The sequence below is a fragment of the Rutidosis leptorrhynchoides genome, chromosome 6, assembly GCF_046630445.1.
Source record: "Rutidosis leptorrhynchoides isolate AG116_Rl617_1_P2 chromosome 6, CSIRO_AGI_Rlap_v1, whole genome shotgun sequence".
In the NCBI taxonomy this organism is placed as follows: Eukaryota; Viridiplantae; Streptophyta; class Magnoliopsida; order Asterales; family Asteraceae; genus Rutidosis; species Rutidosis leptorrhynchoides.
This window is the reverse complement of record NC_092338.1, coordinates 356,390,228-356,462,316: the sequence shown is the minus strand read 5'-3', so window position 1 is coordinate 356,462,316 and position 72,089 is coordinate 356,390,228. Positions and strand designations below refer to the sequence as shown.

Genomic DNA, 72,089 nt, shown 5'->3' with positions numbered 1-72,089 from the left:
TCGTTAAGTCATCGTTAGTCGTTATATGTAAATGTTGATTTGAAATCTTTAAGTTAACGATCACGTTAAATGTTGTTAACCCAATGTTTATTATATCTAATGAGATGTTAAATTATTAAATTATCATGATATTATGATATATTAATATATCTTAGTATGATATATATACAGTTAAATGTTGTTACAACGATAATCGTTACATATATGTCCCGTTTCGAAATCATTAAGTTAGTAGTCTTGTTTTTACATATGTAGTTCATTGTTAATACACTTAATGACATGTTTACTTATCATTTATCATGATTAAACATAGTGTATCAATATCTTAATATGATTCATATGTATTTAGTAAGACGTTGTTATAACGATAATCGTTATATATACCGTTTCGAGTTTCTTAATTCAATAAACTCAATTTTATGTATATAACTCATTGTTAAAATACCTAATGAGATATTTACCTATCATAATATCTTGTTAACTATATATATAATCATATATATGTCATCATATAGTTTTTACAAGTTTTAATGTTCGTGAATCACCGGTCAACTTGGGTGGTCAATTGTCTATATGAAACCTATTTCAATTAATCAAGTCTTAACAAGTTTGATTGCTTAACATGTTGGAAATACTTAATCATGTAAATAATAATTTCATTTAATATAAATAAACATGGAAAAGTTCAGGTCACTACAATACCTACCCGTTAAATAAATTTCGTTCCGAAATTTTAAGCAGTTGGAGGTGTTGACGTATCTTCTGGAAATAAGTGCGGGTATTTCTTCTTCATTCGATCTTCTCATTCCCAGGTGAACTCGGGTCCTCTACGAGCATTCCATCGAACTTTAACAATTGGTATCTTGTTTTGCTTAAGTCTTTTAACCTCACGATCCATTATTTTGACGGGTTCTTCGACGAATTGAAGTTTTTCGTTGATTTGGATTTTGTCTAACGGAATAGTGAGATCTTATTTAGCAAAACATTTCTTCAAATTTGAGACGTGGAAAGTGTTATGTACAGCTGCGAGTTGTTGTGGTAATTCAAGTCGGTAAGCTACTGGTCCAACACGATCAATAATCTTGAATGGTCCTATATACCTTGGATTTAATTTCCCTCGTTTACCAAATCGAACAACGCATTTCCAAGGTGCAACCTTAAGCATGACCATCTCTCCAATTTCAAATTCTATATCTTTTCTTTTAATGTCGGCGTAGCTCTTTTGTCGACTTTGGGCGGTTTTCAACCGTTGTTGAATTTGGATGATCTTCTCGGTAGTTTCTTGTATTATCTCCGGACCCGTAATCTGTCTATCCCCCACTTCACTCCAACAAATCGGAGACCTGCACTTTCTACCATAAAGTGCTTCAAACGGCGCCATCTCAATGCTTGAATGGTAGATGTTGTTGTAAGAAAATTTTGCTAACGGTAGATGTCGATCCCAACTGTTTCCGAAATCAATAACACATGCTCGTAGCATGTCTTCAAGCGTTTGTATCGTCTTTTCACTCTGCCCATCAGTTGGTGGATGATAGGCAGTACTCATGTCTAGACGAGTTCCTAATGCTTGCTGTAATGTCTGCCAGAATCTTGAAATAAATCTGCCATCCCTATCAGAGATAATAGAGATTGGTATTCCATGTCTGGAGATGACTTCCTTCAAGTACAGTCGTGCTAACTTCTCCATCTTGTCATCTTCTCTTATTGGCAGGAAGTGTGCTGATTTGGTGAGACGATCAACTATTACCCAAATAGTATCAAAACCACTTGCAGTCCTTGGCAATTTAGTGATGAAATCCATGGTAATGTTTTCCCATTTCCATTCCGGGATTTTGGGTTATTGAAGTAGACCTGATGGTTTCTGATGCTCCGCTTTGACCTTAGGACACGTCAAACATTCCCCTACGTATTTAGCAACATCGGCTTTCATACCTGGCCACCAAAAATGTTTCTTGAGATCTTTGTACATCTTCCCCGTTCCAGGATGTATTGAGTATCTGGTTTTATGAGCTTCTCTAAGTACCATTTCTCTCATATCTCCAAATTTTGGTACCCAAATTCTTTCAGCCCTATACCGGGTTCCGTCTTCCTGAATATTAAGATGCTTCTCCGATCCTTTGAGAATTTCATCCTTTAAATTTCCCTATTTTAAAACTCCTTGTTGCGCCTCCTTTATTTGAGTAGTAAGGTTAGTGTGAATTATTATATTCATAACTTTTACTTGAATGGGTTCTCTGTCCTTTCTGCTCAAGGCATCGGCTACCACATTTACCTTCCCTGGGTGGTAACAAATCTCAAAGTCGTAATCATACAACAATTCAATCCATCTGCGCTGCCTCATGTTCAGTTGTTTCTGATTAAATATGTGTTGAAGACTTTTGTGGTCGGTATATATAATACTTTTGACCCCATATAAGTAGTGCCTCCAAGTCTTTAATGCAAAAATAACTGCGCCTAATTCCAAATCACGCGTCGTATAATTCTGTTCGTGAATCTTCAATTGTCTAGACGCATAAGCAATTACTTTCGTTCGTTGCATTAATACACAACCGAGACCTTACTTTGAGGCGTCATAATATATCACAAAATCATCATTCCCTTCAGGTAATGACAATATAGGTGCCGTAGTTAACTTTTTCTTTAACAATTGAAATGCTTTCTCTTGTTCATCTTTCCATTCAAATTTCTTCCCTTTATGCGTTAATGCAGTCAAGGGTTTTGCTATTCTGGAAAAGTCTTGGATGAACCTTCTGTAGTAACCCGCTAGTCCTAAAAACTGGCTTATGTGTTTTGGAGTTTTCGGGGTTTCCCACTTTTTAACAGTTTCAATCTTTGCTGGTTCCATCTGAATACCTTCTTTGTTCACTATGTGACCGAGGAATTGAACTTCTTCCAACCAAAATGCACACTTTGAAAACTTAGCGTACAATTTTTCTTTTCTCAACAATTCTAGCACTTTTCTCAAATGTTCTTCGTGCTCTTGATCATTCTTCGAGTAAATAAGTATGTCATCGATGAAAACAATGACAAACTTGTCAAGATATGGCCCACACACTCGGTTCATGAGGTCCATGAACACAGCTGGTGAGTTAGTCAATCCAAACGGCATAACCATAAACTCGCAATGACCGTAACGCGTCCTAAAAGCAGTCTTTGGAATATCATCCTCCTTCACCCGCATTTGATGATATCCAGAACGTAAATCGATCTTTGAATAAACAGACGAGCCTTGTAGTTGATCAAATAAGTCGTCGATTCTCGGTAGTGGGTAGCGGTTCTTGATGGTAAGTTTGTTCAACTTTCGGTAGTCGATACACAACCTGAATGTACCATCTTTCTTCTTGACAAACAAAACAGGAGCTCCCCATGGTGATGTGCTTGGTCGAATGAAACCACGCTCTAAAAGTTCCTGTAACTGACTTTGTAATTCTTCCATTTAGCTGGGTGCGAGTCTGTATGGAGCACGAGCTATTGGTGCAGCTCCTGGTACAAGGTCTATTTGAAATTCAACGGATCGATGTGGGGGTAATCCCGGTAATTCTTTCGAAAATACATCGAGAAATTCTTTTGCGACGGGAACATCACTGATGTTCTTTTCTTCAGGTTTAACTTCCTCGATGTGTGCTAGAATGACGTAACAACCTTTTCTTATTAGTTTTTGAGCCTTCAAACTACTAATAAGATTTAATTTCGCGTTGTTCTTTTCTCCGTACACCATTAAAGGTTTTCCTTTTTCACGCATAATGCGAATCGCATTTTTGTAACAAACGACCTCTGCTCTCACCTTTTTCAACCAATCCATGCCAATTATTACATCAAAACTCCCTAACTCGACTGGTATTAAATCAATCTTAAACGTTTCATCACCCAGTTTAATTTCTCTATCCCGACATATATTATCTGCTGAAATTAATTTACCATTTGCTAATTCGAGTAAAAATTTATTATCCAAAGGCGTCAATGGGCAACTTAATTTAGCACAAAATTCTCTACTCATATAGCTTCTATCCGCACCCGAATCAAATAAAACATAAGTAGATTTATCGTCAATAAGAAACGTACCCGTAACAAGCTCCGAGTCTTCCTGTGCTTCTACCGCATTAATATTGAAAACTCTTCCACGGCCCTGCCCATTAGTATTCCCCTGATTCGGGCAATTTCTAATAATGTGGCCCGGTTTTCCACATTTATAACAAACAGCGTTGGTATTACTTGCTTAGACACTATTCATTTCGGCATTACTTGTTCCGGCATTATTTGTTCCTTTAGTTCTATTAAACTTTGGTCCGTAGACCTCACACTTTGTCACGCTATGACCATTTCTTTTACACCTGTTGCAAAATGTCGTGCAAAACCCCTGATGATTTTCTTCACACCTATGATATGGCTGTTTTTGGTTTTTGTTGCCGTTGTTGTTATTGAGGTTGTTGTTGGGGTTGTTATTGTTGTTGAAACAGTTGTTGTAGTTTTTGTTGTTGTTGGGATGTTTGTTGTAGTTATTGTTAGGATTGCGGTTATTGTTGCGATTGTTGTTGCGGTTGTTGGGAAAGTTGTTGCGATTGTTGTTGTTGTTGTACTGGTGACTCTTGTCACCGTTTTCCTCCCACTTCCTCTTCAATTGTTTCGTGTTGGCTTCTTCGGCCACCTGCTCTTTAATTCTTCCCTCAATCTGATTTATGAGTTTATGAGCCATTCGACTTGCCTTCTGTATAGAAGCGGGCTCGTGTGAACTCACATCTTCTTGAATCCTTACTGGTAACCCTTTTACAAATGCGTCGATCTTCTCTTCTTCATCTTCGAATGCTCCCGGACACAATAGGGACAACTCTGTGAATCGTCATTCATATGTGGTAACGTCGAACCCTTGTGTTCGTAATTCTCTAAGTTCTGCCTTGAGTTTATTGACTTTGTTTCTAGGACGGTACTGCTCGTTCATCAATTTCTTGAATGCCGACCACGGTAGTGCGTAAGCAACATTTTGCCCTACCTGTTCAAGATAGGTGTTCCACCACGTTAACGCAGTACCTGTGAAGGTATGCGTAGCGTACTTAACTTTGTCCTCTTCAGTACACTTACTTATGGCAAACAACGATTCGACTTTCTCGGTCCACCGTTTCAATCCAATTGGTCCTTCGGTTCCATCAAATTCCAAAGGTTTACAGGCAGTGAATTCTTTGTAGGAGCATCCTACACAATTTCTTGCGCCGTTAGCTGCATTGCTTGATTCAGAGTTATTGTTGGTATGTAGCGCAGCCTGTACTGTGGCTATGTTTGCAGCAAGAAAGGTACGAAATTCCTCTTCGCTCATATTCATGGTGTGTCGAGTAGTCGGTGCAATTTCCTTCAAAATAGCCAACTGAATCGAGTTAATCATACAGAATATTAAGAGTAGTCAATAGTATTTCGTAGCATAATATGAACTCATTTATAAAAGCTTTTTCTTCATATTAGCGTTTTATAAGTTTAAATTCGGGTACTACCTACCCGTTAAGTTCATACTTAGTAGCTAATATACAATTCAACTACTACAATTCCATATGAAAAACTGATTATAATAATATATCACATACAAATATTCTTCAAACTTACAACTTCGCTATATTACATATAACATGAAATATAGTACACTTTGATACAGGACAGTTTTGAAGATATACCTAGTTAATACGCAAGTTGTTCAGCAAAGAAAATAAAGACACGTAATTCATAAGTCCAGAAACAAGTCATGCATTCTGGTTTTACTAAGACGACTTCCCTTCCTTGGTCTTGTGGAAAATAACCGTTATGACCATTGGCTAGGCAGCATGTTGTAATGTCGTCAAAAGGACGAGGGTTTCATAATGTCCAACAGCCCTGTAATAATCTAAAAACCTTGTTTCTCACCCCAACTACTGAATCCGTCACTTGTGGGAAGGTTTTATTTAAAAGTTGCAATCCGATGTTCTTTTTCTCACTTTGGTAAGAAGCGAACATCACTAACCCGTAAGCATAACATGCTTCTTTATGTTGCATGTTAGAAGCTCTTTCTAATTCACGAAATCCTATGTTGGGATACGTTGAGTCAAAATATGTTCTTAACCCGTAGCGTAAAATTGCATTTGGGTTCCCCGCATTTAACGCTTTAAAGAAAACACGGCGTAACTTACGGTCTCCCCAATGTGATATACCCCACCTATCAAAGGAAAGCCTTTTATAAACTAAGGCATTTCTGGAAAGTCTTTCAAATGTTTGACAAGTTAATTTTTCCATAATTAATTGTGCTGATGAATTCTGACCGACTCTAGACAAGATTTCCTCAATCATATCCTCTGGTAGATCTTCTAAAATATTTGGTTGTCTACCCTTAACGTCCATTTTATTTTTATACTGTAAAATAGACAAGGATTAGATTCGTAAAAGATAATTAACAACAATACAAGCAATTTTTACATAGAACATAAAAGTACAAGCACACTGCAATACATATAATATACAACATGATTACAACCCTCTAATCTGAATCACTGGTTTCTTCTTCTTCGGACTTGGTTCGTTTTCCTAATTTTCTAGGAATATATGGTGTTCCTCTAATATGAGCCGTCGTTTTCCACAATGGTTTAGAAAAACCTGGTGGTTTAGAGGTTCCCGGGTCATTGTTACATTTTAGGAAATACGGATGTTACCGATACATATAAAGTTCATCAAGTTTCTCTATTTTTATAGCTTTTTCCTTATTATTTTCTTTCGCTTTATTAAATTGGGTCGAGGTAATTTCTATAACATCATCGGAATCCTCATCGGGATCCGATTCATCAGAAAATTGGTAATCTTCCCAATATTTTGCTTCCTCGGTGGAAACACCATTGACCATTATTAACTTTGGTCCGTTGGTTGAGGATTTTCTTTTATTTAATCGATTTACTATAGGTATCAATATTTCTTCCTCCGGAACCTCTTCTTCTTCTGGTTCCTCCTCTTCCGATTCCTCCTCTTCTGGTTCCTCTTCTTCCGGTTCCTCCTCTTCCGGTTCCTCTTCGGGAATTTGTGAATCTTCCCAAAATATATTCGACTCTTCATTATTATTAGGTGAATCAGTGGGATTTGTACTAGAGGTAGACATCTATCACACAATATCAAACACGTTAAGAGATTAATATATCACATAATATTTACATGTTAATAATATATAGTTTCCAACAAAAAAAATGTTAAGCAATCGTTTTTGAAGAAAAACACGGTCGAAGTCCAGACTCACTAATGCATCCTAACAAACTCGGTAAGACACACTAATGCAATTTTCTGGTTCTCTAAGACCAATGCTCGGATACCAACTGAAATGTCCCATTCATACTGATTATAAACGTTCCATATTAATTGATTTCGTCGCGAGATTTTAACCTCTATATGAGACGTTTTTCAAAGACTGCATTCATTTTTAAAACAACCATAACCTTTATTTTATCTATAAAGGTTTAAAAAGCATCACGTAGATTATCAAATAATGATAATCTAAAATATACCGTTTACACACGACCATTACATAATGGTTTACAATAAGAATATATTACATCAAAAATAAGTTTCTTGAATGCAGTTTTTACATAATATCATACAAGCATGGACTCCAAATCTTGTCCTTATTTTAGTATGCAATAGCCGAAGCTCTTAATAATCACCTGAGAATAAACATGCTTAAAACGTCAACAAAAAATGGTGGTGAGTTATAGGTTTAACCTATATATTATCAAATCATAATAATAGACCACAAGATTTCATATTTCAATATACATCCCATACATAGAGATAAAAATCATTCATATGGTGAACACCTGGTAACCGACATTAACAAGATGCATATAAGAATATCCCCTATCATTCCGGGAAATCCTTCGCACATGATAAAAACGAATTCGAAGTACTAAAGCATCCGGTACTTTGGATGGGGTTCGTTAGGCCCAATAGATCTATCTTTAGGATTCGCGTCAATTAGTAGATCAGTTTACTAATTCTTAGGCTACCAAGAAAAAGGGGCATATTCGGCTTCGATCATTCACCTAGATAATGTAGTTTCATTTACTTGTGTCTATTTCGTAAAACATTTATAAAACTGCATGTATTCTCATCCCAAAATATTAGATTTTAAAAGTGGGACTATAACTCACTTTCACAGATTTTTACTTCGTCGGGAAGTAAGACTTGGCCACTGGTCGATTCACGAACCTATAACAAATATGTACATATGTATCAAAGTATGTTCAAAATATATTTACAACACTTTTAATACATTTTGATGTTTTAAGTTTATTAAGTCAGCTGTCCTCGTTAGTAACCTACAACTAGTTGTCCATAGTTAAATGTACAGAAATAAATTGATATATATTATCTTGAATCAATCCACGACCCAGTGTATACACGTTTCAGGCTAGATCACAACTCAAAGTATATATATTTTTTGGAATCAACCTCAACCCTGTATAGCTAACTCCAACATTACTGCATATAGAGTGTCTATGGTTGTTCCAAATAATATATATAGATGGGTCGATATGATATGTCAAAACATTTGCATACGTGTCTATGGTATCCCAAGATTACATAATATATTAGAATACATGTATAATACAATATAAGTTAGCTAGGATATGATTAATATAAATTTGTTACCAATTTTCACGTAGCTACAACAAACAAAAATATCCAATCTTGTTTTACCCATAACTTCTTCGTTTTAAATCCGTTTTGAGTGTTTCAAGTTGCTATGGTTTCATATTGAACTTAAGTTTATGAATCTAAATAGAAAAAGTATAATTTTATAGTCGGAAATATAGGTTACAAGTCGTTTTTGTAAAGGTAGTCATTTCAGTCGAAAGAACGACGTCTAGATGACCATTTTGGAAAACATATTTCCACTTTGAGTTTAACCATGATTTTTGGATATAGTTTCATGTTCATAAGAAAAATCATTTTCCCATAAGAACAACTTTTAAATCAAAGTTTATCATAGTTTTTAATTAACTAACCCAAAACAGCCCGCAGTGTTACTACGACGGCGTATATCCGGTTTTACGGTGTTTTTCGTGTTTTCCGGTTTTAAATCATTAAGTTAGCATATCATATAGATATAGAATATGTGTTTAGTTTATTTTAAAAGTCATGTTAGAAGGATTAACTTTTGTTTGCGAACAAGTTTAGAATTAACTAAACTATGTTTTAGTGATTTCAAGTTTAAACCTTCGAATAAGGTAGTTTTATATATATGAATCGAATGATGTTATGAACATCATTACTACCTCAGATTTTGTGGATAAACCTACTGGAAATGAGAAAAATAGATCTAGCTTCAAATGATCCTTGGATGGCTTGAAAGTTCTTGAAGCAGAATCATGACACGAAAACAAGTTCAAGTAAGATTTCCACTCGAAATAAGATTGTTATAGTTATAGAAATTGAATCAAAGTTTGAATATGAGTATTACCTTGTATTAGAAAGATATATTACTGTAAATAAGAAAGATTTCATGAGGTTGGATGATCACTTTACAAGATTGGAAGTAAGCTAGCAAACTTGGAAGTATTCTTGATTTTATGAAACTAGAACTTATAGAATTTATGAAGAACACTTAGAACTTGAAGATAGAACTTGAGAGAGATCAATTAGATGAAGAAAATTGAAGAATGAAAGTGTTTGTAGGTGTTTTTGGTCATTGGTATATGGATTAGATATAAAGGATGTGTAATTTTGTTTACATGTAAATAAGTCATGAATGATTACTAATATTTTTGTAATTTTATGAGATATTTCATGCTAGTTGCCAAATGATAGTTCCTACATGTGTTAGGTGACTCACATGGGCTGCTAAGAGCTGATCATTGGAGTGTATATACCAATAGTACATACATCTAAAAGCTGTGTATTGTACGAGTACGAATACGGGTGCATACGAGTAGAATTGTTGATGAAACTGAACGAGGATGTAATTGTAAGCATTTTTGTTAAGTAGAAGTATTTTGATAAGTGTATTGAAGTCTTTCAAAAGTGTATGAATACATATTAAAACACTACATGTATATACATTTTAACTGAGTCGTTAAGTCATCGTTAGTCGTTACATGTAAATGTTGATTTGAAATCTTTATGTTAACGATCATGTTAAATATTGTTAACCCAATGTTTATTATATCTAATGAGATGTTAAATTATTACATTATCATGATATTATGATATATTAATATATCTTAGTATGATATTTATACAGTTAAATGTTGTTACAACGATAACCGTTACATATATGTCTCGTTTCGAGATCATTAAGTTAGTAGTCTTGTTTTTACATATGTAGTTCATTGTTAATACACTTAATGACATGTTTACTTATAATTTATCATGATTAAACATAGTGTATCAATATCTTAATATGATTCATATGTATTTAGTAAGACGTTGTTATAACGATAATCGTTATATATACCGTTTCGAGTTTCTTAATTCAATAAACTCAATTTTATGTATATAACTCATTGTTAAAATACCTAATGAGATACTTACTTATCATAATATCATGTTAACTATATATATAATCATATATATGTCATCATATAGTTTTTACAAGTTTTAACGTTCGTGAATCACTGGTAAACTTGGGTGGTCAATTGTCTATATGAAACCTATTTCAATTAATCAAGTCTTAAAAAGTTTGATTGCTTAACATGTTAGAAACACTTAATCATGTAAATAACAATTTCATTTAATATATATAAACATGAAAAAGTTCGGGTCACTACATAATATTGCTAAAGCAACTATATTGTAATTTATAATTAAATTTAATATACTAATATTATATATTACTAATCATGTATTATTTATTGATTATATACTATATATATAATAACTTATTTTGAGTATTAAATTTTTATACATTTTAATAATAATAATATTATCTAATAATAATGAAGATATAACAAGTTACATGTTTCCATAACAATATTAATGATACTGATATTGATATTACTAATATTAAAAGTAATAATAATAATAATATTATAACAAATATAATTTTAACTTGTAATTACTTTTAATTATTAATATTACATATGTTGAATATTTATTATTTATATATTTTATATATATTACCATATAATCATAATTATTAATAAGTATCATATATATATTTATTCATTTTAATAATACTTAATTATTCTGTTTATTATTTTACAATTTTTAATTCCAATTAGTTAAAGTGTATTTTTTATTTATTTAAAAATGTTCATATACTTATGTTTATATTTACATTTTTATTTATACAAGTTGTTCGTGAATCCTCGGGAATAATCAAAGGTCAATTTAATACATGAACATAGTTTCAAAATTTTCGAGACTCAACATTACAGACTTTGCTTATCGTGTCGGTAACATATAAAGATTAAGTTTAAATTTGGTCAGAAATTTCCGGGTCGTCACATTCCAGACCCCAATTTCAATTCTTCAACCCCAAAGTTAACCAAACCCGACATTAATCTTGCCACGAACCTTGAAACTACCAAAAAACTCAAACTTTCTGCCCTAATTATTGATATAGTTCCAATCAAGACATTAAAACTTTTCAAATGGCTAAAAAACAGATCTGTCGTCATTGATTCTGTTTCTACTTGGGGAAATTACGGTTATATAGTTTGTTGCAAAGATGAAGGTAGTTACAAAAGAATGACAAGTGGTCCCTCATCTAGTGAATTGGAATTCCTAGATATCATCCCAATGTCCAAATATTCGAACAAGTTTACAAGAGTCACCAAAATAGCAATCAAAGGGGTTTCATTCAATTGTTGTTCGGCTAATTGTACCATTGAAATAGCAAACTTCTTTGGTAGAATGATTAATATTGATACTGTATCTCACAACCTTCAAAGACCAGATGTGTTACAAGCCATAATCGAAACCGATGATCCAGGGGTCATTAGACGGTATGTTGATGCTAAGATCGATAATATATTCTTTGGTAAACTATGGATCGAAGAGGTTTATGAGGATGACATAATGGAAACAGTTGAAAATGTCATTATAGAAGAGTACAATGATTTAGCCATGGTCGAGCTTGATGCTTTCAATGATGGAAAATTAACTCCGATGGCCATTATTCCGGCACCGGCACCACATGTCACTGATCTAGAAGAGGGTGAAGTTATCGTTGAGGGCATGAATTTGAATTTTGAATCTCCTAAAAAATCTCTCAATCTTTTTTCGGCTAACACCTCTATAGTAATCCACAACTCTATAGAAAAGGTGTCAAATGCAATTAAAAAACAAAAATAAAAGGGAGAAGTACTGATAATGCTAAAAACGAACATATATTTCATAGCATTATCCCTCAAGAAAGACAAACTTTTAATTGCAATTGTTCTATTTACAAGTGATATTCGTTTAAATATTAAAAGGTGAATACAAAAGGCAGATTCGATGAATTGAAGACGCAAACGACCAAAAAGTTAAAAAGTACAAAGTACAATCAAAGAGGTTCAAATTATTGATGAGAAACGTCTCAAAAGTACAACAGTACGATCCGCAAAATGCAAAGTTCAAATTATTAAATCGTACAAAAGGACGTTCGAAAATTCGGAACCGGGACCAAAGTCAACTCTCAACGCGCGACGCAACGGACCAAAAATTACAAGTCAACTATGCACAAGAATATAATATAATATATAATTAATTATATATATTATTATATAATATATATTTACGCAGCCCACGTTTTGGATCATAATGTGAGCTGTATTTCAGACCTCCGCACTCGTGGAGTTTAGAAGATCAAAAGCTCCGCACTCCAGGAGCTACATAGTAAATTGTGGGCCTATAAAAGCCATCGAATTCTGCACTTCACAAACACACCTTTTTCTAATCTATCTCTCAATCTCTACGTAATATATATATATATATATATATATATATATATATATATATATATATATATATATATATATATATATATATATATATATATATATATATATATATATATATATATATATTATAATTTTAATTTTAATTTAATAATAATAAGGGTATGTTAGCGAATGTTGTAAGTGTGTAAGTCGAAATTTTGTCCGTGTAACGCTACGCTATTATTAATCATTGTAAGTTATGTTCAACCTTTTTAAATTAATGTCTCGTAGCTAAGTTATTATTATGCTTATTTAATGCCGAAGTAATCGTGATGTTGGGCTAAATATTAAATTTGGGTAATTGGGCTTTGGACCATAATTGGGGTTTGGATAAAAGAACGACACTTGTGGAAATTAGACTATGGGCTATTAATGGGTTTTATATTAACTTAACGATACCTCGTTAATTTAATATAAAGGTTATAATTTGACGTATCTATAAATAACCACATACGCTTAATCGGGTACGGTGGGCGGGATATCTATAAATACCAATAATTGTTCATTTTACCGGACACAGAACTGGATTAATAGTTAATGGATTAGTTAAAACAGGGGTGCATTACATTCAAGGGTGATTGGTGTAATTGTTAACAAAGTATTAAAACTTTGGTTTACACGCAGTCAATAACCTGGTGTATTCATTAAACAAAGTAATAAAACCTTGTTACAGTTCGAATCCCGAATTAGTTGGAATATTTGACTTCGGTTATAAGGATAATTTGACGAAGACTCTCGCACTTTATATTTATGACTGATGGACTATTATGGACAAAACCGTATGGACATATTGAATAATCCAGGATAAAGGACAATTAACCCATGGTAATAAACTAAAATCAACACGTCAAACATCATGATTACGAAAGTTTAAATAAGCATAATTCATTTATTTCATATTTAATTGCACTTTTAATTATCGCACTTTAATTTATTGTCATTTTAATTATCGCACTTTTATTTATCGCACTTTAATTATTGTCATTTCCTTTACGCTTTAAATTAAGTCTTTTATATATTTAATATTTTACATTAGGTTTTAACTGTGACTAAAGTTTTAAAATCGACAAATCGGTCATTAAACCGTAAAAACCCCCTTTTATAATAATAATAATACTTCTTATATTTATATATATATTTATATACAAATTTAGTTTTAAAAATATAGCGTTAAACTTGGTTAGTTCCCTGTGGACGAACCGAACTTACTAAAAACTACACTACTGTACGATTAGGTACTCTGCCTATAAGTGTTGTAGCAAGGTTTAGGTATATCCACTCTATAAATAAATAAATAACTTGTGTAAAACTGTATCGTATTTAATAGTATTTCATAGTAAAATATAAGCTATTTCGTATACACCTCTACGCACATCAAATATTTTTGGCGCCGCTGCCGGGGAACAACACTTAACGCCGAAGCGAGACGCTATTAAAAAAAATTTAGTTTTTACGTTATTTTTGTAAAAATATATTTACATAAGTTTTTTAAATATCATAAATATAAAAATATAAAAAAATATATATATATCTTTAAGTCTTTAAAAAAAAGTATTTTTAGTTATAAAATACTAATAAGTAATTTTTATTCAAAATATAAGTTTTAGTTATATTATAAAACATTTTCTATAAAATAAAAATAGAAAATTAAAAATAAAACAACAAAATAAAAAAAAAATAACTGAACCTGTAATATTTCGACCTGCATTTCAACTGAACCTGCATCCTCCGCACTCGCGGAGTTTTTGAACAGAATATATCCGCACTCGCGGAGCTACCCTGACAGGTTCAACCTGGTACTGCAATTAATTACGAAGTATTATTAATAATTATTATTATTAAACCCTAATTAGGGTTTGAATTAATTATTAATATTATTATTTAACCTAGTTTAGTTTTAATTTATATTTTGTGTATTTTAGTTTAAATTAGTTTTATTAATATATAAAATTAATACTTTTATAAAATAAAATATAAAAATTGTATTTTTTTTTACAACTTTAAGTTTTATTTTTATTTCGTACCTTTTTAGTCGTTTAATCGTAATATTTATATTTTTCGCTCGTATTTAGTTTTAAGCCATAGTTTTTACCGTAGTTATTTTGATTTCTAGATTTTTTTTAGGCCTTGCCGTAAAATCCCTTAAGTGCTTTGTCTTTAGACTAAGATTTAAGTGCTTTAGAATTTTGCAACGCCGTTTTAATATGTTTTAGTACCCTTTTTAAGTTATTACCGTTTTGGATATATAATTCCTTTTAAGCTTTAATACCTTTAGACGTAACTTTTAATTTTAAGTTTTTAGCCTTTTTAAGTTTCAACGCGCTACGTTCTTTTTATTATTTTTTTTGACCTTTTATTTTTCGACGCTCTAGTTTTTAGGACATAGAATTTTCTATTTCTTCTCTAAAATTTCTTTAAATTTCGACGAAAAATTATTTTAAGTGGTTAAATTGATAGACATCCAAAATTTTCTGGTTCGTAGTAATAGTTGGATTTGTTAGTGGCGAGTTGTGGGCTTCCGATTTAAAGGGTCCTGGCTACCTGCTGCATCTATTGGCTATTCGAAACGTGGGCAAAATCAGAAAAGTCTATTAATTTGATAGCTTATATAATTTTTATTTTTATAACTAATAGGATATTCTGTGAATGCACCGAGCAAAACGTTCACCACCTTTCATATGTTCACCACCTGTAACTCGATCAAGACATCTAGCCAATATTGTCGCCGTTGATTTTTCTTTAGAATCGTCATCTAGTCGACCAAGTACTCCAATTCAAATTTCCGATAATCCATTTTTTGAACCCGACCTCACAATTGAGAATCCGGAGGATATTCAGGGACAATTCAGAGATCCTGAACCATTAATCTTTCCTCCGGAACCACCAATCATTCAAACAGAGATTGTCGAGGAACAAACCATTAAATCAGAATCCTCTAGTGATTCAGATTCAACAAATTCAATCATGGAAAATCTGGAACCTCTAAGTATGGAAGACCGAATGAGAGCTAAACGCACTGGCCAAGGTCACGCAATTACTCAACCAGACATTAATGCGCCATATTATGAAATCAAAGGACAAATCCTACACATGGTAACTAATCAATGCCAATTTAGTGGTGCGCCGAAGGAAGATCCAAATGAACATCTTCGTACCTTTAATAGGATTGGTACTCTATTTAAAATCCAAGAAGTGGAGGATGAACAGATATATCTCATGTTATTTCCTTGGACTTTAAAGGGAGAAGCCAAAGATTGGTTAGAATCGTTACCTGAAGGGGCGATTGATACATGGGACGTTTTAGTTGAAAAATTTCTTAAACAGTTCTTTCCAGCATCTAAAGCCGTGAGACTTCAAGGAGAAATTGTCACATTCACACAATAGCCAAATGAAACTCTATATGAGGTGTGGACAAAATTTGGAAAGTTGTTAAGAGGATGTCCGCAACATGGTTTAGATACTTATCAAATAGTACAAATATTCTACCAAGGATGTGACATCACTACAAGAAAATACATCGATATAGCAGCTGGTGGTTCCATTATGAAGAAAACCACAACTGAAGCTTACAAAATTATTGATAACACTGCTTCCCACTCACATGAGTGGCACCAAGAAAAAGATATCGTTAGATCATCTAAAGCGGCTAGAGCCGATTCTAGCCATGACTTTGATTCCATTTATGCAAAGATAGATGCTGTCGAAAGACGAATGGAAAAGATGACTAAAGATATTCACTCAATACGAATTAGTTGTGAGCAGTGTGGAGGACCACATTTGACAAAAGATTGTCTCAGTATTGAACAAACAATGGAACAAAGAGAGAATGTTTCATACATGAACCAAAGGCCTGGAAATAATTATCAGAATAATTATCAACCGCCAAGACCAATCTACAATCAAAACCAGAATTATAACCGAAATGTTTCATACAACAACCAACAAGGTCCTAGCAATCAACAAGTATCCAACAATACTTATAATCAGCAAAGACCTATTTTTCAAAACAAACCACCACAAACCGATGATAAAAAGCCAAATTTAGAAGATATGATGTCGAAGCTAGTTGAATCTCAAACTCAATTTTTTACATCTCAGAAACAAACCAATGAGCAAAATGCTCAAGCATTTAGAAATCAACAAGCTTCTATCCAAAATTTGGAACAAGAAGTAAGTAACCTAGCAAGGTTGATAGGTGAAAGAAAATCGAAAAGTCTACCTAGTGATACAAATGCTAACCCCCGAAATGAAACAGCTAAAGCCATTACCACGAGAAGTGGTATTACACTTAAACCACCTGAAATGCCTGTAATTTCTGATGACGCTATTCCTACTCCACAAGAACCACAATCTGAACAAGATAAGGAAAAAGAACCGGTAGTTGAAAAGGTTAATGAAGATCACACAGTTAAGGCAAAACCTTATGTTAAACCATACCAACCACCACTTCCTTACCCGAGTAAAATGAGAAAAGAGAGACTTGAACCCGAGCAATCCAAATTCTTGGATATGTTTAAACAAATAAATGTAAATCTTCCTTTCATTGATGTGATTTTCGAAATGCCTAGATATGCTAAATTTTTGAAAGATCTAATCATAAATAGAAAGAAAATGGAAGAACTATCGGCTGTTACTATGAATGCTAATTGTTCTGCAGTGCTGTTGAATAAGATACCAGAAAAATTATCAGATTCAGGAAGTTTCACGATTCCATGTTTTCTAGGTAGTCTTAGTTCAATAGAAGCATTGGTAGATTTAGGTGCTAGTATAAATTTAATGTCGTATTCACTATACGCTAAACTAGACCTTGGAGAATTGAAACCAACAAGAATAAGTATACAACTAGCCGATCGATCAGTAAAATATCCTAGAGGGATAATGGAGAACATGCTAGTTAAAGTTGGTACTTTAGTATTTCCAGTAGATTTTGTTATTCTGGACATGGAAGAAGATTCTAGAGTTCCTCTCATATTAGGAAGACCATTCTTAAACACGGCTAAAGCAATAATAGACGTGTTTGGTAAGAAACTAACCCTAAGTATAGAGGACGAGAGTGTTACCTTTTCTGTTGATAGAGCCATGCAACAACCGCAATCTGCAGATGATACATGTTATTATATTCAAACTATAGATTCACATGCAGAATTATTAGAAGAATTTCCAGAATTACAAGGAACAGGAGAATGTTCTTTAGGAGAAGGAACTGAACCAATTGATAAAACTGAAATGTTAGCTACACTCATGGCTAATGATTATGAACCAACAACAGAAGAACTTCAAATGTTAAAAGAAGAAGACAAATATCAATATAAATCATCGATAGAAGAACCACCGACATTAGAGTTAAAGCCACTTCCAAACCATTTGGAATATGCTTATTTACATGGTGAATCTGAATTACCTGTAATAATATCATCTTCTCTTACTGAAAAAGAAAAATCTCAACTCATTTCTGTGCTAAAAGCTAATAAACCAGCTATTGCATGGAAGATTCATGATATTAAAGGAATAAGTCCTTCGTATTGCACACATAAAATCCTTATGGAAGAAGGTCATAAAACGTATGTGCAACGCCAACGAAGACTAAATCCTAATATGAAAGATGTTGTTAAGAAAGAAATTATTAAACTGCTTGATGCAGGTTTAATTTATCCAATCTCTGATAGTCCATGGGTAAGCCCAGTTCAATGCGTACCTAAGAAGGGTGGCATGACTGTCATCACAAATGAAAAAAATGAGCTTATTCCTACTAGGACTGTAACAGGATGGCGTATCTGTATTGATTATAGAAAATTAAATGACGCCACCAGAAAAGATCACTTTCCCTTACCTTTCATTGATCAAATGTTGGAAAGATTAGCCGAAAATAGTTACTATTGTTTTCTTGACGGTTTTTCCGGATACTTTCAAATCCCAATAGCACCCGAGGATCAAGAGAAAACCACATTCACGTGCCGTTATGGTACTTTTGCTTACAAACGCATGCCATTTGGACTTTGCAACGCCCCTGCAACCTTTTAAAGGTGCATGATGGCGATTTTTCATGACATGATAGAAGAATGTATGGAAGTTTTCATGGATGACTTTTCAGTCTTCGGTGATACATTTGAATCATGTCTAGTTAATCTTGAACGAATGCTTATTAGATGCGAACAATCAAATCTAGTTCTTAATTGGGAGAAATGTCATTTCATGGTTAAAGAAGGCATCGTTCTTGGTCATAAAATTTCAAAGGAAGGAATTGAAGTGGAAAGAGCTAAAGTAGATGTGATTGCTAAACTTTCACATCCCACCAATGTTAGAAGAGTTAGGAGTTTTCTAGGACATGCCGGTTTTTACCGACGTTTCATAAAAGATTTTTCTAAAATTGCCACTCCTATGAATAAACTCCTAGAAAAGGATGCTCCATTCATCTTTTCAGATGAATGCATTAAATCTTTTAATATTCTTAAAGAAAAACTCACTAATGCGCCGATCATGATAACTCCAAATTGGAATCTACCGTTTGAACTTATGTGCGATGCAAGTGATTTTGCAATGGGAGCCGTTTTAGGATAAAGGATTGAAAAACGATTTCAACCTATCTATTACGCTAGTAAGACGTTACAAGGAGCACAAACTAATTACACAACTACTGAAAAAGAACTCCTTACTATTGTCTTTGCTTTTGACAAATTTCGTTCATATCTCGTTCTAGCTAAAACGGTGGTGTATACCAACCATTCTGCTCTTAGATACCTATTTTCGAAACAAGATACCAAACCAAGATTAATCCGTTGGATCTTACACTTACAAGAGTTCGATATTGAAATCCGAGATAAAAAGGGAGCAGAAAATCTCGCCGCTGATCATCTTTCTCGTCTTGAAAATCCTTGAATTAGAAGTTCTAAATGAATCGGCCATACAAGATAACTTCCCTGATGAATATCTATTGAAGATAGATTATAATGAAATTCCATGGTTTGTAGACTATGCAAACTACTTAGTATGTGAATTCCTTGAAAAATGGTTGTCGTACCAAAAACGAAAGAAATTCTTTAGTGATATAAAACACTATTTCTGGGAAGATCCACATTTGTTTAAAAGTTGTCCCGATGGAATAATACGCCGATGTGTATTCGGAGATGAAGCCAGTCAAATCTTAAACCATTGTCACACAGGACCAACCGGAGGGCATTATGGGCCTCAACTTACAGCAAGAAAAGTTTACGACGCTGGATTCTATTGGCCTACAATTTTCAAAGACGCACACCTTCTTTGCAATTCCTGCGATGCTTGTCAAAGGGCCGGAAAAATAAGTCAACGTGATGAAATACCACAAAATGTCATTCAAGTATGTGAAGTATTTGACATTTGGGGTATTGACTTTATGGGTCCATTTCCAAAATCTCATAATAATCTCTACATTCTCGTTGCTATTGATTATGTATCTAAATGGGCGGAAGCACAAGCTCTCCCGACTAATGATGCACGAGTTGTAGTCAATTTTTTAAAACGTCTTTTTGCTAGGTTCGGAACACCGAAAGCTTTAATAAGTGATCGGGTTACTCATTTTTGTAATAATCAACTTGAGAAAGTTCTCAAAAGATATGGAGTAACTCATAAAATCTCAACCGCTTATCATCCACAAACAAGTGGACAAGTTGAAAATACCAACCGAGCATTAAAACGTATTCTAGAGAAAACTGTAGGATCAAATCCGAAGGAATGGTCCATGAAATTGGAGGATGCACTCTGGGCTTTTAGAACAGCCTGCAAAACTCCAATCGGTACCACACCTTTTAGACTCGTTTATGGAAAAGCATGTCTTCTTCCAGTAGAAATTGAACACAAAGCATTTTGGGCTTTGAAGACATGTAATCTTGATTTACATGAAGCCGGACGTCTACGATTAAGTCAACTAAATGAATTAGAAGAATTAAGACATGAAGCATACGAAAATTCGTTAATCTATAAAGAAAGAACGAAGAAATGGCATGATAAAAGAATCAGAAGTTCAAAAGAATTTAAAGAAGGAGACAGAGTTCTTCTTTTCAATTCACGATTCAAGTTATTTCCTGGAAAATTGAAATCAAGATGGTCTGGACCATTTATAGTCAAAAGAGTTTTTCCATATGGAACAATAGAGTTAATAAATTCAAATGGGATTGAATTTAAAGTTAATGGTCACAGAGTTAAACATTACATACATGGTCTGATGAAAGTTGACAATGAAGTCAATCATAATTTCACTACCTAAGAAAACCTTCAAAATGAAAACATAAATATGTTATCAACAACATATGAAAAATCAAAATTGAAAAATGGGAAGGATTCAAATTGGAGTGATGAAGAAGAATTTCTATACAAACGTCCCATTCCAAGAAATGAAGAAAAAGAAGTTCAAATAGATGTGAAAGAACCAAGAAAAGAACATCCGAAAAAGGTTAACAAACCAACTCGACTTACTAAAGTAGGAGACCCGGGTGAATTTATCATTTCTTGCTTGCTTAATGATGGTGCTATATATAATGGACTCGCAGATTTAGGAGCAAGTGCAAATATTATGCCTCTTTCCTTATACAAAAGATTAGGTGTAGGTAAATTAAGACCAACCAGAATAGGTGTTCAATTATTTGATCAAACCATTAAACACCCGGTTGGAATAGCAAATAATTTACTTGTTAACGTGGGAAGTTTGACCTTTGTTGCAAACTTCATATTTATTAATATGGAGGAAAACCTTGATATTCCTCTAATTTTAGGTCGCCCATTTTTAGCAACCACCGAGGCGTTCATTGATGTAAGAGAAGGTAGAATGACACTTAGGGATGGTGATAAATCGGTCACCTTTGTGAACCGAAAGTTTAGATCTCCACCAACCAAAACTGTTAAACCAATAAAAACGCTTAAGTGTGGGGAAGATGAAGAAACACTTAATGATGATCCGATAACAAAGAACCCCGTTGTTGATACAAAATTAGATGAACCCGTTTTTAACAGTTCAACGAAGAAACTTTATAAACGGATTCAAAATGCTAGGATTAAGGGAAACTTTAAATTATGTAACCGATAAGTATCCAATTTGTCGCCTAAAGAAAAGGCAATGTTAGTTGAATTTGTGAAAGTTACAGAGGAAATCAACAATTGGCTTAAAGCAAAAGTCAGAGATATACAAGTTGTTGATAGTCCAATTGAAAACGAAGTTAATCACAATTTCGACACCACATCTAACTAAGTGTGGGGAGAATTGTAGCAACCCGACAAAATCGTCATTGACGGCGCCGTTAACTTAGGTCCCGTTGCGTGGTCATAGTCTCTATATGAGACGCGTTTGACCAAAATTATTTCGCATTCATTTAAAACGTACAAGACTTACAAAGTTTATTTTACCAAACAGATCGACAAGGAGTTTAAGTGTACAAAAGTTATAAAGTGTAAATGAAATAACTTGCGACATAATTAGTTTAAAATCACGGTTTGCTATAAATAGCGAAAGTATGTATGCTTAAAGTTTGAATCCAAAAGCGCTATCCCTAGCGTATGCATGTATGCTTGACTCCAAGCAAGTAATCAAAGTGTGCGGAAACATGTATCAATTAGCCAAGTATGAACCTGAGAAACATATAGAAAACTGTCAACGAAAAACGTTGGTGAAATCATAGATGTAGTAATAAACGTTATTTTTGAATCACAAGATTTAGTATTTCCATAAAATTGATCATCCAAAAGTTGCATTCCAAAAGTTTGTTCGCGAGCACCCAATTATCAATGCTTAACATTCCTTCCATAGAACCCCATCACAATAGTGTTAGAACATACACTGTTTCTCGAAAATATATTTCATTCGTAAACGGTAGCGAACCGTTTGAATGAGGGTTTGTCAAACCCATATGGATCCATACAACATAAGTTCTCGCTTACACCCAGCAAGTGTAACTAATGATAATCGAATTGAGGATTTTGTTCTAAACTCGCTGTAGAATGTTTGTTTCATCGGACTTGTGTTCAAAACATAAAAGTAAGTAGTACAAGATGTAACAAAGTATATGTTTCTCAGCCCAAGATTTAAAAGTATAAAAATTGTTGAAAAGGTGGGACTATGATCTCACCTCGAGTGCAAGAGTATAATAGTACTTCACAAGTAACGTATGCAAGAACAAATGCTAGTCTTGACCTAAACAAATAGGTTTGTATCAATATCGGTAAACACGGTCGGTCAAAGTGTTCAATTAGTCCTATGGCTCGTTACAACTCGATTAAGTAGCATGTGAATCAAATTATCACGTTTCATGCAAGATACAAGTATAGAAGCGAGTTAGAAAGATTGTATAAGTATTCGGTTAAGTTTGGCAAAAAGTCAAACTTGGTCGGGTCAAAGTCAACGAAAAAGTCAACACGTTCGGGTTGGGTCCCGAACTATTTTTCTGAGGTTTTTAATCATATATAAGCATGTTGGTCAAGTTTCATGTTAATCGGAAGTGCGTAGCATAGTTAGAATTAAACAAAAAACGACAATTTTGGACAGCCCCTGATAGTTCATCTGGACGGCGTCCAAAATGGCTGGACGGCGTCCAGTATTGAAGGCCTGGACGGCGTCCAAAAGGCTGGACGGCGTTCAAGTCTGAAGGGCTGGACGGCGTCCAAGAATCTGGACGGCGTCCAGATCTGTATCCAGGCCCTGTTTTGCTGCAACAAAGAAATGCACGAACCAAAACTCAAACAATCCCAATTTATGACCCGCAAACAATCAAAACATGTATCCTATATCATCGGGAAGGTATTTTGACAAAGGATACAACTAACCACATATCATCAATCGAGTTTATCATTTACAACAACAAAAACCTCGTCAAGAGATCGTTAAATGTTCATAATCAAAGTCTCAAGTTCGCAAAATGCATTTCATGATTCGGGATTCCAATTTATACATATGATATGCCGTTTTGAAGGTAACGAAATATACAATACAACTAAACACTTACTAACAATGTTTCATGGCATTCAAATCATCAAAAGTCCATTTTAAGAGCTATCAAACCCTAGCCAAGAATCACAAAATCAATAATCATGTTAGTGATGTTTTTCCAAATCAACCTACACACCAAATTGAAGCTAGTGATACTAGTAACACAATTAAAACATGAACTTTAACAATTTAACAACATTAACTCATCCAAAATCAAAGATTAAGCACACCCATTTCAATTGTTCATACTAGTTACTCAAAACAACAAATCGAGCAAGTAAATCATATATTCATTCTAGACACGAGCCATAGACACTAACTAACACCATTTCAAATCAAAAACACGAATTTAGAGAAATCTAGAGTTTTAGAAATGTTACCCAAACGAGATGAAGTTGGTATCAAATTGTAGAGGATGAAGAGAGGATTCCAAATACGTAATTTGTTTTGATGTTGGCCTCCTAGATCGAATTTAGATGATGAATGATTGAATTGGGTAAATGTGTGTGTGTTCTTGCTAGAGAGAAAGAGAGAGAGATGGAGATGATTGAATGGTGGTGATTGGGGAGGACTAGTTGACCTAGTCAACTAGTTTGCCCCGTGTCAATTTTAGTCCCTCGAGTTTAGAAGCGGGTGCGGGATTTTACCGAACGAATATTTTGAAAACGCTCGAGTAAACGAGTGATGTTATAATTAAATAACGGAAATATTATGAACGTTAGTCAACGGAAACTACGAATTTAGATAACGGAAGATATTATCTAAAAAAAAAAAAGACGGTCGTTAAAATAATTTAACGGAAAAATGCGGGATGTTACATTACCTACACCTTAAAAGAAATTTTGTCCCGAAATTTAGTTGAAAGTAGTAGTCGTTGTTCCTTCATCGAGATCGTGCGTTGCCCATTCTATGGATAAGTGAAAGTACTTCATCGGGCATTTCAACGAACTTTGACAGTCGGAGTTTTTACGTTGTTTCAGAGTTTGGTTTCACGATTTATAGTTTCAACCGGTCCTCCTAGAAAGTGAAGTTTATCGTTGATAGTAAGTTCATCGAAGAGGATAACAAGTTCTTGTTTCGCAAGACACACCTTTAAGTTTGATACACAGAATGTAGGATGAACGGAATTTGTTTGAGTCGGAAGTTCGAAACGGTAAGCAATGGGCACAACACGCCCCAAGATTTCAAAAGGATTAAAAATTTCGCGGATTTAGCTTTCTACGTTTCCAAAATGAACTACACTTTTTCAAGGTGCGACTTTTAACGTTACGCGGTTTCCCACATGGAATTCGAAAGGTTTACATCTAACATTGGCATAGCTCCTTTGGCGACTACGGTCCGCCTTGAGCCTTTCTTGGATTTGAACGATCATAACGGTTATCTCATGAATGAGTCCAGGTCCGGTGGTTTGCATGTCAACTACTTCGGTTCAATAATTTAGAAAATGACAATTGTGGCTATATGAGTTCTCGAAAGGTGTGGCGTTAATACTCGAATGAAAATTATTGTAGTACTAGAATTCGGCTAAAGGCAAATAGTTTTCTCAAGTAAATTTGAAGTTGATAACGCAAATTCGTATTACGGTTTTCAAGGTTGAATTGTACATGTGCTTTGTTCGTCGGTTTGTGGATGATACGCGGTACTCATGTCTAAACGTGGTCCCGAGACTTTTGTAAGGCACTCCTAAATCTAGAAGTGAAACGAGGATCTCGATCCGAAACGAGGTACATTTCCTTAAGATAAATTTGAATAAGTTTGTTAGAACTTGAAAACTTTAGTTAGAACAAGTTTCTGTTTGTCAAGAATTTCGCGCCGCGGAAGATTTATCAGTTTTCGAAAAACGTTTGTTAGGACTATTCACCCTCGTGGTGAATACTAGTATAACGTGAAGAGTCTCTCTCTCCATTGAGAGTTTAGAATAATGATTTCCTTAAACGGAAGTACGAGTGTAATGCGAGAGAAGTTTCCGCCTCGATGTGAGCATACCAAACAGTTTGTAGTTCGTCGATAAAACTATGCGAAAACGAGATAGTATACACGTATAACATACGTCTGATGTTGAAAGAATTTGCCATTCATTCGGAAGCATAACTATGGTTCGACAATAATCGAAGATGTGTCCCGGGTATGGTTGTTATCGGTATTCTCAGGGTTTTCGGATATCCAATCAAGAAAGATGAAGTCATGTACATGGCACATGGTGGTGATTAGGTTGATCGAGTCCAACCACCATCACGTGTCATTAGAACTTTGGTATGACTTACCGTAATATAACCACGTTGATCGAGTGTCGTTATATTACGCTAACTCATACCTTCATTCCCACATCACTCCATAGATTCAAGTTCGTGAAATCGTGAAGTTTTAAAATGAACAAAGTGTAACGACGTCTCTAACGTGACTAGTATTAATCGAAAGAATTAGTGCAACTCTAAAGAGGCGTTCCCCGAGGGAAGTGTATAAATGTTTGTTCACGTCAAAGCGGTTCAAGTCAAACAATAATGTATTCCGGTACGAGAAGTGTAACGAATCATGATAACGAATAGTACGCAACCGAAATGATAAATAGTGATGACGATACTCACCTAGAGTAGTGATGGTAGTAACAAGAAGTGGTAGATAGTAAGGAACACCGGTGTGACATCGATAGTAAGTTGATACGGTGGTGAATAACAATCTGGGAGACAGAGTTCCCGAACAAGTGTGACTAATGAAGTCGTCGTCATCCTTGCGCGTATGAATCTCAAACTTACGTGTGTTACTAGAAAATGGCAGAATACGGATTCGTATGGTGAAAGTTTGGTACCATTAAGAAGTTTGCCTAAGAATGATTCAAGTATAATGCACAAGTAGTCAAGTAAGTGCTATCTATAGCAAATGTATGTCAGAATGCAATGGTTAACTATCCGGTTGTAGTCTAGATTCACTAATGCGTCCTAACGACTCAGACACACTAATGCATATCCTAGTTCCCTACAACCAATGATCTGATACCATCTGTAGCAACCCGACAAAATCGTCATTGACGGCGCCGTTAACTTAGGTCCCGTTGCGTGGTCATAGTCTCTATATGAGACGCGTTTGACCAAAATTATGTCGCATTCATTTAAAACGTACAAGACTTACAAAGTTTATTTTACCAAACAGATCGACAAGGAGTTTAAGTGTACAAAAGTTATAAAGTGTAAATGAAATAACTTGCGACATAATTAGTTTAAAATCACGGTTTGCTATAAATAGCGAAAGTATGTATGCTTAAAGTTTGAATCCAAAATCGCTATCCCTAGCGTATGCATGTATGCTTGACTCCAAGCAAGTAATCAAAGTGTGCGGAAACATGTATCAAGTAGCCAAGTATGAACCTGAGAAACATATAGAAAACTGTCAACGAAAAACGTTGTGAAATCATAGATGTAGTAATAAACGTTATTTTTGAATCACAAGATTTAGTATTTCCATAAAATTGATCATCCAAAAGTTGCATTCCAAAAGTTTGTTCGCGAGCACCCAATTATCAATGCTTAACATTCCTTCCATAGAACCCCATCACAATAGTGTTAGAACATACACTGTTTCTCGAAAATATATTTCATTCGTAAACGGTAGCGAACCGTTTGAATGAGGGTTTGTCAAACCCATATGGATCCATACAACATAAGTTCTCGCTTACACTCGGCAAGTGTAACTAATGATAATCGAATTGAGGATTTTGTTCTAAACTCGCTGTAGAATGTTTGTTTCATCGGACTTGTGTTCAAAACATAAAAGTAAGTAGTACAAGATGTAACAAAGTATATGTTTCTCAGCCCAAGATTTAAAAGTATAAAAATTGTTGAAAAGGTGGGACTATGATCTCACCTCGAGTGCAAGAGTATAATAGTACTTCACAAGTAACATATGCAAGAACGAATGCTAGTCTTGACCTAAACAAATAGGTTTGTATCAATATCGGTAAACACGGTCGGTCAAAGTGTTCAATTAGTCCTATGGCTCGTTACGACTCGATTAAGTAGCATGTGAATCAAATTATCACGTTTCACGCAAGATACAAGTATAGAAGCGAGTTAGAAAGATTGTATAAGTATTCGGTTAAGTTTGGCTAAAAGTCAAACTTGGTCGGGTCAAAGTCAACGAAAAAGTCAACACGTTCGGGTTGGGTCCCGAACTATTTTTCTGAGGTTTTTAATCATATATAAGCATGTTGGTCAAGTTTCATGTTAATCGGAGGTGCGTAGCATAGTTAGAATTAAACGAAAAACGACAATTTTGGACAGCCCCTGATAGTTCATCTGGACGGCGTCCAAAATGGCTGGACGGCGTCCAGTATTGAAGGCCTGGACGGCGTCCAAAAGGCTGGACGGCGTCCAAGTCTGAAGGGCTGGACGGCGTCCAAGAATCTGGACGGCGTCCAGATCTGTATCCAGGCCCTGTTTTGCTGCAACAAAGAAATGCACGAACCAAAACTCAAACAATCCCAATTTATGACCCGCAAACAATCAAAACATGTATCCTATATCATCGGGAAGGTATTTTGACAAAGGATACAACTAACCACATATCATCAATCGAGTTTATCATTTACAACAACAAAAACCTCGTCAAGAGATCGTTAGATGTTCATAATCAAAGTCTCAAGTTCGCAAAATGCATTTCATGATTCGGGAATCCAATTTATACATATGATATGCCGTTTTGAAGGTAACGAAACATACAATACAACTAAACACTTACTAACAATGTTTCATGGCATTCAAATCATCAAAAGTCCATTTTAAGAGCTATCAAACCCTAGCCAAGAATCACAAAATCAATAATCATGTTAGTGATGTTTTTCCAAATCAACCTACACACCAAATTGAAGGTAGTGATACTAGTAACACAATTAAAACATGAACTTTAACAATTTAACAACATTAATTCATCCAAAATCAAAGATTAAGCACACCCATTTCAATTGTTCATACTAGTTACTCAAAACAACAAATCGAGCAAGTAAATCATATATTCATGCTAGACACTAACTAACACCATTTCAAATCAAAAACGCGAATTTAGAGAAATCTAGAGTTTTAGAAATGTTACTCAAACGAGATGAAGTTGGTATCAAATTGTAGAGGATGAAGAGAGGATTCCAAATACGTAATTTGTTTTGATGTTGGCCTCCTAGATCGAATTTAGATGATGAATGATTGAATTGGGTAAATGTGTGTGTGTTCTTGCTAGAGAGAAAGAGAGAGAGATGGAGATGATAGAATGGTGGTGATTGGGGTGGACTAGTTGACCTAGTCAACTAGTTTGCCCCGTGTCAATTTTAGTCCCTCGAGTTTAGAAGCGGGTGCGGGATTTTACCGAACGAATATTTTGAAAACGCTCGAGTAAACGAGTGATGTTATAATTAAATAACGGAAATATTATGAACGTTAGTCAACGGAAACTACGAATTTAGATAACGGAAGATATTATCTAAAGAAAAAAAAAGACGGTCGTTAAAATAATTTAACGGAAAAATGCGGGATGTTACAAGAATCAAGTCTTTTAAGGATAATATATATTTCTGCTAGAGTTAGATATTCTGTTTTCGTGTAGTTTCCGAGAATGGAATCCGTATGGTCTTTCCCTAGCAAACCCTAAAGAACTAGTCTTCTCCCCCCATTCTGAATTTTTTTTTTATTATTTTAGGTTTTACGAGATGAAGAATTCCTTTGATCTGAACCATGGTCTAATGCTACACGCTTTGATTACTAAACGTAATAATGACACACTCCCGAGTGACCTGGTGTCAGTAATAAGAAGCAGATGTGACGGAGTAAGAAAAGAACTCAGGAAAGATCATCATAAGATATATTTTGGTAAAGGAAAATCAAAATCCGCAACAAAAAGAAGAGCACGACACCTTGAAAGATGTTATAAATGCGGAAAATGGTCACACGAAGGTAAATGTTCAAATAATCAAATATATTCAAATACCGAATTTGTTACTCTATGCAGAGAAGGACCGTTCATATGTTTAGAGAAAAAGATATTGAAGAATCGAGGTTACGCTCACGTAGCTATGGAGAACCAAATCACACGACTCTCCTATGAGTCGGCTAAAGCAGGTCTCTGAGAATTCTTTCTCATAGGTAAGTATGTACAGTTTTTATTTTTTTATTATTGCTTTTAACCTTTTGATAATAAACGCTGAATCGTTCGCTATAAAGTATTAAATTGTTATTCAATGAAATTAGGTATGCGTAACCGAAATTATTAATATCATACAAAAATTTATTACATCACTGCGAAATTTACCGTTTATTCTTAAGGTATAAATATCTTTAATCAATCAACCCAAAATATTTCAAAAATTCGTCAGGAGTAAAACTAGGTTATCGAACCGAAATTACTTTACCGAAAAGAGGGACGTATATTTTTGATAATATTTGATTGATTAAAGTGGGATAAAAAGACCAAAAAAAAAATTTAATTTTAATTTTTACTTTGTTTTTAAAATTAATATTAAATTATTATTGTAAACTTTTTAAAATCAATATATTTAAGTTTGTAAATATTTTAAACTACTATTTTTAATATAAGTTTGTAAAATTAAAAATATTAATTATATTTAAATGAATTTTTAATTTTATGCATTTTAAATTTAAGTTTAGTGTGAATTTAAAAACAAAAATTTACTTTATTTCACTAAGATAAAAATATGATTTTTAAAATTCGTCGTGAGTTGAAGGCTAGGTCATTGAACCGAAATTGCTTTACCCGAGGGCGGGACGAGAAATTTTATTATCATTATTTTTAATCTTATTGCTCTAAAGTATGCCAAAAATATTTAAAAAAAAAGCAAACAAACGCAAATATGTTTGGAAACTTTGGTAAAATTTAATCATTTTTCTACGCTAATCACCCTCAATAATTTAAATTGTTACTGATTTCTTGCAAATGAGGGCATTGCAAGATCTTAAGTGTGGGAAGGGGTTAAATTCTTTCGAATTTTTAAAATTTTTAACTTATACACTTGGTTACCATTAAAAAATACTAGTAATGCAGTAGTTGTATTAGAATCTAGTGCTCTCTGATAATAAAGAACAACCCTAGTCTTATATACTGACTACCCAATTCTAGTAAAAATTTTCAAAATTTTCAAATAAATGAATTCAAAATCATGTTTATACATATTTATGAGCGATAAAACTAGGTGTTAACACCGAAATTATTGTTACCTCGTAAATGACATAAATTGAGAAACAACTTAAAATGTTAGAATTCATTTAAAATGGAATAGAGGACAATAAAAAGGCAAAGAAAGGAAAATAAAAGCCAAGTGTGGGAAAAATTTACCAAGTTATTTAAAACATATATCACATATTTTTGTACAAATAATTGAAGATACTTTTGTTTTGGACAAAATTAACCGTTTTACCAGGTAAATTGTAATATATTTGAAAGAAAGATGGATCTACACGATGAATCAATTCCATCATTAAAAGGAAGTAAAGTCTTCCGAAAAAGAAACGCGCTTCTTGATTTAGGTCAGGAAGTTGTCGTCCAGACCAGTTGTAGAGTCTACGAAAAACCTTGAAAAGTTTTCTCGAAAATCAGCTGGAAATCCACGGACCTCAGCATCAAACAGGGTCGTCAAGTGGTCAGACTTATCCTAACCATGAGAGGATCTGTCTCGTACAATAGGGAGGCACCATGCAAATTAGCTTATAAGACTAATGAATCAGATCCCCAGAAAGGATAATCTCCTTAAAAGATCAAAAATCAGCTTTTAAGACTGATATTACTCAATCCTTGAGATTGACCTTAAAGATTGAGAATTACAAACTCATGGAATTCAATGATATCTAAACTCGAACTTGAACGGGAAAATATTTTGATCAAATTACAAGCCAATTTGTTTTCTGAAAACTCATTTTCAATGCGTTCATTACCATTGAACGTAAAATTCTAAAAATTCACTTGGAATTCATTAGGTCACCTGAACCAAATCGGGTGTCAACCGTAAGAACGGTGGTTGCATAGCATGGTCAAAGACAGGACCTTGTGCCAGACCGAAAAATTATAGGGTGATCTTTGCTATTTCTACTACAAAGGATAGTAATTGCATCCGACACGATATAGACCATAATTAAAAGCATGTCACGGGACATTGCCTTAACAGTTGCTTGTTCAACGCTTTCCTTTACAACCGAACGGTAGTTTACCGAAAGGTAATATACGGAACAAGTATACTGGACGTGTTGCTTTCCCAATACAAGGTTAGCAAGTGGATGACACAAAACCGCAAGTTTTGAGCTAAAATTTTCAAATCTGAAACCCACACAACCCACAAAAACATTTTGCAAACACCGGTGAAGGGTTATTCCGGAAAACTTATCTAGGGTAAAAGCTAGATTAAATTTTCAAAAGATTAAATGTTTTCATAAAGATCCAATTTCCTAACGGATCTAAATTTTGATAATCATGTGGGACTGTAAACCACATCGTTACTACCATTGTTCATACCGCCGTATAGAAATCACTGATGTGCAAAGTGTGAAGAATAAAGAAGTGATTCTAGTATTTTTATTTCAAGACTATATTGCTTGAGGACAGTCAATGCTCAAGTGTGGAAATATTTGATAATGCTAAAAACGAATATATATTTCATAGCATTATCCCTCAAGAAAGACAAGCTTTTAGTTGCAATTGTTCTATTTACAAGTGATATTCGTTTAAATATTAAAAGGTGAAGACAAAAGGCAGATTCGACTAATTGAAGACGCAAACGACCAAAAAGTTAAAAAGTACAAAGTACAATCAAAGAGGTTCAAATTATTGATGAGAAACTTCTCAAAAGTACAAGAGTACGAGCCGCAAAACGCAAAGTTCAAATTATTAAATCGTACAAAAGGACGTTCGAAAATCCGGAACCGGGACCAAAGTCAACTCTCAACGCGCGACGCAACGGACCAAAAATTACAAGTCAACTATGCACAAGAATATAATATAATATATATTTACGCAGCCCACGTTTTGGATCATAATGTGAGCTGTATTTCAGACCTCCGCACTCGCGGAGCTACACAGTAAATTGTGGGCCTATAAAAGCCATCGAATTCTGCACTTCACAAACACACCTTTTTCTAATCTATCTCTCAATCCCTACGTAATATATATATATATATATATATATATATATATATATATAAAATTTATAATTTTAATTTAATAATAATAAGGGTATGTTAGCTAATGTTGTAAGTGTGTAAGTCGAAATTCTGTCCGTGTAACACTACGCTATTATTAATCATTGTAAGTTATGTTCAACCTTTTTAAATTAATGTCTCGTAGCTAAGTTATTATTATGCTTATTTAATGCCGAAGTAATCATGATGTTGGGCTAAATATTAAATTTGAGTAATTGGGCTTTGGACCATAATTGGGGTTTGGATAAAAGAATGACACTTGTGGAAATTAGACTATGGGCTATTAATGAGTTTTATATTAACTTAACGATACCTCGTTAATTTAATATAAAGGTTATAATTTGACGTATCTATAAATAACCACATACGCTTAATCGGGTACGGTGGGCGGGATATCTATAAATACCAATAATTGTTCATTTTACCGGACACGGAACTGGATTAATAGTTAATGGATTAGTTAAAACAGGGGTGGATTACATTCAAGGGTAATTGGTGTAATTGTTAACAAAGTATTAAAACCTTGGTTTACACGCAGTCGATAACCTGGTGTATTCATTAAACAAAGTAATAAAACATTGTTACAGTTCGAATCCCCAATTAGTTGGAATATTTGACTTCGGGTATAAGGATAATTTGACGAAGACTCTCGCACTTTATATTTATGACTGATGGACTATTATGGACAAAACCGTATGAACATATTGAATAATCCAGGACAAATGACAATTAACCCATGATAATAAACTAAAATCAACACGTCAAACATCATGATTACGGAAGTTTAAATAAGCATAATTCCTTTATTTCATATTTAATTGCACTTTTAATTATCGCACTTTAATTTATTGTCATTTTAATTATCGCACTTTTATTTATCGCACTTTAATTATTGTCATTTACTTTACGCTTTAAATTAAGTCTTTTATATATTTAATATTTTACATTAGATTTTAACTGCGACTAAAGTTTTAAAATCGACAAACCGGTCATTAAACGGTAAAAACCCCCTTTTATAATAATAATAATACTTCTTATATTTATATATATATTTATATACAAATTTAGTTTTAAAAATATAACGTTAAACTTGGTTAGTTCCCTGTGGACGAACCGGACTTACTAAAAACTACACTACTGTACGATTAGGTACACTGCCCATAAGTGTTGTAGCAAGGTTTAGGTATATCCACTCTATAAATAAATAAATAACTTGTGTAAAACTGTATCGTATTTAATAGTATTTTCTAGTAAAATATAAACTATTTCGTATACACCTCTACGCACATCAAGTACTCAGGAATGCAGAGATTGAGATTAAAACATCACTCTTCAAAGTACAAAGTGTGGCTCAAGTGGTTGACCATGTAGATAACAATGACACGTCCCTTTCAACTCCTACTCCACCTATGAAACATGTCCGTTTTAACCTTAAATGACTATCCTACCCTTGTTTCCTTTTCCCCAAAAAAACTCCCCAAATTCCAACTTAGCCGATTCCCTTTCCAAACCTGTTACTTCCTCAACCAAAGCTTTTGAACCTGCTAATTCTTCTTCCTTTGCTGCCATTATTAAATCCTCCAGTCCTGTCAAAAACATTCTCCGTGATCAGTGCCTTAACAAAGGTTGTAAAGACTCTTGTGAAAAAGTTAAAGCAAGATGTGTTGATACAAGCAATGTCGAACCTTTCATCCTTAATAAAAATTCCAAAAATCCGTCAAAAAGCAAACCAAATGATCAAGAATGGGATGAGCAGATTCCTAACCTTTCGGGTATGTTTGACACTTCAAATGAAATCAACCATGTCATTGGAGATGGTAAGTGTGTGAAAAACAACAACATATCTTCTTGTCAATTTGGTGGCAAGAAACTTACTTTTCAAGAAGAAATGGTCAATTTTGGGAATATGATGCAAAACATGGCCGAATATGATTCTCCAATCCATAAATCCAAACCCGCGGCCTTGGTAACGGTTCAAGAGGTCGAATGGCGGGTTCTTTGGTTAATCGTTTTCAATTGCAATTCCTAGCAATTCGGTTCTTCTTTTTAAGGTAAAATTACCAATAATGTTTCTTCTTTATTATCTTCACAACTTTCACCAATTTGGAGGGATTTGTTTAATTTGCAACATGATAATTCCCTTAATGATATCATTGGCTCGAATGCTTGGAAATGGAAAGTTGGCAATGGAGCATGTATTCTATTTTGGCATGATGCATGGGTAAATAATTGCACCCTCAAGGATACATACCCTACCTTTATGCTTCATGTCTTAAACCTTTTGCCACTGTGAAGGATTTTAGAGCCCATGACCCACTGTTACCAAACAATTGCAAGTGGGATTGTCAATTAGCACATCCACTTTCCTTCTTTAATACCAAATGCCTTAATGAAATGATGCTTCTGATTTCCCAAGTACCATTCCATGTTTCGGTGGAAGACCACGTGGCCTAGTCAGTTTCAGTCAATGGGTCTTTTTCGGTATCCGATGCTATTCGTATTTTGATACAATCTAATGTGGTCACCACACCTTCTTGGACAAAAGTGGTTTGGGGTAACAACGTTCCATCAAAAATCATGTTATTTCATTGGCTCGCAATTCGCAATAGCATTCCCGTCAAAGAAGTGCTCTTTAGAAGGAACATTTTACCGTCATCGCAATCGAATCTTTGCATTTGGTGTTTGGAGGATACCGAAACCGTCAATCATCTTTTGTTACATTGCAAATGGTCGTTTAATGTTTGGGCGGAGTTATTCTCTTGGTGGAATTTAAATTGGGTTATGCCGGGTTCTATTGAAGAATTTTCGTTTAAATGGTTTTTTGGGATGGGCATTAAGGCTTCCAAGTTTTGGAAAGTAATTGGTCCCGCCACAATTTGGGCAATTTGGTTGGCTCGAAACGATTTATTTTCAATGGGAAGTTCACTTGTCGTTCGGTTTTGATCCGCAATATCAAGTTAAAGACTTTTCTATGGGCTACTAATCTCAACTTTTGCAATGGCGTCCATTCGTATGTATGGGAGAACAATCTGTATTTACTATGTTTTTAATTTTTGCAATTGTAATGTCAATTTGTACTTTCAATTTATACCGAGTTCGTCTCCGTCATTGTAACTTGTATTGTATCTTCATTGCTTTGATGAAGATCTTTCCATTTAATACAATTCAATTTTTCGCCGTAAAAAAAAAAAAAAAAAAAAAAAAAACTTCACTGCATAAAAATAAAATAAACAATAATTCAAAACCACCCTTTAATAGATTTTATATGGGTACGTTGTATACTAACAAAGCACCCACCCAACAACATGAACAACTGAACAAAGCACCTTCCCAAGTTCATAATCGTTCTCACAAACTTTTACACGATACAATACAAAAAACTTTTACACGATACAATACAAAAAGCGAAATGAAATACGTTGTTATATTTATAATAATCTTGTTCAATGAACATATCACGCATAGATGTAAATGACTACAACAAGAAAGAAAGGTTTTAGTCTAAGTGTGATAACATACATAACTCAAGCACACCAGAAGATCATCACCACAAGAGCAATCCACATGTTAATTTCATTATGTTCATAAACTTTCACTTCAAAACACTGCAAGTTGAAAAGGTCAAATGTAAAGTCAATTTGTTTGTACGAGAAATTGTATATATGTTTCGTTTTCAATTTTCTTATATCTGTACTTCAGTTTTATGATCAGAACTGCAAGTGATTTATATATATAATAAGTCATAAGATGATTATACACAGTAATATAATATCAATACAACATATGTGTTGAGCTTACTTGTATAAGTAGGCTGCAATTCCCAGAATCACACACAGTAATATAATATCAATACAAAAGTTCCGGCTAGACCTCAGCTGTTATCCAAAAAGGAAACATACCGGTGAAAACATGTTAGATAATCGTGGTAACCAATAATACCAAACGAATGTACAGTTATAACTTCTTTACCTGATTAACAGTGTTTAAGCCTGACGTTGGTATTCCTTAGGTCTGAAGTCGCTTTATCCACCTGTAATACCAGCGCCATTTATAATACTTTGAGCAACCATATGACTAAGTTAGGGTAATCAATAATAACTCAAACGAGAAAAGTATCCAACCTTGTCGTCTATCTCATCCATTAATGGAACTTGCCTGTCTACTTCCTGAACACATTTAAAGTATCAGATTTAATTCGATAACCGTCTCAACACAAGATGTATAAGTACAAGATAACAAACCTCGTTCATATCTTGTGCCATGTTTTTCAATGTATCTAGACCTTCTGATATCACATTGAGCCCTTGATCCTAAAAAAATACTCCAATAAAAACAAAAAGAAAAGGTAAGTGGAAGTATTTTGTTGAGGTGGCAATCTCAACCCATTTACATACAATGTGCAATGTTAATGCATTTAACATTCTAATCATATACTGTAGAAAATTAGGTTACAAAACAAATTACAGAAACTTAAACAAAAAGTGTTGTGTTGACCAGTGTTGCAGAACTCGGAATTACTCGGCGAGTAGCCGAGTACTCGGTTTTTGCAACTCGGGGAGTACTCGGTTTTTGCAACTCGGCGAGAACTCGGCCAAAATGGTCAAAATCGGCCAAAACTTGAAATTACTCGTACAACTCGGTCAAAATCAGTAAAAGTCAAACTTGGTCAACATCCGAGTATTCTCAAAAAAGTCCAGACCGAGTACTCCCCGAGTAACGATTTTTGCAACCATCGTATTGACCCGCAATAAAACTACACAATTTGGCCCAAATCCTTGTTGACTCTTCAAAATCACAAGTACATGCCTGTTTTATTTTTCTCATTTCATACTCATTCCTGAATTGACTCGACTCTTCAGATTGCTGGAAGTAATCATCATCAAATCGCCCATCTATATATCATATTCATGTTAACAAAAAGTCAAACATATAAGAAGAATGAAACCAACCACCACATAATTGGACAAACGGTAATAATATCGACCGGTTAATGAAAACAATGGAGTACCTGAATCAAACTTGATATTGTTTGTACGAGAGGCTGAAGCCGCCCAACCTCCACCAGACTGTTTGGGTGCAGATGCACCCCCATCAGGTATTGCTTGAATTCTATCAGGAAGTGCAAGAACCAAGTCATTACGAGCTGCAAACTCTTCGGGTGCAAGTCCTTTTACCTGTTATATAATTTATGTCTAAAACTTATTTCAACACAGTTTAAGTCTCCAAAATAGGACATAAAAATGTCATAGTACTTTAGCCAGACAATATACACATAAAAATGATAATAAAGTCCTAGAAAACTAAGAAGAACAATAAATCATTTAAGATTGTTACAACTTTAAGATTATTGACCAATGTTTTCAGAAATGTGTCAGCTGGATGTTAAATTTGTACTCATAAGAACACGGGCGACATTCTCTTCTCATAAATAATAGATCCCCGTTCGTGATCTTTTCCTTCTAGTATATTTATGTCTTATATGCTTTGCTCTACCTATGTTTTCTATGTTTAGCATTTACCTTACTGTTTTGCCTATCATTGTGCAGCGTCAAGATTGTCAAATTTTCATCTAGTCATCATTTTGTTTATCTTATAGCAAGAATCAGCCAACACTAGTAAGACTATCGAAGCAACAAGGGCTATTGGCATACACCTGCTTGTTCAAGTTGATAAAAGAAGAGTCATCATGAGAGGGTTGTGTTCCTAATCTTAAAATGGAGTCTGCAACTGGAGTACAAGTTCAGTAATACGTTCAGTTGTTCATAACTGTTTTATCATACATGAAAGCTTTCTATAAAGCATTGGATACATTGTTCACATTCTACGTTAATTAGGCCCAATTTCAATTGTTTACGAGGGACAAGGCGCATGGTTTGCTTTAAATCTTTTCTCAAATAGCAATGGCTATTACTTGGTAGCCATAATAGAGTACGCTTAAGAACCTAAAAATTAAAATTCAGATATACGAATTTCAGATAAAGCAAACCATATATAAACGGATTAAGTTTTCCCAGTTCAGGTTACCCGGTGAGGGCGAGTATATTCTATAAAGATGTATGTATCCTAGCCGGGTTACACCATTGCAGTTTCCAACCCTTTCCCTGGACAACCCAAGATGTGCTGCTCGTAAGGTTTGAACTTAAGACCTCTAGTGAGTGAGGATATCATGTGCCAACCACAAGACCATCTTGTGATGGTTTGGTGTTAATCATTTGCTTCTTGCTCAAGTGATTATCTGCCCATTCAGTCTGAAAAATGCAGTCATTGCACACTCCATAACAGCACCAAACCTACCAATCGACCACACTACTTAATCTCTCCGCTTGATCTTCTTTAGAGGACAAATAAATTTCTATTAACATCCAAAAAAGAGTACTTACAGCCCAACCACATACATAAAGGCATCAATACTTCAACGTTCAACTTAACTGTGCTTACATTCAGAATGGATAACAGGCTAAAGTAAGTCATTACTCGGTACAATTTAATCTTGCCCTAAGTATGTAAATATACACTTTCAAAGGTTCAAATATAGCACACAACTACTAGACCTGAAAACAAACAATTTACAACTGATCAAATAAAATTGAGTAAGATAAGATCGAACCTTCTTCATTGCCAATCTCTGCAACTTAGGGATCTCTTCCAGTAACTTTGCCTTAGTTCGCCGTATCTCAGCATTAATCGCCACAACCGAAGCCCTATTTTTCTCAGTACTAGCTGTCTCAGCTTTCTGATATCAATAACACACCATCATTATCAACAAATCATCAATTTAAACTTAAAACCCTAGATATCAGATAGAAACGAGAACGTAGAGATTCAAACATTATATCACCTGTAGTGCAGTCTCAATGTCAGATTCAACTGTAGCGTAAAGCCTGGCAAAAGCATCATCACCGGAAACATTGAGATCTCTGTTATGTTCTCATATATGGCATGTGGCTGGCACGTGGGTTCATGGTTGGAAATAACAGAATCGGGTTCAACAGACTAACTGAACCAGTATTGTTATGTTCTCATATATGGCATGTGGCTGGCACGTGAGTTCATGGTTGGAAATAACAGAATCGGGTTCAACAGACTAACTGAACCAGTAGGAACATAGCTAGTATAAGTATTAGTTTCAATTGTAATTGTAGGTAGCTTATGAAATGTATGTGTGTGAAAACACTTCTCCCTCTTTACTCTGTAATCTTTGTGATCATTTGATCAATATCTTCATCTATCAATAACATTCAACTTCGTTGCTATTCTTGTTCAAAAGCTTCCAGGTTGTTTGTTTGCTTCTCCGATTCTATCGAATCCAGGAAGTTCATAACAATTGGTATCAAGAGCCACGTTCCTGTACCATTTCATCTACCTCTCGATTATGTGTTCTTGATTTGGTTTATAAAAGAAAAGAAAATAAAATTCTAAATTTCTGTTGTGTGGGAACAAAATCCGGTAGGGTGATTGATTGTAATCAATATAGAGTACATAAAGAATTCGTACCACAGTTCTCTGGTGACTTTGAAAGAGAAAAAAATTGCAGTTCATCCATGGCAGAAGTTGCACATGAAGTGTTCGATGAAATGTCAATAGTAATGAAGTATAAACAAAATGGTTCGGTTCAAGAGTATTATGATAGATTTGTTGATCTGTTTAAAGAAAGGATACATGAGTCATGTCTCATCGATATATTCATCTGGATGTTGAAACCAGAAATCAAGAAAGGTGTTAGCTTGTTCAAACCCAAATCTCTTTATGATGCTTGTTGTTTGGCTAGAGTACAAGAAGATACAATAGCTATAATCAACAGATTAAGTGCTGATAAAGCTGACCAGTTACAATGTCCACATGAAAGCATTCCTTCTAATGGCAGGGTCATGTTTGAAAATGATGAATCACCAACCCAAACAACCCAAACAATGGATCCTGATGAAGGAACCCAAGTTGTAACCTCTCATGCTGAGTTTGAAGTGATGGACATTCTTAAAATTGTTGACAAGAATGAAAGTCACGTAATCAACGAATACGATACTCATGAGGTTGAAGGGTCTGAAATAATTGATCACCCTGATGAGCTACTTGATGAAGATTTTGGCAGGACACAATGTGTTAACGCTACACATATTGAATATACTCATAATATGGAGGGCGTGAACGAATACAAGTCGAAAACAAATTGTGGAAAGAGTAAAGAGAACAAGTCAAGTTTCATATGTACCCCAGTTTATGCAGCATCTAAGAAGGCTACTGATTTTGCAAAATCAGTACACTTCACAGTTAAGTCCATTCTTAATGATTCAGAAAATGTGAACTCCAATAATTTCACTTATCTTTTAAAAAATTATCGTAATGATTGTTACTCAAAGAGGATTTGGATGGATCAAGTTAGTAGTTTTGCTCAAGAGTTTAATAATGAAACGGATACTGCTCTTTACGATAACGAAACATCTTTTTATCTAAAAATGCTTGATGATTGGAAATGGTATAGAAAGAAAAGGGCATGGGTCACTTGTGACATATGGAAATGGTCAGTAACGAAAAAGACTCGTAGCATTGTAGAAATGATAGATGAATCAAATGAATATAATGGAATGGTAGATGCACATGGTTTCAATTTTGGCAAAAAACATGGCGTTCATGAAAATGACCAAGAATTCACTCATAGTGAAAAGGTTATTGATTTTTTTGATGCTTCTGGTGTTACTAATGATAATGACAGTGAAATGGTCAAGAAAAGTCAACAAAGAATGAATTTTGCCCAAGATTATGGTGCTAATGTATACGCTCTACTAGAGACCCCTAAGAGATCATGTAGGTCTGTGGAGTTTGTTTTTGTTAGAGATAAGAGAACAAGGCTGTTACTAAGTGTTTCGATAGTTGTGGATACATTTGAATGGAAGCCGGGACTTATATGTTTGTCAAATTCAATAGGAAATAAGTTGAATGCATTTTTGTATGATGCTGATCTATTCATGAGCTTCATTAGGACCAGTTTGATTGTAAAAGATTCGGAATCACACTGGAAAGGTCACTGCTTTAAAGATAATACTACGTGGTTAGAACTTTGTAATAATAGTTGTAGATTTGGTGGTAGCACTATTCATGTTAAGATTGCTCATTTGGTTGTGTACAAGCTTAAATGGGTTATATATGACGAGATAGTGATGACGGTCGAGGAGTTGATTGAACATCAGAGTTCACTCCATTGTTTCCTGGAAGATCAGACTGCCTCCTGCATTTCAAAGTGTGACAATGTGGCTCATCATAATTTGAGACCACCTTTAGATGTATATGTGGTTGCTATCGTTATGAGTGTATGGTACAAATTCCAGCCTGCCCAGGTATGGGAATTGATTGAATATAGGAGTCTGTTGTTTGAGATGCTGTTACTTTTTCACATTCTTGAGGACAAGAATGATTTCAAGCGGGGAAGATTGTTATGTTCTCATATATGGCATGTGGCTGGCACGTGGGTTCATGGTTGGAAATAACAGAATCGGGTTCAACAGACTAACTGAACCAGTAGGAACATAGCTAGTATAAGTATTAGTTTCAATTGTAGTTGTAGGTAGCTTATGAAATGTATGTGTGTGAAAACACTTCTCCCTCTTTACTCAGTAATCTTTGTGATCATTTGATCAATATCTTCATCTATCAATAACATTCAACTTCGTTGCTATTCTTGTTCAAAAGCTTCCAGGTTGTTTGTTTGCTTCTCCGATTCTATCGAATCCAGGAAGTTCATAACAATCTCTTTGCTTTTCGACGTCGTATTTTTTGCAAATTGCATCAACTCGAGTTAGAATTTCGATTACGCTCATTGTTCCTGCGATTAGGTTTTACTTCAGTTTAAATTTCACGAGTTTAATTTTGACTTTGAAGAAGTCACAGAAAATTGTTTAGCGTGTTAGTTGTTAGCGGGGATTGACTTTGCTCGTTTGTTAGTTGTTGTCTTTATAGTTTATAACTAGTCTGGGTCCGTCGCGATACGACGGGAGCTTTCAGCCTGCGTATTCATATTTAACCTAGCTTCATGTATTTACAAAAGGGAAAACGGCCCATATGTTAAGCGCCGTTGTTGGTGTTGTCGTATTTACTGTTTTTTAAAATCTGTCCGGTTCAAACGTAGTTAGTCTCGTTTTGTTGATAAAATTATTTCGAGTCTGACGATGCAGGCGAAAAAATATAACTCACGGCGAGCAGGAAGATATGGGCTGTCGTTGTTTTTAGCGTTTTTTAAAAAGTGTCCGTTTCAAACGTACTTTTTATCGTTTTGTTCATAAAATTATTTCGAGTATGACACTCATGTCGAAAAAAGTTAACTCGCGGCGAGCGGAAAGATACAGGCTGTCGTTGTGTTTAACGTTTTTTGAGAAGTGTCCGTTTAGTGTATAGTTAGTCCCGTTGTGTTCGTAAGATTTTTTCGAGTTGAACGCTAGTCTCGGAAAAATTTAACTCGCAACGAGCGAGAAGATATGGCCCGTTATAAATTCGAGTGGAATAAGTTTCTTTTATTTTAATAAAATTACATATTTACACTTTTCACCCCTGAAAAAGTGTAAACTTGAGGGGCCGTTGTGTAAATATAGACGAAGTTGAGGGACCGTTTGTAATGTAAACGCAAACTAAAAATGAAAATTCGATTTAACTGAAACTACGAAGACCGACACCACTTTTAGTATGTAAGTATTAGTATTAGAATTAATATTAATATTAATTAATTAGATTGTTTGTTAGACCACTCTCATCCATGACGGTCCGTCATGGATAAACTGACTGTCACATCAGCGCCACATCATCACCTTCTCTCCTCCTTCATCCCATGACATACCAAAGACTAAACGCCAACATCCATGACGCAATGTCATGAAAATAAGTTTATTTTTTTTTTATAAATTAAACATTACATTATTATAAAAACAAATACAAATAAAAATACGAAATATAAAATTACAACAATTTAAAACAAATAAATACGTAAAATAAAAACAACAATTTATTTTATTAAAAAATACACGGAGTACAATACACTGAAATTAAAACAATAAACACTAATCACACTGCGGGAACTTGCTCGAGTACTTTCTCGCTATGTCACTCCTAGCTCGCATCAATAACTCGTACTGCTCGGGTGGAATGTCGGAAGACACCGGTAAGGGCTTTGAGGTTGGTTAAACTGTGGCGTTTGAGGTGAGTTATAATGAGGCGTTTGAGGTGCGTTATATTGTTGACTTTGGTAGTGGGGATTACTAAGGTAATGTGGTATGGAAAAAGGATTCACGGCCCAATTGTTGAGTTGATGATATTGATTCGGAAAATACGGGGGTCCTCTTATTGGAGTAGAAGACGGGCCTCCCATTGAACTTGGACTTTCATATTGTTGATGGAGGTTTTGTTGAGTTTGATGAAGCGTGTTTTGAAGTACCGAATTCCATTCATCTTCCGTATACTCTCGTAGTACCGGTTGTTTTTGTTTTGGTTGTTTTGGTTTTTGGTTTTGAGTTTTTTTGCTTGAAGACATGTTTGATGAAATTTAGAGTATGAAGTTTGAAGAAATTGAGTGTTGAAGTTGGATGAAAATTGAGTGTATATAATGAGGTGGGAGGTGAAAAAAAAAAATAAAAAAACAAAAAAGCCAAACGGCTAGTTTGGCTAAAAAACAAAATCAAATTATATCTGTTACTTGCTTTTGTTCCGTGCTTCTCCGAATCATACGATGAAAAAACAAACGACGGTTGTTGAACGGCGGGTTACCGACGACGCGCTAATATCGGCGCAGTTGAACGGCGGGCTCCGACGGTGGGTGAATGACGGGCCGTTAATAGTGGTCTTAGATTTGTTTTTCTTCTTCATGTTTTTTACTTTTTTGTCGTGTTGGTCTGTAACGACCCGTCAAAATCGCTATTAACGCGGCACGTTAATCATTGATTCCACAGTGAGGTTTTGACCTCTATATGATACGTTTTGATAAAATATTGCATTCATTAAAATAAGTGACTTTCTAAACATAGAAAGTTATAAATATGTGGGCGAGTGCTTAGGTATAAGCAAAACCCCAAAATACATAAGTCTTTAATTTACAGGTTGACATCACAGTCCAATTATTTATTACACAACACAATTTTATTTTGAATGCAATAAACTTTGTACAAAGCATGAGAGACTCCATGCAGGCAACAAGCACATCACAGCGGAAGCAATCTAAGGACCTGAGAATAAAACATGCTAAAAAGTCAACACAAATGTTGGTGAGTTATAGGTTTAATTGCTCGAGTCATAAACATATATAAAGATAGACCACAAGATTTCATCAAAAGTTTATCAATAGATTCTACGTAACAGAGCACCCTGGTAACTAAACTTAACGATATAAGGATAATTACCCCATTCGTTTTAATACACGCAAACCAACGTGTCATAAACTCAAATAACATACGTCCGTTAAAAGGCTAGCGCTTTAGCTCGGACGGGGATGTCAAGCCCTATGGATCCATATACAATTATTCGCGCCCACCAGTCCATATCCTATGTACTGGCAGCTACTAGTTACCAAAGCTAAGGGATTTTCGATTTAACTCAGTGTAGAATTTAGTATGTACTTGTGTCTTATTGCGTTTAAAATAAATTGCATGTATATTCAGCCCAAAAATATTTAAAGTATTTAAAAAGGGATCTATAACTCACAGTTCAATATTGGGATTCAATATTGTAGGCAAATTGCGTAGACGTAATGATGGTAGACGACTGTATGGTTGGCCTTGGATTCAAGAACAATACCCCGAACAATACCCAATATTTCCTTAGCTTAAAGCGGTTTAAAACCCGAATTAAAAACACCCTCGTATATACCTTATTATTATTAAACTTAAATTATAATTAAAATTATAATTATAAATATAAATATTTATTACAGAGAATATAAAAAAGTGTATATAATTCGTCGAGTAAACTGGCCTTTTATAGGCATGTTTCCTGATTTTGGTCCCTATGCGATCGCATGGGTTTTCAGTGCTTTTGCCATGCGATCGCATGGCGTTTTGTTTGCTAGTTCGTCGACATAATATTTACTATAGCAAATAGTGTTTTTGGTCCCCATGCGATCGCATGGGTTTTCAGTGCTTTTGTCATGCAATCGCATGGCTAGGCTGAACAGCTCATTTCTGCTTGTTTTCTAGTTCGTCGACATCAAATAGTGTTACTGTAGCAAATAGTGTTTACTGTAGCAAATAGTGTTTTACTGTAGCAAATAGTGTTTTACTGTAGCAAATAGTATTTTACTGTAGCAAAGTCGTTTTTACAGTAACAATTAGTGTTTTACTTGTACATCTTATAATATATATATATATATATATATATATATATATATATATATATATATATATATATACATAATATTAAATCATATATAGAATTGGTTTAAATTAGTCGAAATTTTCCGGGTCATCACATGGTCATTTGCTCTAGGCGGGACACGGGATTGCGTTTTCTTAAAGTTTTGTGGTTAGAATTTTATTTAGCCCTGTTCGCATTCAAGCAGTCATACGTTTGTGCAATGCGTTAGAGGGTTTCAAAATAACTTTGGTCAAAGGCCATGGTCAACTTTTAGGGTGTCTTCTACCAATTTACGGTTAAAGGACGATGATCAAGCATATTTCCGCCTAGGATAGAAACACATTTGAGTACAATAGAGGAGGGTTTTATTAGTTCAGCGGCGTTAACCTCCGGTCTGGACACCGTGATAATCCTAGCCGAGATGATGACCTCGGGAGGGTGGCTAAGGGCTGACCGCCGGCCAATGGTGGGGAAGGGAAAAACCCTACGAAGAGTCGTAGGTAAAAACCCTAGAGAAGATTGTGTGTAGATTGGGTGCCCTAAATGCTTAGATTACCCCTCTATTTATAAGAGGGAATTAGGGTTTGAGGAGGAAGACTTGACCGCGGCCCATAGACCAAGCCCAATTACTCAGCCCGATGGGCTCCGCACATCATCAAGTCCCCCAAGTTCGGTGTGTCATAGTAATGTCATATCGGAGTTACAAATATGCCACCACAGATAACTCATCACACAATCCGCACCGACTACGAAGTCAAGCGCAATGCACAATGAATCCACATAGTAATGTGATGACGCGATGTAATAATTCAGCCCGCCGTGTAGTACGCGGTGAGAAGAGATCAGTGGGGTGGAACCCTGCACAGTACGGCCCACACATCATAACTATGCGCGACACAACCTCGCTCATTGCAATCACGCGACATACGACCAAATACGACGCATTATGTTAACCACAACTACTCGCGACACATCCTTGCGTTTAACGCAATGCAGTGATGTGAGCATGCTAACTTCCACTACTATCCGCAATGCACAAAGCAGCGATGTAGCCAAAAACAAAACTGAAGGGATACTGATAGTATACCATCACTCCCCCCAGTTTGGTATGAAATGTGAAAACATGTCATGGCGAACTATAAATACGACCATGTCAAAGTGACATCTTGAAACAACTAGCTGATCGGAACTCGTAGTATACAAGGCATCTCAGACTCGCGGAGTCCGATTTCAGAGTCCTATTGAGGCATCCCTACCACATAATTGTGAGGGGTATCAAGTAACCATGCGCTTACGCAGCGTAATCATGGACATTTATGCATTTGACAGTAATTGTCTAGTATTGCGAATTAAGACAATTCACACAATGTGCGCATAAGTTAACCAAAACTTATGCACAATTTCAGGCGCTGCGTAAAATAAACTAATATTTTAACAAAAAACCCATTTGCGAGTCCGCACGAAAAATGTTTATGCTCATAAGTTACAACATTATTTGCTCTGTCACGTACTAGGGGTGCACTTAGTTGTGTGGTAAGGCAATGCTAACTAAAAACAAACCAATGTTTTTATACTTAAGAGTTTTCCCAAGTAAATCACTGTAGCACTGTAGCAAAATACGATTTCACTGTAGCACTGTAGCAAAATGCGGTTCACTGTAGCAAATAGTGTTTTACTGTAGCAAATAGTATTTTACTGTAGCAAATAGTATTTTACTGTAGCAAAGTCATTTTTACAGTAGCAATTAGTGTTTTACTTGTACATCTTATAATATATATATATATATATATATATATATATATATATTTACATAATATTAAATCATATAGAGAATTGGTTTAAATTAGTCAAAATTTTCCGGGTCATCACATAACCTCCCCGTTAAAGAAAATTTCGTCCCAAAATTTTGAGTAGTACCTGTTTCATGAGCGATATCAGTGAACAAATGTGGATACTTTTGCTTCATTTGATCCTCATGTTCCCAAGTAAACTCGGGTCCTCGTCTAGCATTCCAACGAACCCTAACTATCGGTATTTTACTTTGTTTTAATTGTTTGACCTCACGGTCCATGATTTCAACAGGTTCTTTGATAAAATGGAGTTTATCATTGATTCGTATTTCGTCAAGAGGAATTACGACATCCTCTTCAGCTAAACATTTCTTTAAATTTGACACGTGAAATGTGTCATGAACACTACTAAGTTCTTGCGGTAGCTTTAATCGATAAGCAACTGCTCCAATTCTTTCGGTGATTTCAAAGGGTCCTACGTACCTAGGACTTAGCTTTCCTCGTTTACCGAATCGTACAACGCCTTTCCAGGGTGACACTTTCAACATGACTTTGTCACCCACTTGAAATTCTAGCGGTTTTCTTCTTACATCAGCATAACTCTTTTGGCGACTCATGGCCGTTTTCAATCGCTGTTGTATTTGAATGATCTTTTCGGTGGTTTCATGAATAATTTCTGGTCCAGTAAGTTGTCTTTCTCCTACTTCACTCCAACAGATAGGAGATCTGCACTTTCTACCGTAAAGTGCTTCAAATGGCGCTGCGTTGATGCTCGTATGATAGCTGTTATTGTATGAAAATTCTGCCAACGGTAAGTGTCGATCCCAACTGGTTCCAAAGTCAATCACGCATGCCCGTAACATGTCTTCCAATGTTTGTATTGTTCTTTCACTTTGACCATCAGTCTGTGGGTGATAAGCGGTGCTCATATCTAATCGAGTTCCCAAAGCTTTTTGTAATGACTGCCAGAAACGTGATGTGAATCGGGTGTCGCGATCAGATATGATGGAGATAGGTACACCATGCCTGGAAACTACTTCCTTCAAATATAGGCGTGCTAATCTTTCCATACTGTCTGTTTCCTTTATTGGTAGGAAGTGAGCTGATTTAGTTAGACGATCAACTATCACCCAAATAGTATCATGACTACTTGCAGTCCTTGGCAATTTCGTAATGAAATCCATGGTTATTCTTTCCCATTTCCACTACGGAATTTCCGGTTGTTGCAGTAATCCTGACTGCTTTTGGTGCTCAGCTTTGACCTTTGCACACGTCAAACATTTGCTTACATAAGTAGCAATTTCTGTCTTCATATTAGACCACCAATAGAACTTCTTGAGATCGTGGTACATTTTTCCATTTCCTGGGTGAATTGAGTACCTCGTTTTGTGTGCTTCATCCAGTACTAGTTGCCTTAGGTTACCATGTTTTGGTACCCATATCCTACCAGCAAAATACAGGGTTCCATCGGCTTTTACCTCAAGCTGTTTTTCTAACCCTCTGCTCATTTCGCCTTTTTCATTTTCTTCTTTTAAAGCCTCTAACTGTGCTGCTTGAATTTGCTTTGTGAGATCAGTACGAATTGTAATATTCAAAGCTCGGACCCTAAGAGGTTTTACTCTTTCTTTCCGACTTAGAGCATCAGCTACAACATTAGCCTTTCCGGGGTGGTAACGAATTTCACAATCGTAATCGTTTAACAACTCTACCCAGCGACGTTGCCTCATATTGAGTTGTTTTTGATCAAAAATATGCTGAAGACTCTTATGGTCGGTGTATACTGTACACTTGGTGCCATATAGATAGTGTCTCCATATTTTGAGTGCAAAAACTACTGCTCCTAGTTCCAAATCGTGCGTCATATAGTTCTTTTCATGAATTTTTAGTTGTCGTGAGGCATATGCGATAACTTTTGTGCGCTGCATTAATACACATCGTAAACCTTGGCGCGAAGCGTCACAATAGATCACGAAATCATCATTTCCTTCTGGTAATGACAAAATGGGTGCAGACGTTAACTTCTTCTTTAATAACTGGAATGAGGATTCCTGTTCTGTGGACCAATCATACTTCTTTCCCTTTTGAGTCAATGCAGTTAAGGGTTTGGCGATTCTAGAGAAATCTTGAATGAATCTTCGATAGTAACCAGCAAGACCTAAGAATTGGCAGATTTGTGTTGGAATCTTCGGTGTTTCCCATTTACTAATGGCTTCGATCTTGGTATGGTCAATTTTTAATTCCATGTTTACTGACAACATGGCCCAAAAATTGTACTTCTTGTAACCAGAAATCACACTTCGAAAATTTTGCGTACAATTCTTCTTTCTTGAGTATCTCTAGTACCAGTCTTAAGTGTTGCTCATGTTCTTCCTTGTTCTTCGAGTAAATCAATATGTCGTCGATAAAAACAATGACAAATTTGCCTAAATACGGTCTACAGATGCAATTCATTAGATCCATAAATACTGCTGGAGTATTAGTCAATCCAAAAGGCATGACTAAAAATTCATAGTGACCGTAACGGGTTCTGAACGCGGTTTTAGGAACATCTTCTTCCTTCACTCTCAGCTGATGATATCCGGAGCGTAGATCAATCTTAGAATAAACACTTGATCCTTGCAATTGATCAAACAAATCATCAATCCTCGGTAATGGGTACCGATTCTTGATCGTTAATTTGTTTAATTCTCAGTAATCTATGCACATTCTCATAGATCCATCCTTCTTCTTGACAAACAGAATAGGAGCACCCCAAGGTGAAAAAGTGGGACGAATAAATCCACGGTCTGATAATTCTTGCAACTGGTCTTGTAATTCTTGCATTTCTGAAGGTGCAAGTCTATATGGGGATCGGGCTACAGGTGCGGCTCCTGGTACGAGATCAATCTGGAATTCTACACACCTGTGTAGAGGTAGCCCCGGTAATTCTTCTGGAAATACTCCGGGATATTCTCTTACAACCGGCATGTCATCAATGCTTCTTTCTTCAGTATCGATCTTCTTTACGTGTGCGAGAATAGCATAACAACCTTTTCTTATAAGTTTCTGGGCCTTCATACAGCTGATAAGGTTTAGCTTCGAGTTGCTCTTCTCCCCATAAATCATTAATGACGTTTCATCCTTACGAGGGATGCGGATAGCTTTCTCAGCGCAAACAACTTCCGATCTTGTTTTGGACATCCAGTCCATGCCAACGATTACGTCAAAACTTCCTAATTCTACGGGTATCAAATCGATTTTGAAGGTTTCACCAGCGAGATTTATTTCGCAACCATGGCAAATTTTATCGGCTTTTATCAGTTTACCATTAGCTAATTCAATAGTATATTTATTGTCTAGAGGCAATGATGCACATTTTAGTTTAGAACTAAAGTATTTACACATATAACTTCTATCAGCACCCGTATCAAACATAATAGAAGCTAGTTGATTATTAACGGTAAACGTACCCGTGACAAGATTAGGATCCTCACGTGCTTCACTGGTACTAACATTAAATGCCCTCCCGCGTGCGGGTTCTTTGTTCTTCTCCTTATCAGGGCATTGATTTATAAAGTGACCAGACTTCTCGCATCCAAAACATTTCTTGACATCGGTCGGTTTTGTCTTTACTTCAGAAAAGGTGGAATAACAATCTTTCGCCACATGTCCTTTCTTGTTGCACTTATCACAGACCACTTGGCAATAACCTGCATGATGTGTGTAACATCTTTTGCAGAACGGATGGGGTCCTTTATAGTTTGGACTAGCAGTTGTCCCATCTTGTTTACCTTTAAAAGTTTCTTGTTTCTTCAGGTGAGTACTTTTGCCCTTATAGTCTTCCCATTTCCTCTTTCCTTCAGTTGTCTTGACTTTGGTAATTGGTGCCTTAATCGAACTCTCTGTGATCTGGTCCATGAGTTGGTGTGCCATTGTCATGGCTTCCTGCATCGTATTCGGTTTGGACGATGTAACATTTCCTTTGATATTGATCGATAAACCGTCAATATACATTTCTATCTTTCGTTTCTCGTTTGGAACCAATTCGGGACACAACAAGGCTAGTTCCATGAAACGCTTTTCATAGTTATTGAAATTCGTGCCAAAAACCTTCAGATTACGTAACTCAGATTCCATTTTTCTGATCTCGTTTCGAGGACAGTTGTAACGACCCGGAAATTTCCGACCAAATTTAAACCTAATCTTGATATGTTTCCGAAACGATAAGCAAAAACCCTAATGTTGAGTCTCGAAAGCTTTGAAATCTATGTTCATATATTCAAATTACCCATAACTGGTCCCGACGATTCACGAGCATTGTTGTAAGTAGATATATATATATTTGAGACAATTATTATAGTTAACATCATTTTTATTATTGAATATTATTATTATTATTTGTATTATTATTAATTATTAATATCAATTGATATATTTAGTATTAATATTAATATTTATTATATATAAAATCAAAACACAGATACATATAAAATCTGTTTAGCATCGTATTCACTACTATTTGATTTGTCGGATTGATTGAAATCATTAACAGTGATAATTACATTACTGGACAAATTTGTTAGTGATTCGCATCCATTGTTTTTCCTGTTTTTGTCTTTGTCGATTACATTCATGACCGAGACCACATTTTTTTTTATTTATATAAACGAGCAAGAAGAATGGAGTCACATAATTTTTCCTTCCACAATCAAATTCGGTTACCACAATTAACAGTAATTCAAATCCATTAAATCATCAATAAAATTTCGCTATTTCGGATCGAAGAACACAATAATAAAATAAATAAAAAATATATATATGTATATATATATATATATATATTTTGATGTATCTGAAATTGATACTGATCCACGAACAATTGGGTTGTGATTATCAACAAACCTTATGAATAAATTCATACCCAACTCGATCTTCGTTCCAAAAATCAAATTGAAGTTTAAACTTGTACAAGTTACTCTTGCTCATCGATATCTTTTATAAGTCGAACCTCACCTTGTTGAAGACTCCTGCTCTTTTAATTCGCAAGATCTGCAGCTATCTTCTCCATTACTGATTAAACAGTAAGATTACGAGACCAATCGGTGATGAGGTACAAAGAGGGGATGATGATAAGCGAAGGAGATGCAGGATCGATATTTTTTTTTTCTTTTTCCTCCTGTTGGCGAAACTGCAGACGCCACTTCCCCTTTAAACCCTCGTTTTTATTTATTTAACACTATCAGTTGATTGTTTGGGCTAATAATGAAGTTGGGCCGGAGTTTTAAAGAATGGGCCAAAGTTCATATGTTTCTGTCTGGGCCTAGGGTTAGTGAAGAGGCTGTGGAAGGGTTAAATAAAACACAAACCGCGGTATAACAGATAAACAAATACGGACTAATGGTTGGGATGTGATGTTGCTGAGCAAGGGGTCGCGGGTTCAATCCCTGACAGTAGCAGTTTTTATATTTTAAAGCCTGTCCCCTTTTTAAAGGTAGTATCATTATTTTTTTATTAGTATTACTATTAATGTTATTATTATTATTATTATTATTATTATTATTAAGTGTTTGTATTATTAATATTACTAATATTAAAATTATAATTCTTAATAAGATTGACTTTATTATTAAAACTATCACTTTTATAAAAAAAATTATTATTATCATTATTTTTATGACAAATAAATATTATGCATATAAACACATATTTCTTTTACGATACATATAATAAATTATTAATATAATACTAATTATATATGTGTGTATATATATAACTATAAACATTAATTGTTTTAAAATGTATATACAGAATAAATATAAATAACATCTAATTTAAGATATGATAAATAAAATGTATATATATATTCTAATTGCAATCTAGTATAAAGTTTATATAACTACAACACTAAATATATATGTTATATAATTAATAGATGAATTACTTGAATACAATTTTGTGTGTTAATATATGTATATACAAATGATTTAGGTTCGTGAATCCGAGGCCAACCCTACAATTTTTCAATGATGTTAAATGTATTTTTACTACAAAATACAGTATGGTGAGTATATAGTCCCTTTTAAACTTTAAATATTTTGGGATGAGAATACATGCGCTGTTTTTTTTTTTTTTTATAAATGATTTACGTTATGGACACAAGTGATTAAAATTACGTTCTACATGGGTTTGAATCAAAAATCCCCTAGCTTGGTAACTTTAACTATTGGTTTATGAACTGGTAGGCGCGAATCCTAAAGATAGATCTATCGGGTTTTACACCCCCACCCAGATGTTGTTCTAGTAAACTAGAAGAACGGGTGTTTAGTACTTCGAGGTTAACGTAACGCACTTGATTCGGTGCACATATTATTATAACTCAGGGGTACACACTCTTGTTAAGGCTAGTTACCGGGTGCCCACTGTTCGGAATGCTTTTCTTACACTTGCGAGTGTATTATGTTTAAATATATGAAATCTTGTGGTCCATAGTTATAACGCTGCTAGTAACAAACCTATATATCTCACCAACTTTATGTTGACATTTTAAAGCATGTTATTCTCAGGTGTAAATTAAGTCTTCCGCTGTGCATTTGCTCATACTAAAGACATTACTTGGAGTCGATCAACGCAATGGAACCAGATGTTGATAATTTCGTCCAGGAGGATAAGGACGGGTTGTTAAAGTTGGTATCAGAGCGTTGGTCTTAGTGAACCAGGTCTTGCATTAGTGTGTCTGGCTAGTAGTTGTTAGGATACATTAGTGAGTCTGGACTTTGACCGTGTCTACATATTAAAAGTTTTGCTTATCATATCTCGTCAGAAATCATCTGCTTATCATCCCTAGGGAATTTCCTGCTTATCATTCATAAGTCTAGACACGTCTTACTGCATTTAGTGCATCGATAGTGTATAGACAAAAATTCATATCTTAGCACATCTGTAGACTTGCTTGTCATATGCCGTAAGTTCCTCGGTAGGCTACAAAATCTTTAGTATTATAGATATTCTATGAAGTTAGAATATCATCCTATATTCGAAAATCATTTCAAATTAAAGATCCTTTTCAAATTGCTTCCTTGGCAATGAACCTGAAAGCACTTACCGGCGAACCTGTTCGAGAAATCATTTACCCTCTCATTTCTAGAGTATCCCGTCACGATTATATATAATCCTATATTTAGAATTGTACTCAACCGCTCGTCTCAACCGTCAATCATTCCGTAGCACTAGAAGAAGTTAACGAACTACGCGCTCGTGTGACGACTTTGGAGAACCTGGTGCGAAGGTTACGAATACCAGCAGCAGCACCAGCAGTATAATCAGTACCACCATTATCGACGTCGACAGTACCCTTATCATCTCTAAACCATAACCGCGCCGTAACTCTCAATATCACAATCTGTACCTCGAATATCAACACCATACGCCTCAATATTACCGTCTGTATTTAGAGTATGATCTTCGTTCTACATATCGTTCTACATCAATTAATTTCGTTCTACGTATTGTTCTACCTCATTTACCTTCGCTCGACATGGCAATTATGTAATCTCTAATGTTTTAGAGATCATGTAATCAAGTGCCAACAATAAATCAAATGAGTATAATATTCTATTGACTCATTAAATTCATAATTACATCCGAAGAAAATATATATGCAAGCATATTTTCATAAAGATTGTAATTAAAACTTCTTTCGTACAAACTGTTAATGATAGAATATTTTAACGGGTGGGTAGTACCCGAGGAATATTTAGAATTCACATTAATAAGTTACACTGTACACTCTTCGAATCTGTTTCAACGATCATATACTATCATACTTCCAACTATCGATATACGTATCCGCTCACCCCAGAATAACCATTTTCATTCAAATTTCATATTCGGATTTTGACCTATCAGAATCCAACAAGTGGCATAAAGAAGAAAACATTGGACAAAATAAAATTTGTTAGAAACACGAATTAACTAATTAAAAATCTGTTAAGGATTCCACGCTAACTGTTCCGGCTAACTGTTCCCAGCTAACTGATTACATTTTATCGCAATTTATATTACCGCAATTTACATTATCGCAATTTACATTCTCGCAATTTTATTTATCGTCATTTAATTTCTGTCATTTACTTTTACGCACTTTAAATAACGGGACACGTATACAAGGTTTCGACCTATCATATCGACCCATCTATATATATATTTCGGAACAACCGTAGACACTTTATATGTGAAGGTGGGAGTTGGCTATACAGGGTCGGAGTTGATTCCAAAATATATATATACTTTGAGTTGTGATCGACACCGAGACAGGTACACGGGTCACGATACGTATTATTTAATTCGAATATTATATATTAAATTATATATGAATCATTGAACCATCAGACTATTAGACTGCTAATTTTGGACAATTAAAATGAATTAAAATGTTGATTATAACATATGAAACTAAACAATTCTTCAAGTTTGCCACTTGATTTCATCTTAAACCTCATTGGTACCTCGACAATTACAATCCGCGTTCAAATCTTTTCATGATTCTTGAAAACACTTCGATCGAGAAGTTGAACCAGCCGCACCTCGTCTACGGAAGAAAGATTTATGCATACATTATGCACCTGAAAAACTTTCGAAACCAAAATTTTGGTTAAAACGTATCCGCGTCGAATTCCTTATCATTTATTAGCAAAAACAACCTCACAATTCCTTTTCAAGAAGCTGATTTTGTCACAACTCCACTTCAACTTCTCAGTAAGACTACTTTATATTATAATCTCAATATATACGTATCCTTTCGCCGTCGTTACTAGAACCTTTTATATTCCACCATATTACCATCAGCGTTTAATCATCTAAAAACACATATCTCTTAAAATCATCTCGGTTTGAACACCAATTATCCAAATTCGTTAACTTTGAAAATGCTGACAAAGCAGCATGTTGTAAATGGTCTTAATGACCAAAAGTTGATGATAAAGAAGGTGGTGTTAGGAACACCCGATGGAAAATTTTGTATTGAAAATCGGATTGAGCTAACCATGAAAGAGACCAAGGACAAATACAAGGACCAAACTCTGTATTTAAAGAATCCAGATGATTCTGTTTCTGATGAAATCTTTAGTGAACACCTTGCTTCTGAATCTAAACCCTTACAGGTAAATTTTCATCATCATCCTTTGATATTATAAATTCCAAGACATTATCGTATCTTTCATATTCTCACAACTATTCTTATCTGGGATTATTCATCTCTCCGTAACATCTGTGTTACAACATAAAAGAAACTGTGTTAGTTCAAAGTTCTAAAACCTTCAAGTATAAAATAGGAATGTTCTGAAGCAGTGTTGGGAATGGATGCATGAATTACTATAATATAATGAAACTTGATCAACTTCATTATATTACAGTAAGTCATGTTAAGTTTCTAATGGAATGTGATGATTCACAGTACCGTCATCATGTGCCATGTTACACGGCTTTTGCATTCTATCCAATTCCGAAACGTATTAAGAACAAATCATCTTGATAGTTCTATCTTCCTGGATATTCTGGTAATTTGACAAAACAAAATCGTGCCATTACCATTCCTTTCTAAGAACAATAGCTGGGTTCATTCCAAATCTTATACCTACGAATTTCGGATCATTGCTCGCTTGACTCGAGGACGGGAGAAGAAACGAATAGGTGGATTTATAGTGAAATATCCGACAAAGAAATCAAAACCAATTGCCGCAATAAATCAAAGAAAATCCTGATCGCCGAAAAATCAAATCTTATTACGCAAGATTTTCTTTAAATCCCTTAAATTCCGGAAGTCAATAATAACCACGTCATCAGTTGAAACGAATACATTTATTACTCATTTCACTCTTTTGTGATAGCTTCATTCGTGCGCTTCATGTGATCGAATCATTTTATCTATATCTTCCAATAATGATAAAACTCTATTATTATCTCATATTCATCATGAAAACATCCTCATTACTATCTATAATGATCTCTATCAAATTTCGAGGACGAAATTTCTTTAACGGGTGGGTACTGTAACGACCCGGAAATTTCCGACCAAATTTAAACCTAATCTTGATATGTTTCCGAAACGATAAGCAAAAACCCTAATGTTGAGTCTCGAAAGCTTTGAAATCTATGTTCATATATTCAAATTACCCATAACTGGTCCCGACGATTCACGAGCATTGTTGTAAGTAGATATATATATATTTGAGACAATTATTATAGTTAACATCATTTTTATTATTGAATATTATTATTATTATTTGTATTATTATTAATTATTAATATCAATTGATATATTTAGTATTAATATTAATATTTATTATATATAAAATCAAAACACAGATACATATAAAATCTGTTTAGCATCGTATTCACTACTATTTGATTTGTCGGATTGATTGAAATCATTAACAGTGATAATTACATTACTGGACAAATTTGTTAGTGATTCGCATCCATTGTTTTTCCTGTTTTTGTCTTTGTCGATTACATTCATGACCGAGACCACATTTTTTTTTATTTATATAAACGAGCAAGAAGAATGGAGTCACATAATTTTTCCTTCCACAATCAAATTCGGTTACCACAATTAACAGTAATTCAAATCCATTAAATCATCAATAAAATTTCGCTATTTCGGATCGAAGAACACAATAATAAAATAAATAAAAAATATATATATGTATATATATATATATATATATATATATATTTTGATGTATCTGAAATTGATACTGATCCACGAACAATTGGGTTGTGATTATCAACAAACCTTATGAATAAATTCATACCCAACTCGATCTTCGTTCCAAAAATCAAATTGAAGTTTAAACTTGTACAAGTTACTCTTGCTCATCGATATCTTTTATAAGTCGAACCTCACCTTGTTGAAGACTCCTGCTCTTTTAATTCGCAAGATCTGCAGCTATCTTCTCCATTACTGATTAAACAGTAAGATTACGAGACCAATCGGTGATGAGGTACAAAGAGGGGATGATGATAAGCGAAGGAGATGCAGGATCGATATTTTTTTTTTCTTTTTCCTCCTGTTGGCGAAACTGCAGACGCCACTTCCCCTTTAAACCCTCGTTTTTATTTATTTAACACTATCAGTTGATTGTTTGGGCTAATAATGAAGTTGGGCCGGAGTTTTAAAGAATGGGCCAAAGTTCATATGTTTCTGTCTGGGCCTAGGGTTAGTGAAGAGGCTGTGGAAGGGTTAAATAAAACACAAACCGCGGTATAACAGATAAACAAATACGGACTAATGGTTGGGATGTGATGTTGCTGAGCAAGGGGTCGCGGGTTCAATCCCTGACAGTAGCAGTTTTTATATTTTAAAGCCTGTCCCCTTTTTAAAGGTAGTATCATTATTTTTTTATTAGTATTACTATTAATGTTATTATTATTATTATTATTATTATTATTAAGTGTTTGTATTATTAATATTACTAATATTAAAATTATAATTCTTAATAAGATTGACTTTATTATTAAAACTATCACTTTTATAAAAAAAATTATTATTATCATTATTTTTATGACAAATAAATATTATGCATATAAACACATATTTCTTTTACGATACATATAATAAATTATTAATATAATACTAATTATATATGTGTGTATATATATAACTATAAACATTAATTGTTTTAAAATGTATATACAGAATAAATATAAATAACATCTAATTTAAGATATGATAAATAAAATGTATATATATATTCTAATTGCAATCTAGTATAAAGTTTATATAACTACAACACTAAATATATATGTTATATAATTAATAGATGAATTACTTGAATACAATTTTGTGTGTTAATATATGTATATACAAATGATTTAGGTTCGTGAATCCGAGGCCAACCCTACAATTTTTCAATGATGTTAAATGTATTTTTACTACAAAATACAGTATGGTGAGTATATAGTCCCTTTTAAACTTTAAATATTTTGGGATGAGAATACATGCGCTGTTTTTTTTTTTTTTTTATAAATGATTTACGTTATGGACACAAGTGATTAAAATTACGTTCTACATGGGTTTGAATCAAAAATCCCCTAGCTTGGTAACTTTAACTATTGGTTTATGAACTGGTAGGCGCGAATCCTAAAGATAGATCTATCGGGTTTTACACCCCCACCCAGATGTTGTTCTAGTAAACTAGAAGAACGGGTGTTTAGTACTTCGAGGTTAACGTAACGCACTTGATTCGGTGCACATATTATTATAACTCAGGGGTACACACTCTTGTTAAGGCTAGTTACCGGGTGCCCACTGTTCGGAATGCTTTTCTTACACTTGCGAGTGTATTATGTTTAAATATATGAAATCTTGTGGTCCATAGTTATAACGCTGCTAGTAACAAACCTATATATCTCACCAACTTTATGTTGACATTTTAAAGCATGTTATTCTCAGGTGTAAATTAAGTCTTCCGCTGTGCATTTGCTCATACTAAAGACATTACTTGGAGTCGATCAACGCAATGGAACCAGATGTTGATAATTTCGTCCAGGAGGATAAGGACGGGTTGTTACAACAGTACTCCTCGATTAGCATCTTTTTCAGTTCTTCCCAATAGATATCATATGCCGTATCTACTCCTTCTACTTTAGCATAATTGTTCCACCAAGTAAGTGCACCGTCTTGCAACATGCACGAAGCATACTTTGACTTGTCTCCGTCCGCACAATTACTGATTTTGAAAACGGACTCCATCTTTTCAAACCATCGTCTTAGACCGACTGGTCCCTCGGTTCCACTAAACGTCTGTGGTTTGCATCCTTGAAAAGTTTTGTATGAGCATCCGTTTCATGAGTTTGTGTTTACGGCTGCTGCTTTGGCTGCTGCTTCGGCTGTTGCTTTTGCTTCCTCGGCTGCATCAATTCTTTCATTCACACGTTTCTCGACTAGTTCCTCAAACTCAGCATCCGACATTTGAGACATGTTTCTTCAATAAACACAACAGAGGTAATTTAATCATATAGAATATTATAGGTAAAATGAGTTGTCAATAGTTAATCGTAGCATATTAATAATATGAACCAATTATTATAAAAGCATTTTATTCTTATTAGCATTTTATAATTATTTCTAGGGTATTACCTACCCGTTAAGTTCATACATAATAACTAGTACAAGGAATTAACTACTAAAATCCTAATAATATTCCACTTTAAAAAATTATAGCGAGTTACTACGTTATTATGTAATAATAATAATAAGTATTAATAATACAAATAATCATTCCATGCATTTATTATTAATAAACCAAAATAATACAATACCATACAATACCATACAATACCGATATTTTACATAACAAGATAGAGTAGCATACATAAGCAATAAAATAGCGCATGGAAGATTTACGGTTGCGAGGTCGTTTATTCAGAACTATCAGAAACTTTTTCCCACTTGGTTCTCTCTGCCAATTGTTTGTGTGCACATGGTCCGACAGACATTCTGGCAGTGTATTTAAGTTTTGGTTGGGGTTTTGAGGTACCCGTTGCCTCAGTGGGTTTAATACAATAAGGGTGGTTACGGATCGAATGGTCCTGTTCCTTTTTAATAATTAAGGACTTTTTATTTTTGTGGTTGTTTTTATTATCTATAGCAAGTTGGAATTTCTCCTTAGTGACTTCTTTTATTTCATTAGCGAAATCATCCTCCTCACTGATCTCATCTGATGATGAACTATCTGAGTCATGTGTAGGAGAATATGTACCAGTGGTCATGAACCGAAATCTGCCAGGCAATATATTCACAACCCGCCCGTCGGCGGTGTATCTGGCCCAATGTCCATGTTCGTTTAGAAATGGACGATCCTCGTTTACTCCAGGGATCATGGGTCCATGCCAACGATACTGTGGCTTCGGAAAACTAGAGCTGGGTGGAGCTGGAACCTCCTCTGGGTTTACCGGGAGTTGAGATTCCCCGGCTAACACAATTTCTTCTTTAATAGGTATTGGAACGCCCTTTTCAGTTGTGGATATAATAGATTCAGTGTCCGATTCCGAGTCGTACAAAATGATAGGATTAGAAGAAGTCATCTATCACATAATTGAAACAACAATTACGTTAGCATATAAATATATCACATATAATGTTTTTGACCAAATGATAAGTAAAAATTAGTAAAAACAGATATGGTCATAGTACAGACTCACTAATGCATCCTAACAATTAACAGTTAAACACACTAATGTAATTTCTGGTTCCCTATGACCTCAAGCTCTGATACCAACTGTAACGACCCGTCAAAATCGCTATTGACGCGGCACGTTAATCATTGATTCCACAGTGAGGTTTTGACCTCTATATGATACGTTTTGATGAAATATTGCATTCATTAAAATAAGTGACTTTCTAAACATAGAAAGTTATAAATATGTGGGCGAGTGCTTAGGTATAAGCAAAACCCCAAAATACATAAGTCTTTAATTTACAGGTTGACATCACACTCCAATTATTTATTATACAACGCAGTTTTATTTTGAATGCAATAAACTTTATACAAAGCATGAGAGACTCCATGCAGGCAACAAGCACATCACAGCGGAAGCAGTCTAAGGACCTGAGAATAAAACATGCTAAAAAGTCAACACGAATATTGGTGAGTTATAGGTTTAATTGCTCGAGTCATAAACATATATAAAGATAGACCACAAGATTTCATCAAAAGTTTATCAATAGATTCTACGTAACAGAGCACCCTGGTAACTAAACTTAACGCTATAAGGATAATTACCCCATTCGTTTTAATACACGTAAAGCAACGTGTCATAAACTCAAATAACATACGTCCGTTAAAAGGCTAGCGCTCTAGCTCGGACGGGGATGTCAAGCCCTATGGATCCATATACAATTATTCGCGCCCACCAGTCCATATCCTATGTACTGGCAGCTACTAGTTACCAAAGCTAAGGGATTTTCGGTTTAACTCAGTGTAGAATTTAGTATGTACTTGTGTCTTATTGCGTTTAAAATAAATTGCATGTATTCTCAGCCCAAAAATATTTAAAGTATTTAAAAATGGATCTATAACTCACAGTTCAATATTGGGATTCAATATTGTCGGCAAATTGCGTAGACGTAATGATGGTAGACGACTGTATGGTTGGCCTTGGATTCAAGAACAATACCCCGAACAATACCCAATATTTCCTTAGCTTAAAGCGGTTTGAAACCTGAATTAAAAACACCCTCGTATATACCTTATTATTATTAAACTTAAATTATAATTATAATTATAATTATAAATATAAATATTTATTACAGAGAATATAAAAAAGTGTATATAATTCGTCGAGTAAACTGGCCTTTTATAGGCATGTTTCCTGATTTTGGTCTCCATGCGATCGCATGGGTTTTCAGTGCTTTTGCCATGCGATCGCATGGCGTTTTGTTTGCTAGTTCGTCGACATAATATTTACTGTATCAAATAGTGTTTTTGGTCCCATGTGATCGCATGGGTTTTCAGTGCTTTTTCCATGCGATCGCATGGCTAGGCTGAACAACTCATTTCTGATTGTTTTCTAGTTCGTCGACATCAAATAGTGCTACTGTAGTAAATAGTGTTTAATGTAGCAAATCACTGTAGCACTGTAGCAAAATATGATTTCACTGTAGCACTGTAGCAAAATACGGTTTCACTGTAGCAAATAGTGTTTTACTGTAGCAAATAGTATTTTACTGTAGCAAATAGTATTTTACTATAGCAAAGTCGTTTTTACAGTAGCAATTAGTGTTTTACTTGTACATCTTAATATATATATATATATATATATATATATATATATATATATATATATATATATATATATATATATATATATATATATATGTATATTTACATAATATTAAATCATATAGAGAATTGGTTTAAATTAGTCGAAATTTTCCGGGTCATCACATGGTCATTGACTCTAGGCGGGACACGGGTTTGCGTTTTCTTAAAGTTTTGTGGTTAGATTTTTATTTAGCCCTGTTCGCATTCGAGCAGTCATGCGTTTGTGCAATGCGTTAGAGGGGTTCAAAATAACTTTGGTCAAAGGCCATGGTCAACTTTTAGGGTGTCTTCTACCAATTTACGGTTAAAGGACGATGATCAAGCATATTTCCGCCTAGGATAGAAACACATTTGAGTGCAATAGAGGAGGGTTTTATTAGTTCAGCGGCGTTAACCTCCGGTCTGGACACTGTGATAACCCTAGCCGAGATGATGACCTCGGGAGGGTGGCTAAGGGCTGACCGCCGGCCAATGGTGGGGAAGGGAAAAACCCTACGAAGAGTCGTAGGTAAAAACCCTAGAGAAGATTGTGTGTAGATTAGGTGCCCTAAATGCTTAGATTACCCCTCTATTTATAAGAGGGAATTAGGGTTTGAGGAGGAAGACTTGACCGAGACCCATAGACCAAGCCCAATTACTCAGCCCTATGGGCTCCGCACATCATCAAGTCCCCCAAGTTCGGTGTGACATAGTAATGTCATATCGGAGTTACAAATATGCCACCACAGATAACTCATCACACAACCCGCACCGACTACGAAGTCAAGCGCAATGCACAATGAATCCACATAGTAATGTGATGACGCGATGTAATCATTCATCCCGCCGTGTAGTACGCGGTGGGAAGAGATCCGTGGGGTGGAACCCTGCACAGTACGGCCCACACATCATAACTATGCGCGAAACAACCTCGCGCATTGCAATCACGCGACATACGACCAAATACGACGCATTATGTTAACCACAACTACTCGCGACACATCCTTGCGTTTAACGCAATGCAGTGATGTGAGCATGCTAACTTCCACTACTATCCGCAATGCACAAAGCAGCAATGTAGCCAAAAACAAAACTGAAGGGATACTGATAGTATACCATCACTCCCCCCGGTTTGGTATGAAATGTGAAAACATGTCATGGCGAACTATAAATAAGACCACGTCAAAGTGACATCTTGAAGCAACTAGCTGATCGGAACTCGTAGTATACAAGGCATCTCAGACTCGCGGAGTCCGATTTCAGAGTCCTATTGAGGCATCCCTACCACATAATTGTGAGGGGTATCAAGTAACCATGCGCTTACGAAGCGTAATCATGGACATTTATGCATTTGACAGTAATTGTCTAGTATTGCGAATTAAGACAATTCACACAATGTGCGCATAAGTTAACCAAAACTTATGCACAATTTCGGGCGCTGCGTAAAATAAACCAATATTTTAACAAAAAACCCGTTTGCGAGTCCGCACAAAAAATGTTTATACTCATAAGTTACAGCATTATTTGCTCTGTCACGTACTAGGGGTGCACTTAGTTGTGTGGTAAGGCAATGCTAACTAAAAACAAACCAATGTTTTTATACTTAAGAGTTTTCCCAAGTAAATCAATACTTAGGATAATTTAATATGCACAAGCAAATCAATGCTCGTATTTTAAGTCAACTTGGCAGCCTTCTAGTCTGCGTGGCGCTTGGCTAGGGGAAAACCAATTCCCTTCACCTGCCATTATATTCTAGCCTTGTAACCAAATAGGTTTCTGCCGCGCGGGGGCTAGAGGACACCCCTTAAGTAGGCAGGAACCGCGCGTAAACTATTGAAAAAATATGCGCGAAAAAGATTTATTGGAATTTGAGAGTTATTACATCTGCGACGCGTTAAAACTTGCCATGAACAATATATTTTTGAGGACAACATAATTCCACTCTTCGGTTCGTAAACTATAGGCAATCTTAGCGGGATTGCGAGTAATGTGAGGTTTAAGGATCTTAGAATTTAACTCTCCGGTCCGGCTACCGTGAATAACCCAGATCAATATGATGATATCGATGGGGTGGTTAAATGTTAAGTCCACCATCGATAACGCTCGTTGATCGATGGCCCGTGAAGGTTGTAGGTTACCGTCGTAAGAGACTGACCTGTTAACCTTAACCACGAATGAATGAATGAATGATGATGATGGTTTCCGTAACTCGACTATTGATTCGATAGAGCATAATCTACGTAACATTGCATCCTCCGTCGAATGATTGTAATCATGTGACGAACCGGGAAAACTCATACAGTTAATCATACGGTTAAAACCCAAAAACCAATCGTGAAGATGATTGTAGGCAAGGAAGTAGGAGAGAAGCCATATGAAGAAGAGGTGCATCGTGATCATAAGGAACATAAGCTAACAATTTGGGCGATCAAGTCCAATTACATCTCTTTAATGTCGTCGCATGCCAAATGTGATGCTTCCATGGGTTTATTCAGAACTACCATGGTTTTGCGCAATGCACAAATGAAATGCCGCCATGGGCTTACACGGAGCCGCCATGGAGAAAAGCAAAGTGCGCACAACACATGAAAAGTGTTGCGCAACGTACATATAATCCTGTGGCCACGAGCTTACACACAGCCCCATGACACAATACAAAATGCGTAAAAGTATTTTCAGCTTAGAGTCGTCGCCAACGGAACCAATCAATTTAAGCCATATATCTTGGTAGCCCCCATTTCAATACTACTAAGTATTTAGTGGTGTTGAAATCCAACACTAAGTTAAGATCACCTTCGAGGGTGATACAGAAGCGCATAAGGAAACACACATGTAGAGTTCTATTAGGAAATAACTGTGCAAGATATCGCGCAAGGAACCGCAGAAAAGACTGCAAAAAGAGGTTCTGCGAAAGACTGCACACATCACCGCACAAATAGCCGTTCAAAGAACCGTGCAAGGTGTACAACACATAAACTGCAGCCACGGGCTTATGCGGAGCTGTCATGGTGCACTGTGCATGAAGTAACAACAAAACTGTGGCCATGGACTTGCACTAAGCATGCACAAACTAAAACGTACACTTGAGTCGCGAGAAGTGCGAATGGTGCTATGCGGGATTAATGCCATAAATGACACTCAAGTAAAGGTAGTATGGAAAGATACCGTGTATTGTTGAAGCGTGTTGAGGAATATTTGCGGAATAACTCTACGCCTTTACCATAAAGAAGGTAGTGAAGTGCGTCAGTTTCGACAAACTAGTATAGTCAACGACGACACAACGAAACATGAAACGGGAGCGACCCGGTGTTATATAGAGGCATAATGACGTTCCTCCCAAAAGGGGGATATTCCTAAGAACACATATTGTGCAAACGGGCCCACCGAAAATAAGTTATACGGCCGCACATGACAATGGAACACATCTTTCCCACTACTAACCTAGTACAATGCTAGCCCCCATTTCAATACTACGAAAGTATTTTGTAGTGTTGAAATCCAACATTAAGTTGAGACCACCTTTAGGGGCAATGAACGCGAATGGCACGAGAATTAAAATGCTACAAATTATGATTATAATGGAAACCATGGACTTATGCGGAGCCGCCGTGGCGCAAAGGAAAAGTGCGCGTAACACATGCAAAGTGTTGCGCAACGCACTAAAAATCTTGCAACCATGGGCTTATGCGGAGCCGCCATGGTGCAAAGGAAAAGTGCGCGCAACACATGCAAAGTGTTGCGCAACGCACTAAAAATCTTGCAACCATGGGCTTATGCGGAGCCGCCATGGTGCAAAGGAAAAGTGCGCGCAACACATGTAAAGTGTTGCGCAACGCACTAAAAATCTTGCAAACATGGGCCCACAAAATGACACCATGAAAAAGTATCATACAAAAATATTGTGTAATTGCACCGTAGAAGCGTGTAAGAGTCACAAATCTTATGTCAAATAGATAGCCACAAAGGATTGCGAAACTTTCATGAAGTAAAGTTCACCAATTTAAACAATAAAATATATATGGTGATATTTTTGACCCAATAAATAATTGTGACATGCGGTACACAATCTGTTTAACCATTGATATTCAAATCAAATAAAACTTTTGAAATGTGCTTGACATATTTGAGCAAGTGGTTTGTGGCTGATATTTTTAGAATAAAATAAGCCCTGCTTCAAACATGGAAAAAATTACCGCATCGTCAATCAATAATAGACCATAATATAACATTATAACGTAAATGGGCAGTGGATTTTTTTTACTATTTTAAATAAGTGTGACTTCACAATGATGCTAGGTAAAATAGCAGACGCGTGTGTTCGTGTCTCATTTAATATCAGGAGTTATCGCCAACATTTGCAAAATCTATAGATAGAAATTATTGCTTGCACCACATCCTATCAACATCTTTAACCGATTATTCCTCAACGAGGCCGATTAAGGAGTCTAGATTCCCGGACCCGCCGTCACCGGAGTCATAACCGCAACTGAAAAACAAACGAAAACATGCAACAGTCATGACAAGAATGCAACATAGGTGATCAAATCATAAATGGTTCAACGATTTAATTATTTTATTCCAGCTCTACGCGACTAAGCATTGCATATATGGTTCAACGATCTAGATGATGCGAAGAATTCGCAGTTTTCTCGAAGCAACCGGTTGTATCGATTGACACCTACCTTAAGCGTGCAAGCTCCGGAACACAAAGGTATCTTGAGAATAAAAAGGATCACGGGTTAAGTTCGAATGAACTCTGATCTACCCGAAAACGTTACAGCTCCGCCCGTAGGCATTACAGCCACGCCCGAAGGTGTTGCGATCCCCCGATGTTGGATTTCACGCAAAGATTATTCGGTTTTAAATTCTGAGTTTTGTGAATCTGACTTCCCGGTCAACGGCGGATGGATTAAGATTGCCATACATCGAGTTTCATGAAACTGATAGTGGCCAACCCTAGCATAATTTAATTTCCATAAATCATATAATTGCATTAATTCGCACTTGTAATTGCCGTAAGTATTTGTGACGAAAAGTATAGATTCACAAGACAATTACTTGCCGTAAGAATTGGGATATATATAGTATGTATAGTTAATAGTTTATAGATGATAAGAACAATTGTATTAGTATTCAAGCATATCTTATTAATAGAAATTATGATAGTTACTATCGATGTGAAAGTGTGTCTCTTATTTATTCTAGTACGTTTAAGTGGTAGTGTTATCGTATTTTCTCATTCTAATGGAGAAACCTGTAGAAGATTCCAAAAATAGAAGTTATAGCAATACCCCAGTTGAGGTGGATCTAATCTAGCACAACCTGTATCACAGTTAATTCGCAAGCAGCATGAACATAAGTTAATCTGTAAGTCCTAGTCAGATTATATGCAAAACAAGCATAAACTTACATATATGATAATACAAGTGAGATCTGTTTGTTAGAAAGAAATCAAAGATTCATATAGTGATCCCGATGACTCGTGAAACCTATTGACCGTCATCAATATGAAAATTGATATTTAACAAACGAATAAAATAAATAAATTAAGCCTGGTCACTTCGTAAAGCAATAGATTAATAAAGATTCCCTATTGTACGAATATCAGTGTATATGAGTTCATGCAGATTTCGTAATGAATGAGACGTATAGAAACTTACAGATCCGGGTAATACCCGATTGATATTGAAACGTAAGGAGGGTGGCTAAGGACTGACCGCCGGAAAAACCCTACGAAGAGTCGTAGGTAAAAACCCTAGAGAAGATTGTGTGTAGATTGGGTGCCCTAAATGCTTAGATTACCCCTCTATTTATAAGAGGGAATTAGGGTTTGAGGAGGAAGACTTGACCGCGGCCCATGGACCAAGTCCAATTACTCGGCCCGATGGGCTCCGCACATCATCAGACGACACGTCATAGACTCGAGTAGTTATTCTTTTCATCATCCGAGGCCTTCATCCACACGAGCGTGGATCTCAATCCAATGATACAGATCCTTTTTCTGGTGTGATTTTTCATGATCGAACGCCGCCAGAGGTATATCCACATCATTTCTTGGGTAAATTTAACACTAACTACCCTCATATGACAGTTAACAGTTTGTTTGGTACATATGCATATGACACTAAATGAATCTTGTAACTAGTTAGACTAACAAATATTGGTTAACAACATAGAAATCATTAAGTGAAACCACTAGGATGAATAAAAGAATATTCAAATAAATTATATTTACATATTACATATTTTCACCTCTACATACTTCTCAAATGAAAAGTTTCATATGTCTACATCAATTTTATGCTGATCAGCTATCACACCGTAGTTTATTTTTTTGACTACACTCTTGGCTCTAGGAAGTACGTCAATGTTACGCTGATCAACAGCTACACTCTTGGATCTAGAAAGTGGACCCACCCATCTATTAGATTCAGATCGTCGAGATGAGTGGTTACTGGTGCTGCCAGGTGTCCAACGAGATGGCGTAGTGGATCCAGACGTTAGGGATCTTTGGTTTAGTTTCACGTTCTTTTTTGCTTTCTGGTGCCATTTGTGCAGAGCCTTAAGTACTTGATCGTTGAACACGGTGGGCTTCATGGTTGAACCCATTTGTGTCACTAGAGCATAGAGAGGTAACGTTACGTAGCTGCATAGTGTTAGTACGAAGACCCTGAAATATCGAGAAATAAGAAGTTAATTAGGTAAGAAATGTAAGTTTTTTATTTAAATTTATCAAAATTTTTATTTTTCACTACGCACCCAGTCGAAAGCTTGATGCTAAGATCCACTTTGTTCTTATGGAAGCATGAATATGGACCAAATTCATACTGAAAACACAGAATTCAGTAAAAAGATCAGATCTTTAGAGGAAAGATTAACAAAATTTGAATTAATCAGTCAAAGATTTGTAGGTTTACCGCCGACCATGCAAAGAAAGCCAGCTGAAATGCATTCTGCATAAGAACACAAGAAACTAATAAAATCATTTTAAAAAGAATAAAATTTAAGATAACAATTATGACCCATTTACTTTTAACTTATCTATGATCTAGTTTTGTATTATGTTTGATGTGAAAAAGTTCAAATGTATTTTAAACGCATTAGTTATGTATAAAAGTTTAAAAGAGACAAAAGGTGGTTTTGGGTTAACTCGTCTCTTTTGAGTTTCGACCCGCAATTAAATTTGCCAAATGGTCAAATGACCCATTTTGCCACTCTAGAGAAATACAGACCTGAAAGAGGACAAAGTGAATCAGATAGAGCATGAGTTGAGGGCGGTTGAACCAAAAAAGGTTGTCGGTTAGCTGAACCAACGGTGTACCCTTCACTACTGCTCCCCTTTCTTGAATCCCCAAACCCATATTCGTTATGATAACCTGTAGTTTTGTCCCAACCAACAGGACAATCTGCATTAAACCAAATGTTAAATTAGTCATTTTTAATGATTTTTCAGAAGTTTAAGGTAATCAAGTCAACATAAAACAGATGTTTACAATCAATGGGATAAATGGGAGCCACAGATAAGATCTCCAACCTGCCCAGAACAAAGTAAAAGTTAAGATGGACTAATTTTGCTGATAGAATTTATATTTATATATAAATATGAATTATGATCAACTTGATGGTTAAAAAGGAATGAAATATTCTTACTGTTTGTGCTAAAAAGTAGAAACATCACTGCAAAAAACCAGATTGAAGGACTGTTTGTACAAAAGATCCAAACTTTAAGAATCAGTTTCAACATTAATCCACCCTTAATTAATCTTTAATTAAGAAAAACAATAACCCTGATATTCTTACCTGATGCCTACCACAAGTTTGAAGTCATCTTCAAGTGACCGATTTATATAATTTTGAAAATTAAAATTTGCTTGGTTATTTGGTGCCAAATGTGCCTGAACAAAATAGTAACTCAGTCTTTCATGAATCATTTGTCTAATCGTCACTTATTAAAGAACGCAACTTTCGATAATTACCATGATAAATCCATGTCGTAGAGTCATATAATCAACCTTCGGAACTGATATTAAGAACTGCCTCATAAACCCCACCTGCAAAAACGCTTAATTTGGATCAACTATAGTTATATAAGAATACAATATAGGCTAATATTCATATACGCACCATCCAAACAAGGATCGTTGAGT

General features: G+C 35.1%; 3 protein-coding genes across 3 annotated transcripts in view; 1 reads left to right on the top strand and 2 right to left on the bottom strand.

The window, feature by feature from the left end:
* The first annotated feature begins 35,624 nt into the window (after positions 1 to 35,624).
* On the top strand, positions 35,625 to 35,990 carry LOC139854818 (uncharacterized). The gene has a single exon (XM_071844099.1). It carries the CDS (start codon positions 35,625 to 35,627, stop codon positions 35,988 to 35,990), a length of 366 nt encoding a protein of 121 aa, XP_071700200.1.
* Positions 35,991 to 37,020: 1,030 nt separating this feature from the next.
* LOC139854817 (syntaxin-71-like) lies at positions 37,021 to 42,859 on the bottom strand. The gene is made up of 8 exons (XM_071844098.1): positions 42,794 to 42,859; positions 39,886 to 39,966; positions 39,655 to 39,780; positions 38,056 to 38,221; positions 37,854 to 37,939; positions 37,289 to 37,357; positions 37,169 to 37,213; positions 37,021 to 37,077 (listed from the first exon to the last, which is right to left on the bottom strand). Exons 1-8 carry the CDS (start codon positions 42,857 to 42,859, stop codon positions 37,021 to 37,023), a joined length of 696 nt encoding a protein of 231 aa, XP_071700199.1.
* Positions 42,860 to 68,358: 25,499 nt separating this feature from the next.
* Positions 68,359 to 72,089, bottom strand: part of LOC139854816 (MLO-like protein 6) — a 5,046-nt gene continuing 1,315 nt past the window's right edge. Inside the window, exons 5-15 of the mRNA XM_071844097.1 lie at positions 72,067 to 72,089; positions 71,919 to 71,993; positions 71,743 to 71,837; positions 71,593 to 71,642; positions 71,436 to 71,476; positions 71,175 to 71,348; positions 70,860 to 70,895; positions 70,702 to 70,769; positions 70,234 to 70,612; positions 69,234 to 69,316; positions 68,359 to 68,428 (exon numbers count right to left, since the gene is read on the bottom strand). The exon at positions 72,067 to 72,089 is cut by the window's right edge and continues 66 nt beyond it. Of these exons, the coding sequence (XP_071700198.1) occupies positions 68,359 to 68,428; positions 69,234 to 69,316; positions 70,234 to 70,612; positions 70,702 to 70,769; positions 70,860 to 70,895; positions 71,175 to 71,348; positions 71,436 to 71,476; positions 71,593 to 71,642; positions 71,743 to 71,837; positions 71,919 to 71,993; positions 72,067 to 72,089 (1,094 nt within the window). The remainder of the gene's footprint in view (positions 68,429 to 69,233; positions 69,317 to 70,233; positions 70,613 to 70,701; positions 70,770 to 70,859; positions 70,896 to 71,174; positions 71,349 to 71,435; positions 71,477 to 71,592; positions 71,643 to 71,742; positions 71,838 to 71,918; positions 71,994 to 72,066) is intronic.

Bases quoted from the DNA above. Each gene is read 5' to 3' on its own strand.
- LOC139854818 (XM_071844099.1), top strand. From the start codon at position 35,625: ATGTTATTTCATTGGCTCGCAATTCGCAATAGCATTCCCGTCAAAGAA.
- LOC139854817 (XM_071844098.1), bottom strand. From the start codon at position 42,859: ATGAGCGTAATCGAAATTCTAACTCGAGTTGATGCAATTTGCAAAAAA. The intron at 39,781-39,885 runs GTGATATAATGT...TATTGATATCAG, and splicing joins ACATTGAGACTGCACTACAG to AAAGCTGAGACAGCTAGTAC. The intron at 37,078-37,168 runs GTTGGATACTTT...CTGGTATTACAG, and splicing joins TGGATGAGATAGACGACAAG to GTGGATAAAGCGACTTCAGA.